The sequence below is a fragment of the Pistacia vera genome, unplaced genomic scaffold, assembly GCF_008641045.1.
Source record: "Pistacia vera cultivar Batoury unplaced genomic scaffold, PisVer_v2 Contig281, whole genome shotgun sequence".
Taxonomy (NCBI): Eukaryota; Viridiplantae; Streptophyta; class Magnoliopsida; order Sapindales; family Anacardiaceae; genus Pistacia; species Pistacia vera.
In genome coordinates, this window is record NW_022196092.1 from 214660 (window position 1) to 286748 (window position 72089).

At 33.1% G+C, this 72089-nt stretch overlaps 6 protein-coding genes and 1 non-coding gene across 10 annotated transcripts; 3 read left to right on the forward strand and 4 right to left on the reverse strand.

Annotated features, from left to right (window-relative positions):
* Nucleotides 1–13266: 13266 nt before the first annotated feature.
* On the forward strand, nt 13267–14355 carry LOC116134037. Its single transcript, XM_031419681.1, has 2 exons — nt 13267–13473; nt 13540–14355. Exons 1-2 carry the CDS (start codon nt 13267–13269, stop codon nt 14353–14355), a joined length of 1023 nt encoding a protein of 340 aa, XP_031275541.1.
* A 6434-nt stretch (nt 14356–20789) lies between these two features.
* On the forward strand, nt 20790–25822 carry LOC116134041 (very-long-chain aldehyde decarbonylase GL1-9-like). 2 transcript variants are annotated; one of them, XM_031419683.1, is made up of 3 exons: nt 20790–20944; nt 21019–21342; nt 24867–25822. In XM_031419683.1, exons 2-3 carry the CDS (start codon nt 21109–21111, stop codon nt 25407–25409), a joined length of 777 nt encoding a protein of 258 aa, XP_031275543.1. In that variant the 5' UTR covers nt 20790–20944; nt 21019–21108; the 3' UTR covers nt 25410–25822. The 2 variants fall into 2 exon arrangements, with proteins under 2 accessions (XP_031275543.1, XP_031275544.1); XM_031419684.1 differs by having other exon boundaries at nt 20836–20944; nt 21029–21342.
* A 111-nt stretch (nt 25823–25933) lies between these two features.
* LOC116134039 (pentatricopeptide repeat-containing protein At1g34160) lies at nt 25934–27869 on the reverse strand. Its single transcript, XM_031419682.1, has one exon. The coding sequence runs from the start codon at nt 27822–27824 to the stop codon at nt 26085–26087; it is 1740 nt and encodes a 579-aa protein (XP_031275542.1). The 5' UTR covers nt 27825–27869; the 3' UTR covers nt 25934–26084.
* Nucleotides 27870–34472: 6603 nt separating this feature from the next.
* LOC116134042 (co-chaperone protein p23-1-like) lies at nt 34473–37721 on the forward strand. Its single transcript, XM_031419685.1, has 6 exons — nt 34473–34582; nt 36571–36757; nt 36846–37011; nt 37096–37133; nt 37226–37280; nt 37379–37721. Exons 1-6 carry the CDS (start codon nt 34578–34580, stop codon nt 37483–37485), a joined length of 558 nt encoding a protein of 185 aa, XP_031275545.1. The 5' UTR covers nt 34473–34577; the 3' UTR covers nt 37486–37721.
* A 738-nt stretch (nt 37722–38459) lies between these two features.
* On the reverse strand, nt 38460–42443 carry LOC116134046 (probable F-actin-capping protein subunit beta). The gene is made up of 8 exons (XM_031419691.1): nt 42183–42443; nt 41736–41806; nt 40655–40768; nt 40352–40434; nt 40194–40267; nt 39949–40068; nt 38944–39039; nt 38460–38817 (listed from the first exon to the last, which is right to left on the reverse strand). Exons 1-8 carry the CDS (start codon nt 42309–42311, stop codon nt 38737–38739), a joined length of 768 nt encoding a protein of 255 aa, XP_031275551.1. The 5' UTR covers nt 42312–42443; the 3' UTR covers nt 38460–38736.
* Nucleotides 42444–45578: 3135 nt separating this feature from the next.
* On the reverse strand, nt 45579–45650 carry TRNAD-GUC. Its single transcript has one exon. It is a non-coding gene; the product is annotated as a tRNA-Asp (tRNA).
* A 464-nt stretch (nt 45651–46114) lies between these two features.
* On the reverse strand, nt 46115–53648 carry LOC116134051 (tRNA pseudouridine(38/39) synthase). Of its 3 annotated transcripts, XM_031419700.1 has the most exons (15): nt 53499–53648; nt 53259–53318; nt 52689–52806; nt 52239–52299; nt 51476–51521; nt 50729–50839; nt 50173–50254; nt 49382–49475; nt 49122–49182; nt 48877–49007; nt 48088–48205; nt 47508–47631; nt 47180–47287; nt 47015–47089; nt 46115–46541 (listed from the first exon to the last, which is right to left on the reverse strand). In XM_031419700.1, exons 1-15 carry the CDS (start codon nt 53568–53570, stop codon nt 46495–46497), a joined length of 1308 nt encoding a protein of 435 aa, XP_031275560.1. In that variant the 5' UTR covers nt 53571–53648; the 3' UTR covers nt 46115–46494. The 3 variants fall into 3 exon arrangements, with proteins under 3 accessions (XP_031275560.1, XP_031275559.1, XP_031275557.1); XM_031419699.1 differs by having other exon boundaries at nt 46115–47089; nt 53505–53648; XM_031419697.1 differs by having other exon boundaries at nt 46115–47089.
* Between the last annotated feature and the right edge of the window lie 18441 nt (nt 53649–72089).

The window sequence follows — 72089 nt, forward strand, 5'->3', positions numbered from 1 at the left end:
GTAGGGAGGGAATTGAAAGAAAATAAACCTTCCCCCCAATTTGACCGTTGCCTCAACGGTTAGTTGACCATTGGCTCAATGGTTAGTTGATTGTTGGCGCTGACTGTTGAGGAACCGGTCCAATTCCTTAATATTTTTTATAATTTTTTTTGTAAAATTATATTTTAACCTCGATATTTATTATCAATTTCATATAAAATAGGGGGGTTATAGATATTTGCCATGGATTTAAATGAAATTAGGGAGGGGGTTTGGGCCTAGGCCTGGGACCGGTCCTAGGCTCAGACCCTGGAGGAGGGACCAGCCCTAGGATTGGTCCTTATTCCTTGGGCCTGGACTGGGTTTTGGCCTGGGCCTTATAAGATTGGTCATTGGGTTTAGTTTTTTGGGCCTAGGCCAAAATTCCGATCTCTAAACTCCCCAAACATTTCAAGTTTGCAAATGAGAAAATGGACAAGAAAATATTTTTGATTTTTCTTTCGGTTGGAATTTCTGATGTGGCATACTTAACATCAACTAAAACAGCAAAAGGGGCTTAAATGTTATAGAAGTAAAAGTTTGGGGTTAAAAAAATAACAAAAATTGGGTTCTAAAAATTGAATTGTTTGGTTTATGAAGACACGAAAACCACGTGACTCCCCACATTTGCTTTCTTCTTCACGCCTGAAACACTACACTGTCTTTCACCGCCGAAATTTCTTCTCTTTTTCTCCGTCCATCATTCCTTTCTCAAGGTTCCCTCTCTCAAGCTTCCCTCGTCCCTTTCCTTATTCGCCAGTTGGTGCAATGTCGAAGATTAACTAAGAAATGCACACAAACCTAGCCATTCTCAAGATAGTAGCAACCAATGTGTCTTCCAAAAATTGAGAAGAAGACGTTGCAATGGAGCAAGTTTCGATGACTGAAAAGAGCAAAGAGAACACCCCGCCGACAGAGGAGGAGACGTAAGCACCCACAAGAAACCAAGCCCGCCAACGAATGTAGCAGAAGTTGATGACATTGATGAAAAGTCCGGCCAGGAGGTGGAAGAAGAGGAAGAACAAGTAAAATGTCAAATGAATGTTTTAAATATTGTATTATATTTATGTTCAACAACTATCTATTCTGTAGTGTTTAAAGAGCATAAATATTAAGGAATATGGCCTTCGGGCTGTTATGGATGTGTATCGTACTTCTCTGGAAGGGTTAAGATAAGGTCTAGTTGGCAAGTCTTTTGGAACATTAAGGAGGTCCTAGGTGACTACAACAAAGGTATGGATCAGTTCAAAAGTAGTTGTTTTGATCATTTTATGGATTTAGGTGAAAATTAGAATAAGGGCTTTTGGGGGCAAGATGCACATTATTTGTTGCTACACTCACTTAGATGCTAAAAGAGAAATGAAATGTGGTTTGTGGTAGACGGAAAGCCACTACGTTTTGGGATGAAGGAATTTTTTTTTTTTTTTTTTTATAGGCCTTAATTTTGGGCCATTTGCAAAACCAGTAATAGAAGAGAGGGCCAAGAAGAACAAGGCAGCAAAAAAATTTCTTAGGAAGGTTCTCTAGGGACAACAGTCTCTTTTGATGCGTGATTTAGAGGAGAGGTTGGATGCAGAAGTCAATAATTATACTTCTCTGGAGAAGTTTAAAATCTATTTGATACGGTTTGTACATTCTATTCTTATGGCTGCTGGCTCAACGAAGACTGTTTACCTTGATTGGGTGCAGTTTGCAAGTAACTTAGAATTCTTTAATTCTTATCTATGGGAAAGGTTATCATTCTAGTTAACAATTGATTCCTTCTGAGAGAAAGATATGGCGATAAAACACCACCCATATGTGGAGAAGGATAAGATGTGCACTTACAATGTGTTCGACTTTCCATGGGAAATGTAGGTAAATATTAACAGGTTTTTTGTCATTTTTTTGTATTATATATGTTCAAATAAGTTTCCAAATGAGAAAATGGACATGAAAATATTTTTGATTTTTCTTTCAGTTAGAGTTTCTAACGTGGCATACTTAACTTCAACTAAAACAACAAAAGGGGCTTAAATGTTATAGAATTAGAAGTTTAGGGTTAAAATAGTAACCAAAATTTGGTTTTTAAAATTTGAATTTTTTGGTTTATGAAGACGCGAAAACCACAGGACTCTCCACTTTTGCTTTCTTCTTCATGCCTGAAACACTACACTCTCTTTCACCACCAAAATTTCTTCTCTTTTTCTCCGTGCATCACTCCCTTTCTCAAGGTTCCCTTTCTCAAGCTTCCCTTGTCCCTTTCCCCATTCCCCCGTTGGTGCAATGTCGGAGGTTAACAAAGAAACCCAAAAAAAACCCAGCCACTCTCGAAATAGTAGTCGGCGGTGGGTCTTCCAGAAACGGAGAAGAAGAGGTTGCGGAGAAGCAAGTTTCGACGACTAAAAAGAGTGGAGAGAACACTCCACCGACAGAGGAAAAGACGCATGGCACCCGCAAGAAACCAAGCTCGCCAGCGAATGTAGCTGAAGTCGATGACACTGACGAAAAGTCCGACCAAGAGGTGGAAGTGTTAGTAACTGACCAGATTCACGCAGCGAAAACACATATTTAAAACAAATCGATAAATTACATGAACCAAGATCTGAGTACAAATCATAACGTTTTCATGCATAAACTGAAACGTAAAATAAAACTATATAAAACAAATCCATACAAGGATTTAGTTCATACCGACGTTTGGAGGCTCCTCCGAATATCTCTGCCTTCAGACGTGAACACTGTTAATCGGTTACTGTTCACCGAAACTGTTCACTAGATACTATTCATCGACACTGTTCACATGATTCTTCGCTAATCGATCCATTGTAGGATCGCACTCATGGAAGTCCACATGAAGATAATCTGCAGAACCTTTGATTATTTTGCTAGAACAATCAAGGGCTTCAAGAATCAAGGAAGAAGAACGAAAAAAATATTTCTTCTTCACTCAAGAGTGTAACGTGAGAGAGAGAGAGATAGGGTGGCTAGGGTTTTTGATTGAATGAATATCTCCCCATGTTTTAATTTTAAGTTGCACTTATATAGTGCAACAATTAAAACCCTATTCCACTTAGGAATAACCATGGGCTTCAACCCTAGTTCACCCTTGCAACCAAACACACCCTTTATGATATTCTAATTAATTAATTATTATTATAATTAAAATCAATTAATATATAATAATATATTAACATTTAATTAATAATAATAATTCATTTAAATATATACATAGATATATTTAAATATAATCTCACTAATTTAATTTTAATATTAAAATTAAATACATGCAACAACCTCATCAAATTTAATTATACTGTGATATTACCAAAATACCCTTTCATCCTGAAAAACGAAAATACCCTTCTCACAAATTGATTCTTAAATTATCTTCTAAGTGTGTGACCCGTAGGCTCCTCATCATATCGGTAGTGTGTAGTAGGGGTGTTCAAAAGAACCGTTCGGAACCGGAACCGGAACCGTAGGGTACCCGGTGTTTGGTTCCGGTTCCTACCCAAAACCGATCGTCAACGGGTAGGTTCTGGTTCCAAAAATCTGGAACCGTACTGTACGGTTCCGGTTTCGGTTCCTAGAATCAGGAACCGAAACCGGAACCGAGAACCGGGACTGAAATAAAATGTTATTAAAGAGTGGGGGGGTTATTGTAATTTACCTACCACATATAAATACTTTAGATTAGGGCAAAAAAAACTCATCTTCTTTCTTCCCTTCTCACGCTCTTCATCTGCTCCTGCCTCCTGCTACTCTCTGTCCATTCACTTCAGATTAAGGTAAAATTTCAGCTTTTTTTTCCTTGCAAAATAGTTCATTTTCTTTCTTCCCTTCTCACAATCTTCGTCTACTCTTGCTCTCTGTCCACTCAGTTCAGATTAAATCAAAAACTTCAGCATTTTTTTCCTTTAATTTGCTTGGCTTTGTGAAATCGTGATCCTTGGAATCTAGAAAAGACACTAAAGCACTCCAATTTCTTAAGGTATTCCATTTCTTTCTTTCTTTTTATTTTATTTTGAATCTTCATTTCTGCTGTAGAGTAACTACAGATCTAGTTAAACTAGCTCCCCAATAAGAACCAAGAGTATATAGAACTCTAGAGATACAATTTTTACCGTATACTATATATCTTGTCTTTTAATCTTCATGACCTTCAACCACAATTGGCAAAAAAATTGATAATCTGATGTCTTTTAATTTTTACCGTATACCATTTCTTGTCATTGTTAGTTATTACTACAATGACAAGACCCAAAAAGAAGAAGATTAAAAGAAATTATTAATCTCACTCGTGTCTTTTCCATGTGTTTTGTGCATTCAATAGAAAGTGTATGCTGAATTTGGGTGAGTTTAGCTATTAATTATAGAATTCATCAATGAATTTACTGTTCTTAAAAAGATGGAGTTGATTCAATGAATTTGATGATGATGAATTGTGTTTGTACTAGAAGCAAAAGTGGTAGGTGTTTATAAAGAAAGAAGGAAAGAGTAGAAAGAGATAGGTGTCTTTCATGCAGAGTTGTGGGATTGGTGGCAGATTTTTGTTAGACACAGTTGAGTTCTGGTGGGTCCATTTTTTATTCCTGTTATTCTTATCTTCTCCATTTCTTTACTGCAAAGTTCATTCTTATTTCCATTTCAAATCTAATATTTCATTCGGTGCTTCTTTGTTAGTATATATGCTCTTTTTATTTTTGGATTCCCCTTTTGAGTTTTGATTGCTTATATTCTATCCCTGTTTGCTTTCTGGATTGTTTTTCTAAGGTGGGTTGTTCAAATTTTAAGGTATTGGTGGGGTGCATTCATGTCTACAATTCTTGAGTTTATAATGATGGTGACTATAGGTTTAAGATTCATGAAGTCGAAGAAAATGAATGCTAAACTAAATCAGATTTTTATTTATTGATGGCATAATATCACATAAACACTATGTTTATTAAACATTATATGTATTTTAAATTCTTTTGAAGTTGAACTTGGCAATTTTTTTGTAGGAACAATGTCAAAATGGAGAGAATATTGACATTAGGAGGATATGCCTAATATTGTTAAAGAGTCTTCTCAATGTGCGTGCTCAACATAAGCAATCTGACATGTGCGAACACTTTGAGAAAATTTTCAATGAGAGAACCGGCATAACAGACGAACGAAGTGTTCATATTGTGGAAAGATATGGTTATATATTCGGTGAATGGAACTTCTTCTATGCGTAAGCATTTATCCAATTGTAAGAAATGTCCAAGCAATGTAGATAGAAGCCAAACACTTTATCTCTTTCAAGACCATAAGCGAAGAAGGAGAGGAGAGTAGTACGATTACACATGGACATTCAATCAAGAGGTGTCAGATAGTTGCTTGTTGAAATGATTATTATTATGGAAACCTTTTCGAATGGTGGACAGCCACCGTTTAGGAGATTTCTAAATTCATTGCACCTTTGTGGTCAAATATTTCTCGCATCACATTGGCTAGGGATGTTGTGAAACGTTTTGATTATGAGAAGGTTTTATTGAAAAGTAGTTGTACTCTCAAAGTCTAGGATTGCTTTGACTACCGATATATGGACTTCGATTCAGAATATTAGCTACTTATGTCTCATTGGTCACTACATTGATAAGATTGGGTTTTACATAAAAGAATTCTCAGTTTTGTGCCTATTAGTAGTCACAAGGAAATGAGATAGGCAAAGTGTTGAGAAGTGCATTTTTGATTGGGGTATTGAAGATAAGTGTCTACTATACCGTGGATAATGCTAGTGCTAATGATGTGGCAATCGCTTACTTAGGGGCAAATTAGCACTACTTCTGGATGGTGAGTTCTTCCATATGAGATGTATACTGCTCATATATGAATTGATCATGAAGGATGGTCTTAGTGAGACAAAGGATTGTATTAGCCGAATTCGTAATTCGGTTAAGTATGTGAGGAGTTCCCCTGCTAGAGCCGAACTTTTCAGAGATGTGTGAAGAAGAAAGGATTGCTTATAAAGTGGTGTGTGTCTTGAGTTTGCTACTAGATGGAATTCCACCTATTTGATGTTAGATGTTGCAGTAAAATTCAAGAAAGCTTTTCAGAGGTTGGAAGATGAGGATCCCAACTACTTGGGGATTTGTCACATGATACACCTTCTAACGAAGATTGGGAAAAGCAAATGATTTGCTAATTCCTCAAAAAAAATTATGAAGCTACAAAAAAATGTCAGGGTCGACTATGTGACTTCTAACACTTACTTTCAAGAGAAAATTGGTATTGTGCTTTGTTTGAATGACTGAGAAAGACACAAATCCAATACTTAACAACATGCAAAGAAAATGAAAGAGAAGTTTGATAAGTATTATGGAAGTGTTGATAGATCGACATGATGGTATTGATTGCAGCGGTTTTGATCCTCGGTTTAATAAAATATGTGGAGTGGGGGTACAAAAAGATTTATGACAATGATTTGCAAAAGGTGGGGTGAGTCTAGAAAGTTGAGAGATTTGTTACAGCGGTTGTATGATTTCTATGTGGGGGTTGTATCAGGTTCCAAGAAAGCCAAACTTCTTGTTCTTCCCAATTACCGGAATTGGCCAGCCTTCAGTTACTGTGTGTGAGTTGTGATGAGATTGCGTACGACCGCTCCTTAGATGATATGAGGAGGAGATGGAGGTAGAGATATGATATGACCAAATCAGAGTTACATTTCCCTCCAGGAGAAATGTCTACCCGTTATTCCATTTGAACATACTAGATTGGTGGAAAGCAAATGCTGCAACGTATGGTTCTCTCGTATATGGCAAGAGATGTGTTCGCTATTCCGGTATCTACAGTTGCTTCTAGTCAGCTTTCAGTACATCGGTCGTGTACTTGATCACTTTCGGAGTTCTTTAAGTACACCCATTGTGGAAGCATTAGTTTGTGCACAAGATTGGTTAAGATATGCATATACCCCAACTACTTTTGAGGATTACTTGATGGATGCAGAAAGTTATAACTCAGGTAACAAAATAATATCAATCTTTTATATTCATATTTAGTTAATTTATTCCCAATTATTTTGTTCAATATTTTGAACTTACTAATGAATTTCTTGTACTTGTTTTGTAGAAATTAATGCACATGAGGCGAGCAATTCAAGCATGGAGCATGGGATATTTTAGTTTTTCATATTTGGATGTTGTTATTGTTATGTTACTAATTTATATTTTATGTAATTTCATCGTTTAGTTGGGAGTTTATAATTTTGAATTTGTGATTTTCAATGGATTATTGTAATATTTTAATTTTGAATTGTGTTTTTCATAGATTATTTTAATTTTGGAGTTTGAAATATGAAGTTTACAATTTTAATTTTGTTATAAGTGCCAAGTGGGGGTATTTGTAAGTTTTAAGAGTTTTTTTGTCATTTAAAAAACTTTGGGGGGGGGGGGATAATTAATTTTACAGGTACCCAGAACCGGAACCGGAACCGTCGGTTCCGGTTTCGGTTCCTTCCAAAAGTGTAGGGTACCCGAACCGAACACCCCTAGTGTGTAGTATCGCGATTAATACTAATTAATCGTCTCACTACATATAGACCAAGATTGGCCCCTAGCAAGGCTCATGGCCACCCGATGGATTCGGATTCAGAACCCGCAACTTGTCAACGGTATGGTTACCGTGCAATCCATCCTTCTCATCTGTTATCTCATCGAGACTGAGGTACATAAATAGTGTCAACCTCAGATATCCTCGACATGTTTGTATTCAGTTAATGGACCAATGAACGGAATAATAAATTGGATTGAGCATCAACTCAATCCCACTGTGGCCACAAATTTAGTGTCATTGCTATTTACTGAATTATCGAGTGAGATAACTTCTCCCATACCTAGGAGTGATGAATTCTTTGTCAATCGACCATAGTCTCAATACACTTCTCAATGTAGCCAATCAGTACCGTATTGATAGCTCTGAATAGAATTGCATTGGGATAGTGTCAAACTACACCAATTAGTGCACAAGGCGATTCGGTGATCTCAAGTCTAAGGATCATATGCACTATCATCCGTTAGAGGATATATTCCATAGACATTGGGGTTACCATCTACATGGAATCCTCTGGTGGGTTTGTCCAGTGAACTTGCCTCTAGCAAGCACCCATGCATTGCACCAGGTTGTCAACAAACAACCTTGACAAATGAGATCAGTCACTACCTTTCGACAGGGTCGTTCAATGCTATGATAGCCTTACCGTATTATCTGTGTCCTTGGTTAGAATAATATTGGGTTATGAACGTTTCTAGAATGGCCACCATATATGATCATAGGGTTCCCACTATCAAGATTTGAAACACTTGATACCCTCGTCACGGTTCTACCATCCTAAGGACATATATCATTACATATAACTATGATTTACACGATATAGAAGAATATGTCTTTTATTGATAAATAAACATTTATTACAGAGTCAATCTTACAATAATTAATTGGCTCTAGGGCACCTACTCTAACAGGAAGAAGAGGAGGAACAGGTAAAATGTTAAATGAATGTTTTAAATAATGTATTATGTTTATATTCAACTTTTATCTATTCCGTAGTGTAAAGAGCATATATATTAAGGAATATGGCCTTCGAGTTGTTATGGATGATGTACCGTACTTCCTTGGAAGGGTTACGATAAGGTCTAGTTGGCAAGTCTTTTGGAAAATTAAGGAGATTTTAGGTGGCTACATCAAAGATATGGACCAGTTCGAAAGTAGTTGTTTAGGTCATTTTATGGATTTAGGTGAAAATTGGAATAAGGGCTTTTAGAGGCAGGCTGCTTGCTACACTCAGTCAGATGCAAAAAGAGAAATGAAATGTGGATGTGGTGGACGGAAAGCCACTGCGTCCTGGGATGAAGGAATTTTGTTTGATGATAGGCCTTAATTGTGGGTCATTTCCAAAACCAGAAATGGAAGAGAGGGTCAAGAAGAGCAAGGCAGCTAAAAATTTTCTTAGAAAGGTTCTCTGGGGACAACAGTCTTTTTTGGCGCGTGATTTAGAGGAGAGGTTAGATGCGAAAGTCAATAATTATACTTCTCTTTTTCTCCGTCCATCATTCCTTTTTTCAATGTTCCCTCTCTCAAGCTTCCCTCGTCCCTTTCTCCATTCCCCCGTTGGTGCAATCTCAGAGATTAACAAAGAAACCCACAAAAACCTAGCCACTCTTGAAATAGTAGCCAGCAGCGGGTCTTCCAGAAATGGAGAAGAAGAGGTTGCGGTAGAGCAAGTTTCGACGACTGAAAAAAGCGTATAGAACACCCCGTTGGTAGAGGAGCAGACGCAGGGCACCCAAAAGATACCAAGCCCACCTGTGAATGTTGCTAAAGTCGATGACATCGACGAAAAGTCCGGCCAGGAGGTGTAAGAAGAAAAGAACAAGTAAAATGTCAAATGAATGTTTTAAATATTGTATTATGTTTATATTCAACATCTATCTGTTCTGCAGTGTTTATAGAGCATAGATATTAAGGAATATGGCCTTTAGGTTGTTATGGGTGATGTACCATACTTCCCTGGAAGGGTTACGATAAGGTTTAGTTGGCAAGTCTTTTGGAAAATTGAGGAGATTCTAGGTGACTACAACAAAGGTATGGATCAGTTCAGAAGTAGTTGTTTCGGTCATTTTATGGATTTAGGTGAAAATTGGAATAAGGGCTTTTGGGGGCGGGCTGCACACTATCTATTGCTACACTCAGTTAGATGCAAAAAGAGAAATGAAATGTGGTTTGTGGTGGACAGAAAGCCACTGCATTTAGGGATGAAAGAATTTTTTTTGAAGACAAACCTTAATTTTGGGCCATTTCCATAACTAGAAATGAAAGAAAGGGTCAAGAAGAGCAAGGCAGCCAAAAAAATTATAAGAAAGGTTCTGGGGGGACATCAGTCTCTTTTGGCGCGTGATTTAGAGGAGATGTTAGATGTGGAAGTCAATAATTATACTTCTCCAGAGAATTAATTTTTTTTTTTTTTTTTTGATATGGTTTGTATATTTTATCCTTATGGCTACTGACTTAACGAAGGTTGTTAACCTTGATTGGGTGCGGTTTGTAAGTAACTTAGAATTCTTTAATTCTTATCCTTGGGGAAGGTTATCATTCGAGTTAACAATTGATTCCCTTCAAGGGAAAGATATGACGATAGAACACCACCACTATGTGGAGAAGGATAAGATATGTGTGATAATAGCTGTCATTATGGTATTTCAAAATACCAAGTGTTAATTGTTTTTTGGACTGTTATGCAATTAAAGCAATAACAGTTTCAATTTTTTTAATTTAAAAAATGACTGTTATGCAATTAACTTAATGACAGTTTTTTGGAGCTTTAAATAGTTGGTGGCTATTTCAATTTTTGATTTAAATAAAATGGCTGTTACATGTGGAAAATTAAGAGGGGAAAACTGGAAATTGTCAAGTATAAAAAGGGGTGTTGGTTCTATTTTCAACACACAATCTTCTCACTTGACAGAATTTGTATGTTGCTCTACATTTTTTCTTCACTCTCTTATTCTTTCTAACTCTCCTTCACCACTACTACTTTGTCTTATATTGTTCTAAACCTCTATCGGAGTGTGCACTCTAAAAGGAGGTTCGTCATTGTATCCTGGAGGTTAGTCCGTTGTTGAGCCTTTTTACACCATGAAGATTCTTCCAGTAAGGGCGAAATTATGATCTTAAGGACAATGCTTTTGCACGCCTTGATGTTGCTATTTCATTGCTGTATCATTATTGTTTCACTGTTGTATGTTGTTTTACTACTGTGTTTGTTGATATTTTCTTGCTATTTTTCTATTGTTCTTCTGTTGTTCTTCCACTATTTTACTGCCAGATTTTCTCTTATTTTGCTGTTAATTTGTAATAAATTTTTAACAATCTTAAGATCAGAAGTTTAAGGGAAATCTGCCGAAATGGATGCTGCAATTCTTACCGCCAAGTCTCTTCCTCCAAAATTCAGCCCTTTGTCGAAGCTCATTCCAAGAGGTGGCAAGAAAAAGTGTTCGACTCCCTAGACGTGCTCGGTTTTGCAGAGTACCTCACATTAGAATAACCAAAACCTAGAGTAGACAATTTTGATAAAAAACTTGACACATGGAAGAAAGGAAATAAGGTATGTCGTCATACTATCCTCAATACATTATCGAATGAGCTTTATGATGTTTATTGCGCTTATAAGACTGCAAATGAGATATGGACAATCCTGAAAAAGAAATATGTTGTTGAGGATGTTGGATCACAAAAATATGCCATAGGAAACTTGCTAGATTTTAAAATGGTAGAAGAAAAAGAGGTATCCATGCAAGTCCATGACTATCATTTATTGATAAATGACTTGAAAAATGAAGAAATAATTCTTCCTAAAACTTTTGTGGCTGGTTGTTTAATTGAGAAACTTCTAGATTCATGGAGAGAATATAAGAATAGTATGAAACATAAACGGAAGCAAATGAGCTTAGAAAATGTGCTGGTACATATTAGGATAGAGATAAAGCCGGTACGCCGTAAGGCCAAGGAATTGACATCTAAGGCTAATGTTGTTGAAAACCAAGTGGTTCCTCCTCAACCTAAGAACAAGAAACCGTAGAGTTTTAAGAACAATAACAAGAAATTGTTTAACAACAAGAACCCCAACACTTTCAAAAAGAAAAGACATTGTTTTGTATGTGGGAAAACCGGACATTTTGCTAGCCAATGTAGATACAGAAAAACTGGAGACAACAGAAATCCTCCTAAAGCCAATCTGGCTAAGGGAGATGATGTTATTGCTGCTGTAGTTGTCTCACAAGTGAACATGATTGCTGAAAAGAAAGAATGAATAATTGATTTTGGGGCCACAAGGCATATCTGTGGAGATAGAAATTGTTTCTATGAATACATACCAATGAGGGATGGAGAAGAATGTGTTTACCTTGGTGATTCCCGCTTTACTCCTGTTTTGGGAAATGGGAAAATTCTTCTCAAACCTACTTCTAGGAAAACCCTCTCACTTAGTAATGTTTTACATGTTCCAAACATTCGATATAATCTTGTATTTGTTTATGTATTAGGAAAGGTTGGAGTGAAAGTCTCATTTGACAGTGACAAAATTGTAATGTCCAAGAATGGGGCTTTTGTTGGGAAGGGATATTGTTCTGGAGAGTTATTTAAATTTAATGTACTTAAAGTTATTATAAATGAAAATGCATCTTCTTTTGCTTATTTTATTGATTCAATAGATTTATGGCATGACATATTAAGTCATGTGAATTATGGTTATCTGAAAAAGATGAAAGAACTTGGTTTATTATTAAATGTCAATATTTCAAATATTGATAAATGTGATGTGTGTGTGAAATCTAAATTTACTAAAAAGACTTGTAAACTAGTTCTAGAACGAGAAATTGAGCTTCTCAGTTTAATTCATAGTGATCTTGGAGATTTGAAACAAACCATGACCAGAGGAGAAAAAAGTTCTATATAAATTTTATTGATGATTACTCTAGATATACTAGAGTATAATTGTTGAGAAGTAAAGATGAAGCAATTAAAATATTCTTAACTTATAAAAATGAAGTTGAAAATCAACTCAATAAGAAAATTAAAAGGTTAAGAACGGATAGAGGAGGTGAATATGAGTCAAATGACTTTGATTCTTTTTGTAGAGATCATGGTCTTNGGGTGTTTTATTCTCCTTTATGCAGAGACAATTTTCCTACTTGAGAGAATTCATTTTGCCTCTACATTTTTATAACCTCCAGCTCTCCTTCACCACTTCTATTTTATCTCATACTGCTCTAAATATCTCTTAGAGAGTGCACTCTAAAAAGAGATTTGTCATTGTATCCTGGAGGTCAGTCCGTTGTTGAGCCTTTTTGCACCACGAAGATTCTTCCAAAAGGGGCGGAATTCTGATCTTAAGGACAGTACTTTTGCATGCCTTGACACTGCTGCATCGTTGTTGTTTTGCTGTTGTTTCGCCGCAGTGTTCGTTGTTGTTTCACTGCTGTATCGTTACTATTTAGCTGTTGGTTTCATGCTATTCTCGTTGTTGTCTTGCTACTGTTTTCTTGCTTGCTATTTTTTCTGCTGTACTCACTGTTGTATTGCTACTGTTTCCTGCTATTCTCATTGCTATTTTTCCTATTATTCTCACTGTTGTATTGCTGTTATTTTACTGCTATTTTATTACTGTTCTTTCACTGTTTTACTGCTGCTATTTTGTTGCTTATTATTATTAAAATTTCAACAATCTTAAGATTAGGAATTTCCGAGATGGACGTTGCAATTCTCACTGCCAAATCACTTCTCGACATCTCCAAAATTGAGCATTATGTTGGAGCTCATTTCAAGAGGTGGCAAGAAAAAGTATTCGACTTCCTGGATGTGCTCGGTTTTGCAAAATATCTCTCAACAGAAGAACCAAAACCTGGAGTGGACAATTTTGACAAAAAACTTGATACATGGAATAAAGGAAATAAGGTATGTCGTCATACTATTCTCAGTACATTATCAAATTAGTTTTATGATGTTTATTGTGCTTATAAGACTGCACATGAGATATGGACAATCCTGAAAAAGAAATATGTTGTTGAGGATGCTGGATCACAAAAATATGTTATAGGAAACTTCCTATATTTTAAAATGGTAGAAGAAAAAGAGGTATCCATGCAAGTTCATGACTATCATTTATTGATAAATGAAGAAATAATTCTTCCTAAAACTTTTGTGGCTGGCTGTTTAATTGAGAAACTTCTGGATTCATGGAGAGATTATAAGAATAGTATGAAACATAAGCGGAAGCAAATGAGCTTGGACGATGTGATAGTACATATTAGGATTGAGGAGACGAATAGACTTAGAGATAAAGCCGATAAGGCTAAGGAATTGACATCAAAGGCTAATTTTATTGAAAACCAAGTGGCTCCTCCTCAACCTAAGAATAAGAAACCACAGAGTTTTAAGAACAATAACAAAAAACTGTTTAACAACAAAAACCCCAACAGTTTCAAAAAGAAAGGACAATGTTTTGTGTGTGGGAAAACTGGACATTTTGCTAGCCAATGCAGATACAGAAAAGCCAATCTGGCTGAGGGAGATGATGTTATTTCTACTGTGGTTGTCTCACAAGTGAACATGATTGCTGAAAAGAAAGAATGCATAATTGATTCTAGGGCCACAAAGCATATTTGTGGAGATAGAAATTCTTTCTATGAATACATACCAGTGAGGGATGGAGAAGAATGTGTTTACCTTGGTGATTCCCGTTCTACTCTTGTTTTGGGAAAGGGGAAAATTCTTCTCAAACTTACTTATGGGAAAACCCTCTCACTGAGTAATGTTTTACATGTACCAAATATTTGATATAATCTTGTATCTGTTTATGTATTGAGAAAGGCTGGAGTAAAAGTCTCCTTTGAGGGTGACAAAACTGTAATGTCCAAGAATGGGGCATTTGTTGGGAAAGGGTATTGTTCTGGAGAGTTATTTAAACTCAATGTACTTAATGTTATTATGAATGAAAATGCATCTTCTTCTACTTATATTATTGATTCAATAGATTTATGGCATGATAGATTAGGTCATGTGAATTATGGTTATTTGAAAAAGATGAAAGAACTTGGTTTATTATCAAATGTCAATATTTCAAATATTGATAAATGTGATGTGTATGTGGAATCTAAATCCACTAAAAAGACTTGTAAACCAGTTCTAGAACGAGAAAATGAGTATCTCGGTTTAATTCACAGTGATCTTAGAGATTTGAAACAAACCATGACCAAAGAAGGAAAAAAGTTTTACATAACTTTTATTGATTATTACTCTAGATATACTAAAGTATACTTATTGAGAAGTAAAGATGAAGCAACTAAAATGTTCTTTAACTTATAAAAATGAAGTTGAAAATCAACTTAATAAGAAAATTAAAAGGTTAAGAACGGATAGAGGAGGTGAATATGAGTCAAATGACTTTGATTCCTTTTGTAGAGATCATGGTATTATACATGAGACTACACCTCCTTATTCTCAATAGTCAAATGGAGTTGCTGAGAGGAAAAACATAACTTTAAAAGAAATGGTGAATGCTATATTGATTACTTCTGGAGCACCTTTTAATTTGTGGGGAGAAGCAATGCTTTTAGCTTGTTACATACAAAACAGAATTCCTTTTAAGAAAACAGGCAAAATACCGTATGAAGTCTGGAAAAATATTTTAAAGTGTGGGGGTGTTTTGCTAAAGTCCTAGTTCCTGAACCTATAAGGAAAAGGTTAGGACCTAGAATTATTGATAGTATGTTTATAGGTTATGCTCAAAATAGTGCTGCTTATAGATTCATGGTAATAAAGTAAGAGGTTGATTTGTATGATGCAAACACAATCATTGAATCTAAAAACGCAAATTTCTTTGAGAATGTTTTTCCTAAGAAAATCAATTGTGAAAAGGTTTTACCTCAAAATGAAACTTTGGAGAGTTCTCCTCAAAATGAAACTCTTCGGAATTCTTCTGAAAGTTCAAAGTTAGAAATAAGGAGAAGTAAGACAATAAGAAAAGCCAAAAGTTTTGGTGCTGATTACTATGTCTTTCTTACAGAGAATGATCCTTAGACTTATGAAGAAGCAATGATTTCTTGTGATGCATCCTTTTGGAAAGAGGCAATAAATAATGAAATTGAGTCCATTATGAGTAATCATACATGGGAAGTAGTTAATTTGCCTCCAGGAACTAAACCAATACAGTGCAAATGGATATTTAAAAAGAAATTAAAGACTGTATGGATCAATTGATAAAAACAAGGCAAGATTGGTTGCCAAAGGTTATGCACAAAAGAAAGATATAAATTATTTTGACATTTATGCTCCTGTAACAAGAATAGCATCAATTAGAGTGTTAATTTCTTTAATTGCAATTTACAAATTACATGTACATCAAATGGATGTAAAGACAACTTTTCTTAATAGAGACCTGGATGAAGAAATTTATATGAAACAACCAGACGGTTGTGTTATCCCAGGTAATGAGTATAAAGTGTGCAAACTAGTGAAGTATCTTTATGGACTTATACAGACACCAAAACAATGGCATGAGAAGTTTGACCAAGTGTTAGTCTCAAATGGTTATACAATTAATGATTCATATAAATGTGTATATTCTAAATAATTTGAAGACAATACTTATGTGATAATATGTCTCTATGTTGATGACATGTTAATATTTAGTGCTAATGTGGATGTGATAATTAAGGCTAAAGAGTTTCTTGCCTCAAATTTTGATATGAAAGATATGGGAGAGGCAAATGTTATTCTTGGGATTAAAATCATTAAGATAAATGATGGTCTTAAGTTATCACGACAACACTATGTTGAAAATTTCTTAAGAAAATTTGGGTATTTAGACAGTAAACCCGTCTCAACTCCTTATGATGGAAATACACAACTTAAGAAAAATACACAACACAGTGTGAGTTAAAATAGATATGCTCAAATCATTGGTAGCCTTATGTACTTAATGAATAGTACGAGGCCTGATATTGCTTATGCTGTCACTAGATAGAGTAGGTATACTCATATTCCTGATAAGAGTCATTGGATAACATTAGATAGAGTTGCTAGATATTTGAAGGGCACCATTGATTATGGGCTAACGTTTGGAAGTACACCACTTGTATTAGAAGGATATTCCGATGCCAATTGGATATAAGATTCAGATGAAATAAAATCCACAAGTGGTTATGTCTTTACACTTGGTGGAAGTGCTATGTCATGGAAGTCTTCCAAACAAACTTGCATAGCTTGGTCTACCATGGAGTCTGAGCTTATCGCCTTAGAAAAGGCATATTTTGAGGCTGAGTGGTTAAGGAATTTCTTAGCAGATCTTCCCATTGAAACTCACCCTCATGTTTTAGTATCAATCCATTGTGATTGTCAGACTGCAATAGCAAGAGCAAAGAGCAACATTTATAATGGGAAAAGCAAACATATCCGAATAAGACATACCATTATAAAGCAGTTGCTAGAATCTAGGGTAGTGAGCCCAGATTTTGTGAAGTCAGAGTTAAATTTGGCCGATCCTCTGACTAAACCACTAAGTAGCAGGTTAGTGGAATACACTTCGAGGGGGATGGGACTTATGCCTAAAGCATAAGGTAAAAGTGATGGTAACCCTACCTATGTGATTGGAGATCCCAGGAAGTAGGTTCATAAGGGTAATAACAAGTCACTTGTTGTCTTGATAAGTATTATCAAATTTTATCTATAGAAAGTCCTCCCTATGGCGAGATAATACTGACTATCGTGAATAAGGTTGAGTAAAATTACTCTTAATGAAATCCATAGCCAACTTAAATAGTGGTGTGAAAAACTGCAATTCACACCTTATGGAGGTTCACTTATGTGAGTGTGGAATTGGGTCGATCCCTATGAGAGCTTAGGCAGGCATCTCTAGAGCACTCATGAAATCCAAGCTAGCACAGGGCCATAAAGTGCTAAATCGCAGAACAGTATACAATGTATAGAATTTAGTGTGAGGAACTAATCCTCTGAATTACATAAAGAAATTTTTTGTTCATAGAAACTTAGTTTCACCAAATTTATGTAACTTACATTTAGTTACTCAATGATTGGTTCATAGTCCGAAAGACACTAACTTATAAACATTAAATTCTATAATCAGTGGTGATTGGTTATTTTAAAATATGTGGGGGATTGTTATTATAGCTGGGTTGTTATGATATTTCAAAATAACAATTTTTTGATTGTAATTAAAATTTTAGACTGTTATGACTTGAATGTAATTGCAATTGCTTCGGTTACTTTACAATTCAAATCATGGTTGGGGCAGTTTCATTTTTTTAATTTAAAATGGCTATTATAAAGGCTGGGCAGTTTCAATCTTAATAATTAAAAAAAAAAAAAATGGTTGTTACATGTAAGAGGCAAGTATAAAAATGGGGTGTTTTATTCTCCTTTATGCAGAGACAATTTTCCTACTCTAGAGAATTCATTTTGCCTCTACATTTTTATAACTTCCAGCTCTCTTTCACCACTTCTATTTTATCTTATACTGTTCTAAATCTCTCTTAGAGAGTGCACTCTAAAAAGAGATTCGTTATTGTATCCTAGAGGTCAGTCCGCTGTTGAGCTTTTTTGCACTACAAAGATTCTTCCAGTAGGGGCGGAATTCTGATCTTAAGGACAGTGCTTTTGCACGCCTTGATGCTGTTGCATCATTGTTGTTTTGCTGTTGTTTAGCTGCAGTGTTCATTGATGTTTCACTGCTATATCATTAGTGTTTTGTTGTTGGTTTCCTACTATTCTTGCTGCTGTTTTCCTGCTATTCTCACTATTGTATTGCTGTTTTTCCCGCTGTTCTCACTATTGTATTGCTGTTGTATTACTGTGTTCTTCTGCTATTTTGTTGTTGTTCTTCCACTGTTTTGCTGCTGCTGTTCTGTTGCTTATTATTATTAAAATTTCAACAAACCTTACTTAAATACTATTGAAATTTTGGTGGAATTTTGGGGTCACCCTAACCCTAAAAGGGTTAAATGAAATAATTCATTTTTTTTTTGTAGAGGTGTTCCAATTCAATGAGGAAATTTTGAAAACCCCAAGGTTTTGATTAAATTTTTCAACTACCATTAGTTTGTAAAATTACTAGCGACCCCCAAGTGTTAAGATTTGAGGAGCTATGTGTGTTCATTTAATCCGTATCAAATGGCAAAATTGTCCCCCAATATTTACTTTAAATTATTTATTTATTATTATTATTATTTTTTTTTTTTTGAGGTTTTTTTAAGCTTTCAAACTAGTGGTGGTTGATTATTATAACCGTAACTTTTAGGGGGATAAAATTGTAAGTTTTCCATATAACAAACCCCGTGATTTTTCAAATGGCCATGTTCGTAATTTCGTTTTAGTCCCCATTTACTTTAATGGCTAGTAAAAGGAAATATCGAATCATGGATTTTAATGATCATAGAACAAGCTTTTTGCTATTTTTATTATTTCTATTTTTGTTATTATACTTGAATTTAATGAAACCCCAATTGAAAGTCAAATAAATAAATACTCCTTTCCCAAAACCTAGGAAAAAAGAGAATCTAAAATATGTAAAATTTGTTTTGAACTTATAAAATTTCAAATTCTGATTAGAGTTCTATAATTATTTTAAAAAAAAACGATGATAATATTTTACCATCAAATAATGATATTGAAAAAGTTTTCGGTGAAGCGAAATTATTTTATTATTATTATTATTTGCGTTTTTCAAATTTCATTTCTAAATTGATGCAAAATACCTTTGCAAATAAAGATTTTTAAGGAGGGTTTGTGTTATGTCTTCTTCGAATAGAATGCTAAACTTAAAATATAATTCAGAAGTATGGATTTTGAAAAAACAAAATATATAAAATATATGTGCCGCTTCAACTAGTGCTAACTGCCTAATTTTTTTTTTATCCATTAAAAAAAACAAAAAAAACACTACTTTGTAATATGACTTCGTATATCCTGAATATATAAAATTAAAATATAATCATTTGTTTTCATTTTATAAATTAAGATCGCAAAAGCAGAACCTTAAAAAATGATTCAAAACTTATCTAACCTTCATGAAATATTTAGAATATTATATAATCGTGACAACATCATTAGTTATATTATATGTCAATATCTTTTTATTGTAAATAATATTTTTTCCTTTATAATTAATTATTAAAGTTAATATTAACATATCATTAGTGTATTTATATTTTCTCTAATTTTGAAACATCTGAATTTTCTCTTATAAATTGTTATGGCTAAAAAACTAAGGCTGATGTAAGTTTACGTCAGCAAACACCAATAAGTAGTTAGGAAGGCTTTGCACCATCCAAAGGTTGCCACATCGCCTCAAGATAGAAAGAATACGGTTGTCATCAACTTGGCAAATTAAAGTTTTATCTATAAGTGACTGAAGACTGCATACTTGTCCTAGCCTTAGATAATTTGAGGATATTTCCTAAGTTATCAGCCAATGGGAAGCAAGGAAGGACTTACATGACACCTATCCACTTACAGATTTGTAATCATTACCTTGAATTCAGCTACTATAAATAGATGACTCTCCCTCTTATTTTGGGGAGAAAAAAAACCCTCATTCTCATTCTGATTCTGATTCTGATTATAATATTTATATTTAAAACAAAGATAACCTACGAGAAAAAAGACTGACTTGATATTCTCTTTAAATACCCAGTTATTGTACCTTTACTCACTGTTCGCTATACGCGATCTCTTGTAAACTCTCATATATAAAAGAAACATTGGATGTAGGAATCGTTTTAAGCATCTGTATCATTTTAAAAATTATTTATTATTTATTATTCAGTCTTTGCATTCAATTATACTTATTAGCTCTCTTATAATCATTCACATGTAATTTCTAAGAACAGTTTAACACTTTGTATGTGGAAATCGTTAGTGTCAAAACTACGCATAAACATAAATATAAACAATATCCTATATTAAATATTTAATTTTATTAGAATAAAAAGAACAAAAATAACAACATAAAACACAAGATTTCCCGACACATTAAATAAAAAACTAATATATATACTCAAATATAATATAATTGGAGTATGGTTGGAGATTCTAAAACATAAATTAAACACTTATTTTCCTTTTCTATTTCACTTTATTCTTTTATTTATTTAAAATAAAAAATGCGTAAAATGAAAAAAACAACATCAATCATTTCATCATTGTCCAATGTCCATCAAACGAACGAAAACGAACAGCACACACACATCACGCCCACTTTAACTTGAACAACAAAAAAAATCTCTCTTTTTTTGAAAAAAAAAAAAAAAATTAAAGTGAAAAAGAATCATAACTGTTGCCAACGTTTAATTTTCCCGATCTGAATGTCACTCACATTCGTCTCCTCTCTTCACCACCATCGCCGATCTCTGTAAGTCAAATCAACGCCGTTACTTTTGAAATTTTTGTTTATTGGATTTTTAATTTTAAATTAAAAAAATTTAGGTTAAAACAGAATGCGCATTGAGTTGTGGATCTGAGTTTCCGAGTTTGCATAGAGGGGTTTACTGGAATTGGATTATTAAAGAAGGAAGGATGGTGTTTTGGGAGGAATATGTGAGTGATGAAGCAATGGGGACGTTTGCTCCGATAGTGGTGTATTGGTTGTACGCCGGGTTTTATCAAATGTTGTTGCCGTCGTTGGATAATTACAGGTTGCATACGAAGCAAGAGGAGGACGAGAAGAACTCTGTTTCTCTCGCTGTTGTGGTCAAGGGCGTTTTGCTTCAACAACTCGTTCAAGCCACAGTTGCTCAGGGCCTCTTCTTGGTTAGTTTTAGTTTTAGTTTTACTATACTACTATTTTTTTTTTTTTTTTTTTTAATTTTAACTTTCAATTAATTAATTATGCATTTTTGTCGTTGCTCACACCTCTGGTGTGAGCAGAATTTGATCCCAATACCAGCTGAACTAGCCAATACTAGAGTTAATTGCTAGTTAAACGAAACATCATTTTAATTTCTGAAAAGACATTTATATGGGTTAGCTATGTGTGAGTGTTTTTGTTTTTTAAATATCATTTTTCAAAGTTATATATCTTGTAAGTTTAATCCCCAGAGATTCGACTGGTTAAACTAGCCAATTGCAATACGCATACGGGTTGGTTGTCGGTTAAACTAGAGAATATTTTCTATTTTGTGTTTTAAATAGTGATTTATTTGTGTTAGCTATGTGTGTTAATTTGTAGGTAGTAGTTAGGTCAGCGGGTTGGATGTCTTTAGGTTGTACAAGGGTGAGTTTGGGGGTTTGGTTTATGTTTGCAAGTTTAGGAAAAGAAAAAGGAAAAAGAAAATGTAAAATGTGTGTGGGCTGTAGAAAGTATTATACAAGGAAGCTGAGACTATTAGACCTGTTATTCTTCTGGTGTTATGATCCATGGTGGAGGATTTGAAAAGAGATTTCCTAATTTATTAAAGCAGAGTTTTGTTCTGAAAAAGGAAGCTACACAAGTAGGAATTGTGTGAAAAACAACAGTGGAAGGTTACTCAAAGCGGAGTTGTAGAGATAGAGACCCATTTGTGATTCTCTTAAGTGATGAACTCTCTTGTAGGGGAGGGTGGTTGGTGATTGAGGGTCTACTCTTCTTCTTGGGGGAAAAATAAGTGGAGTTATAGAGATGGGGATCAGTTTGTGATTCTCTTAAGTGGTGAACTCTCTTGTCGGGAGGGTGGCTGCTGATCGAGGGTTTGCTCTTATTCTTGGGGGAAAAAGAGATATTTCTGAGGTAGCGGAGTATCCTGGGAGTTTTTTTATAGTGGATTGTGGAACAGAAACTATCTCCAAGTTTTTTTTAAGTGAAAATCAAGGTATAAAGTGGGAAATATTGTTTTCATTCCTGCATCTTGAGACTTGGAAGAAAATGTGCTCAAGTTGCGTTGAGGATCATAGTTCTGTCATAGAGTAATGGGTTTCAATTTCACATGAAAGCTACATCCCCAAAATCCAAGGTCGGAGATGATTGAGCATCAGGCTAGTATTAAAGCTTTAATGGACAAAATTATTTGACTCTCCTATTGTTATATATTCTCTAAATATGACTCTTAGTATTCTTAAACTTTAAATCCCTTGGTTAAAAAGACACTTTTCAGACAAAATTATTTGACTTTCCTATTGTTATATATTCTCTACATATGACTCTTAGTATTCTTAAACTTTAAATCCTTTGGTTAAAAAGACACTTTACAGATCTGATACATGTTAGAACCTCTCACATTTTGTGCTAATGTCAACCATCATAGTTTGAACCTACATCATAGTTATTAGTATATAGTGATATGCAGAAGCCTGTTCTATTTGCTTGATGGTTGACCATCATATTGAAATCTATTTAAGGGTTTTTTTCTTTCTTTTAGCTGCAAATAGAGAGATACCGATGTGGTAAGGTTTATTATTGGTTGCTGTAGAAGTCACCTTTGGGTTTCGTCACTATATTTAAATGTTTCATTGGTTTTCTTCTTTTAAATGGTTAAACGGATCAACTCATTTGGAACTGGGATTTCTGCAGTCAAGAGCTATGAGCTATATGATTGGACTTTGGTGAGAGTGGTTTTATGCGCTTGGTTTCTCAACTGCTGCTGTAATGGGGTATTAATGTCAAAAGAGTTTACTTGGAAAAGGTTGTTGGACTAATTGGCCAATTAAGAAAAAAACACTTGGAATCTCGAATCTACAATCATTATTTATATTTATTTGAGTCTGGATTGAAGGTAAACTAATGTTTACATGAGTGAGCAGGAAAGGCTGTTGGATGTTAGAAAACCTAGTTACTGGAACTCTGCTTTCTGCGGTTAAGAGCTTTTAGCAGCATGAGTGAGCATTTGCTGAAACTATGCTTTCTGTGGTCAATAGCTGTTAGCTATATGATTGGATTTTGGTGAGAGTGGTTTTCTGTGCCTGGTTTCTCGATCATTGCCATAACAGGGGTATCAATGTTAAAAGAGTTTACTCAGAAAAGGTTGTTAGACTAATAGGCCAATTAAGAAACAGACACCTGGAATCTTGATATTATAATCATTATTTATATTTATTTGAGCTGGAATGATGTTAGATGTTTGTCAATCTAATTGAATCCCGCTTAATCTTAGATTCTTAAACCTTGTTCTTAACAGTGTCTTTGTACATCTTATGCAACGCTTTTCTTATATTTCTTAACTTTATTTGTGATTTTTTGAATTTGTTCCTTGTGATGGTATTTTAACATAAAGTTTGTTCTCTGTCTTCTTGTCCAACTACTACTCCTAAATACCTAAGCAGAAATGTACATGGGCTTGCTTTTAGATGCAAGTTGCTGAATGTTGTAAATTATATTTTGATTGACAATTTTCTGGCCCATTATGCTCTATGCACCCTTTGCTTAATAATTTGTGTTTAGATTCTGGTCCTTCTTTTACCCTTTAATGGGAATCCTACTGTTAAAAGACTAAGAAGAAGGTTACCTAATGATAGTGTTCTGCAGGATTTCTCATCATTTTGCATCAAAAGATGAAATTTATTCTATTGCAGATGTATCTGAAACCAATTTACTCCCTTGAAAGCATGTTCTATCTTTCAGTTTTTGGGGATTTTAACTTGTAAGGTGTACATATAGGAGTAATTATTCTTCATGAAATTGCTCTAGGTTGAATTGGCTATTCTGCAGATAACTTGGGCAGTTTGATTCAAAAGTGTTTCCAAGTCGGAATAGGTGGTAGTGTAGGAGGATATGGAGGTGGAGGCATTGGTGTTGACTGTGAATTTGGTGGTGAGGGGGGCACAATTCGTGGCTAATAGTAAAACCTGTTGAGTTAGCAGAACCATGAAGTGAAAATGAATTTTACTTGAAATGCTGCAAGGCAATAACATCTATATTATGTCCCTGTATGATGTTTTCTATTGCTCCTGCTTCTTTTTAATTGTTTGCTTAAAATAATCATACTTACATGATCTTTGATAATATTGTCATGCTCAGGTTTTTCATCTTTAAATTCTTTGGCATTTTCTCAACTTTATGGAAATTAGAATGGAGCTAAATAAAGCCTTCATTAATCTAGCTGTTTAAGCTGCATTCCTTGTGCTTGCTGAAAACTTGTGTCATTAAGTTGTGATATTGTCATATTTGTCAAGTAATCTGAAAATTGGTAAGTAATAGATTATAAGGATTATTTTTATGGTGCGATGTGGCTCATAACAGGAATATGAAAGTTGGAAATCCCATACATTGTTTGACAATTTTTAATGACAAATGATCTTTTTTGTGGCTGGCTTGTCCTCTATTTGTACTTTTTTAATGAACTTATCTGGCGGCTTTTCAACAGTTGACCTCGAACGCAGATGCATCTGGGATCACATCTCAGCCATCCATTCCTGTCCAACTTGTGCAGATTGTCATTGCCATGTTCGTCATGGATACATGGCAGTACTTTGTGCACCGGTATATGCATCAGAACAAATATTTGTACCGCCATGTCCACTCACAGCATCATAGGCTGGTAGTCCCTTATGCAATTGGTGCCCTTTACAATCACCCACTTGAGGGTCTCCTGCTTGACACTTTTGGTGGAGCCATCTCTTTCCTTGTCTCAGGAATGACAGCACGCACGGCTGTGATTTTTTTCTGCTTTGCCGTAATCAAAACTGTTGATGATCATTGTGGACTATGGTTGCCTGGCAACATCTTCCATCTATTCTTTCAGAACAACACTGCATATCACGACATCCATCATCAACTCCATGGCACAAAGTACAACTATTCTCAGCCGTTCTTCTCCATGTGGGATAAACTTCTTGGAACTCACATGCCTTACAATCTTATAAAGCGACCTGAAGGTGGTTTTGAGGCGAGGCTAAAGAAAGATTAGCTGCAATGTGACAATTTGACTCTACTATTTCAGGCTCACTTCATACGGGAGTTTTTTATCAGTCGAGGTCGTGCCATTCTTCGGAAGTTGATTTAGAATTGTTTGTTTGAGGCTTCAAAATCTAGCGTCCTAGCAGGAGGGAGGTCATTGATTTATCCAGTTGCTTGACATAGTTCTCCCATCTCCATGCAGTTGTGATAATTTCGCCAACCAACCATATTAACTGTAATTGTGCTGTTTTGGTCTGTTTGCTGTGTAAAATATCTCTTTATGTCATGTAACATTTAGTCTTCAGGTTTGTTGTGATTGATATACTGAGTAACTTAAAGACTTATGTGCTCAGCGGACTGGAAGTTGTTTGCAGAGTCGGAGAGCCGGGATATTTAATTTAATGCTGTTGTGTCCAATACTCACTACTCAGCCATGAATATATTCTTTAACTAATTTCTTCCATCTCAAAGAGAAATTATCTCGCTACGGCTGAGAAAAATTGGTCTTAATAGCCGTAATGATAGATCAAACTTCCCTGAAACTGGCATTTCGAGACATAAGGGTTAGCATGGAGGAAACATGATGGAGTTTTATGATTTTATCTTCTCTCTTGCGAAATGCTTGAATAAATGCCAAAGTTTTGCTTTTATAAGCATCATGTTTATGATATATGCATGAAATAAATCACCAATAATCTTTGCAAGAACAAGAACCTTCTTTAAATTTATGAAACCGAACTCGATCTCTCACGATAATTTCGCAATTATAAATCTTGGAGATGAGCTTTATCACTTCATGACAATCCCCGCAAATCCTAAGGTTCTTAAACACCTGAATTGAAGTGCCTTCACTCGTGCTGATCAAACCAAATGCCACAGCCAACTTCTCACTATGATAACACAATGCATTCTCTTTCTCCTCTTCCCCTAAATCATGCAACACATAACTAGTTCCAGCCACATATCCATACTCTTTAATCTTGAACCTAATCTCATCCAACTTCTTATATATCTCCCTCCAACTTCCGTGGCTCTTATCGCCGGTGAAAAACTTGTTTATCACACCATTCACTTCAATGTAGCTAAATCCAGGCACCTTCTTCACATCCCTAGTCCTCATGGCTCTCCTCACCCTTCCCACATCATCCCATCTCTCATGTGAAGCATAAACGTTAGATAATAACACGAAATCGCCACAATTACTAGACCCCATCTCGGCTAGCTTACTTGATGCTATCTCCGCCATCTTGACATCCCCATATATTTGGCAAGCGCTGAGCAACGTCTGCCAAAGTACCACATCAGCCACCATTGACATAGACTTAACCATATCATAAGCCTCTTGTAATCTCCCTGCTCGACCTAGCAAATCAACCACACTCCCATAATGCTTCATATTAGGGTTTAAACCAGACTCCATCATTGAATTAAACAACCTCACACCATCATCCACCAACCCTGCGTGATTGCACGCGCACAACACACCCAAGTAGGTGACATCATCCGGCTTCACACCAACCGAACCCATTTGCTCAAAAAGCTCAAGGGCTTTGACCCCATCCCCATGATTTGCAAATGCCATTATCATAGTATTCCATGTAACAAGGTTCTTCCTACACTTCACATTTTCAAACACTAAAAACGACTTATCCACGAACCCACATTTTGCATACATATCAATCACAGCATTACAAACTTGCACATTCGTATCAAGCCCCTCATCTCTTATATACTCATATATCTTTTCTCCTTTTCTCAAAGCACCCAATTGCGAACACGCCGCAAGAGCTCCAAGCACCGTAATCTCATTAGGCCTAAGCAAACTCTCCTCCCTCATCCTCCTAAACAACTCTAACGCTTCACTTCCCAAATTCCCTTGCGCCAACCCAGCAATTAACGCGTTCCACGACGCAATATCTCTCACAAGCATTTCATCAAACACCTTCTTAGCACTACAAAGATCGCCAATTTTCGCGTAAACGTCCAACAAAGTAGTACCCAATAACGCATCAGCGAAAAACCCACCACGCAAAACTTGCGAATGCATCTGCATTGTCTCGACACAAGCCAAAACACGCGCGCATGCTTGCAGTGCAAAGGAGCAAGTGAGGGCGTCTATTCTGACAGAATTAATCAACACTGAGCGAAACCAAGAGATGGCCCTGGTGGGTTCGGCACAGCGAGCAAGGCCGCGAAGAATAGCGTTGAAGTCGTTGGTGGAAGGCGTGTTGATTTGGCGAAAGATAGTGTGGGCGTGAGAGAGGTCGTTGAGAGGAGGGAGGGCGTAGAACTCAATGAGCTTGGAGCGTAAAGGGCAGAATTGGAATTGAAAATGAGCTGCGGTTATGAGATGAGCCTGGAGTTGTTTGATGTGATGAGGAGTGGCGCATTTCTGCAGAAGTGTGTTGAGGTTGGCCTTGGCCATTCCATAGTATCAGTGAGCGACCGAGTGCTGTCAATCGATCAACTAATAGCCGTATTTTGTGGTTGTGAACAGACCATAATACCATTTAGTAATTGTTTGGTTGCTAAGAAAGTCTTTAAATTTGGAAATTTGTCAAAATGAAAATATATTTACGAGAGAGAGAAATTTTTTTCTTGGTTTTTACTATTTAAGATATTCGTTGAATTTCTTCATTTTGACGTCTTAAGCAAAAGGCCTTAAGGAGTTGTCTACAACTTATTCAATGGCTAGCTCAAGCAAAAGCAATTCATCAACAATGGATGGTTTGGCTTCAGAGCCAATCTTTTTCTTAAAATTATGAATATTAATATTCATTTCGTAAGAGTATAACTAAGTTTTGAATGTAGCTCATTCATGTTTGGCCCAAATACACATATTTGAGTTGGGCCTAACAATTTAGAGTTCGTTCAATATTGTTTTCATTATCTTGAAACAATAATTCTACGGACACTGTTTAATCTCACTGAATTATTATACCAACTTACGTGGCATCCGAGTCTAACGTAGCTACGTTGGACACTATAACATGTCTTCTGTAAATGATCGATCGTCCAACAATTATGGACGCTAATTCATATTTGATGGACAGTTGCACATTACAAATGGACAGTCGTCCACCAATCTGGACGAAATTTTGAACGAAACTAACAATGGACTCCCGTCCATATTATATGGATGAGAGTCCATTTCCTATGGATAGGCGTCCATCTCGAATGGATGCCTGTACATAATGACTTGCAGTATTTTTAAAATGAGGAGGAATGATTTTTTAAAAGAATAAGAATGGACGTTCGTTCATATTATATGGATGGGCAGCCATTTTCAATGGACGGCCGTTTATATCTGATGAACGACTATCCATTGAACAGTGAGGCAAATATATAGTTATTTTTTTTTAAATTTACAAAAAAAATTCTGTCATGCATATAAAAAAGATATAACTTGTCTAATACGCTTCTGCAAATAAGCGCCAAAATTTTTAGATGAAAAAAAAATAAAAATAAGACTTTATTTGTAGCTTTATTGTAAAGCTAATACATTTCAGCTTCATTGTCTCATCTTTTCTTCTGCATGTTCTTGCCAGAGCTTGTTAGTCTTCCACGCAGTATTGGCGGTTTCTTCCTCAACAACCATAACAACTAGCTATCATGACAAGAAAGTCACTAATATTTTCACAGGAAAGTCACTAATATTTTCACAGGAAAGCCACCAATTTTTTACAGAGAGAATCGTTTAGGGTGGAAAGGGAGATCAAACTTTTTGAGTTTAGAAATATTTTTTGAGGTACTTAAGAATTTTTGACTTAATTTATGCATTTATTTAGTTTCGTATTCTATTTTGGATTGAATATATGTTACAATACAAAATAACTAATAGACAATATTTGTTGGCGACTGTTGTGAACCAGATTCGTAAACACGAAAACTAGTATTGGTTTTGCATGAAATTACGGAATATGGAAGAGTCTAGTTTGCCTCATTTCAATGATGTTAAGGTAATTTGTGTTTGAAACTTTAACTTTTTTGTTAACATGAATTTAAATTTGTTGTACCGTATTGTTTCTTATGATGTGTTATATTAGTACATTCTAATTTTGTCCATTAGAAAACCATTAAATCAGAAAAATGAATGTGATGAATTAGAAGATATGGAATGTGTAGAGGAAGAAGTGGAGCCTCGTATTGGAATGATGTTTGATTCAGTAGATAGTCTAGTGAAGTATTACAAAAGGTATAGTAATAAAATGGGTTTTGAAGCACTGATACGTACGTCAAAGAAAAGAGATGATGGGGGAGATGTGATATGTGGCAGTTGGTGGGTTCTTGTTTTGGGAAGGAGAGATGTAAATTCAAAAATACTTTGAAAAAACAACCTGTGGCTAAAACAGATTGTAAGAGTCGGAGTAGTGTAACTTTGAATGGTGAATGCAGATGAGAAATTAAATCAGTTGTGCTTAAACATAACCATGATCTTACAAGTCCGACAAAAAGAAGATATTTCAAGGTAAACCAAATGATACAACCTTATGTGAAAAGGAGGCTTGAAGTTAATGATCTGGCTGGGATTAGACTGTGTAAAAATTTTCAGTCATGTTATTTGACGTTTCTACAAAAAGATTGTAGGAACTACACGGAAAAAGTTAGAAGGCTATGACTTGGAGTTGGAGATGCTTTGGCAGTACTCGGGTATTTTATGAAAATGCAAAAGGAGAATTCAAATTTCTGGTACATGATTTATGTAGATGAAGAGAGTTGATTATAGAATGTGCTATGGGTTGATGCTAGATGCAGGGCCGCATATAAAGAATTCGGTGATTTTGTGACCTTTGACACAACGTATCTGACGAACAAGTATGATATGCCATTTTCTGCTTTTGTGAGGGTTGATCATCATGGACATTCGACATTGTTAGGTTGTGGGTTAATTTCCCATGAGGACACTAAGACATTTGTATGGAATTTCCCATGAGGACACTAAGACATTTGTATGGCTATTTCGTTCTTGGCTTGAATGCATGGATTTTGCTCTTGATGAAATTATCACTGAGTAAGATAAGGCCATGCAAAATGCAATTGAGATTGTTTTCCTCGGTATAAGACATAGGTGGTGTTTGTGGTATATAATGAAAAAATAGCCTAAAAAGTTAATAGGGTATAAGGAATATGAAACTATAAAGTTTAAGTTACAAAATATTGTGTATGATTTCTTTACACGTGAAGAGTTCGAAGAATGGTGGAACAAATTCATTGATGTTCACAACCTTTACGAGAATGAATGGTTATGTGGATTGTACAAAGAAAGAGTACGTTGGGTGCCTGCATTTGTTAAAGATAATTTCTGGGCAGATGTGTCTACTACCCAACGTAGTGAAAGTATGCATGAATTTTTTGATGGATATGTAAATTCCAAAACAACGTTGAAATAATTTGTGGAACAATATGATAATGCATTGCAAGATAAAGTGGAAAAAGAAAGGGTGGTTGATTGTAGATCTTTCAAATCTTGGATACCATGCATAACTAATTACCCTATTGAGAAATAATTTCAAAATGCATACACAACTGCAAAATTTAAAGAGTTTCAAGAAGAGATTGCAGAGAAGATTTATTGTGAATTATCTTTTTTGAAAAAGTATGATTTGTATGAGGAGTATCAAGTTTTAGAAGATGTTTGGTTTGGAGATAGTAATCGGCGTGTTCCCTTTGTGGTGTACTTTGAAGAAAGTTCATTTGATATTCATTGTAATTGTCATTTGTTTAAGATCAGAGGGATTTTATGCAGACATGTCGTTATTGTGTTGATTCATAAAAAAGTTTCACACGTTCTAGATAAGTACATTTTATAGCGTTGGAGGAAAAATATAAAAAGATATCATACGAAAATTAAGGTAAGTTTTAATAAGTGGAGCACCAACGTTGAAGGACAACGTTTTGATAAGTTGTTTAATATAATGTTGACAATAGCCGATATGACATCAAACTATGAGGAAGACTGTAATATGTTGATGGAATTTATGATTGACATGAGAAAAAAGTTGGAGCAGAAGGAAAGTGAAGGAGGGCTTAGTAGAAAAGTAAACATCTCTTTTACAACTGGTTTGAATAGTAAAGATGGCGACAGTCCTCCTAAAGAGGAGAATAGTCAAATTATTAGTTCACATGCAGTTCGCAGCAAACGTCGTCCTCTATGCAGAAGAAAATAGTCGAAGCTTAAGGAAATTATACGTAAGAATAAAAATAAAAAATTACGAAAACAAAGAATTGGTATGAGTTATACACATATTCTTACATGATATTTGTTTTTAAAACATTATTTACTTATTTGAAGTTTATAATAATATCGATTTGATTATTAATGTGTTATGCTATTTTTTAGGGAAAGAATCATCAGCAGAGCGAGAAAAGGAAAAATTTCTTTTATCTACTTCTGTGGCCGATGCCCTCACATATGATTACGTCAACATTATTGAAAGTATATCGAAAACTCAAGTGTTGTCAAATGATGTTGTTGCTACCCATGTATGTGTTATGTATGTTGTATAATTGATTAATTGTAACTAACTTAAGTTTTCTATAATGTGTGCTAAATTGTGGTTGTTAACGTTGATAGTTGTCTACTAGTCTGGTTCAGAATCTCATAGAAAAAAGTAAATTATATACTAGCTAAGAGTCTGTAAATGATGAACATGTTTCATTGGGAGAGATTTAATGTTGTTGACAGGTTGAAACATATATAATTGTATTGGGTAGAAATTATTCGCGCTTTGGTTAATTTCTGATGAATGCAGTTGAGCTGTATACTGATTTAGTTGTTTTATTTTTATTATTCTGGTCGTTGGTTGGTATGAGTAGGATGTCTGCTATAGGGTTGTGAATTCATAATAATAACGTTAATGTAACTTATTCTGAATGTTTTTAGTATATATTACCGTCACATTGCGGACTGTTTGTTAACTAGTTGTATAACGAATTTTGGATATGCATTTCATTTGAGATTTGAATTTTGATATGTCTTTTGGTATGTCTAGTATCACATATACATATGCATTTAAAAGAGTAATTGAGATATGTATAGAACAATAATTAATGAAGTATCTCCTTCATTATGGAATTGTCGGCAGCCTATGAAAACTTGTCATAATGAAAAAATCAGTTGGAGAAGTTCAGATAATCGAGAACATCTTGTGAAACCAATCTTTATCAATTAACATATTTATAAACAAAAAGCAAATATAATTTTCGTACATAAAGTTTAGTATTGGAACCATACATAATGACAATTAACATTCAAGTTGACTCAAGCTGTATCACATGCTAAACAAATTAACTATACTACTATAATAACAACTAGCTATACATCATAGTGTAGGAGGTGGAGGTTGATTGGAGGAGGAGGAAGAGGCTGTTGATAAGTTTTTTATCATGATGAAAATTTATGTCATGCGTTCCCCGAGGATGTCAATCGTTTCTTCTATTCTTGATGCGAACGAGTTAAAATCACTTTGCAACTGATCCTATTGTTCTTGCATTTTCCTCTCAATATGTGAAAAACTCTCATCTTGAAACCTTTTGATCCGCTCAAATCTGCTTACTATTTTGTCTAAAGTTTCAGGAAATCCCACCTAATCAATTATCAGATCTGCATTCGGATCTTACTCATATTCTAGTGAGAATCCACCAAACAAGTGTTTGAAAGTAACATGCAAATTAACATTTGAAACTGACATGAATTCATTTACCCACCTTACAGCTCAATCATCAATAAAATCACAAAAATTCACATGATGAATAGAAACAAATTAAACACTAACTTACGAGAAGAACGACAGATGGCTTCAATGAAGAAAAAGAACGGCAGATGAGGAACGAAGACGAAGAAGTGAAAACGGCAGATGCATTTATTTTTCAATGAAGAACTTGGAGTTGGATGTAGCTTTTTTCTTTCAATAATCCCAAGAAAATGGACAGCTGTCCATTTATTTATCGCTTATTTTGTTTTTTAAAACTTGTTTGGGATCACAAATTTTTAAACCCTAAGAATTGAAATTTAAAAAAAAAAAAATATTTGCCTCGTTGTTCAATGGACGGTCGTCCATCTAATACGGACGGCTGTCCATTAAAAATAGCGGCCTGTCCATTCTTATTCTTTTAAACAATCATTTCTTATTTTAAAAATACTGCAAGTCATTATGGACCCATCCATAGGAAATGGACTCTCGTCCATATTAAGTCCACTATTATTTTCGTTCAAAATTTCGTTCAGATTGGTGGACAACCGTCCAATTGTAATGCACAGTCGTCTATCAAATATGGACGAGCGTCCATAATTGTTGGACAACCGTTTATTCACAAAAGACGTATTATAGCGTTCAACATACCATGTCTGACTCAGATGTCATGTAAGTCGGTACAATAATTCAATGAGATTAATTGGTATTTGTGGCATTATTGATCTTGAAAATATGTAATAATTATTTATTTATCATTTTCATTTTTCTACTTTTGAATTTTTAGTATAACTAAATAAACTTAAAACCCTATAATAAGAATATAAAATCCATGGTTTTTATTGTTTTCAAAACTTCGTAAACAACATTTTCAATTTCTGAGACCATAAAATTAGACTTTTTATTTTTATTTTCAAATTTATTTTTAACATGATGTAGAAATTACATGAGATAAATCTTCCATATCAAAGTAGTTTGTAAAGTAAATACCGTATATGGTTTCTTCTTTCATTCAACTTTGATAGCTAAATTTCAAAAGTTACAACAGTTTTCGAAAATTATTAAAAGGGTTTTAATATTTATAGAATCATTTATAATATCAATAACAAATTTTGCAGTGTTTTCAACTAGTTTTTAGTAATTTTATGGATGCATTTTATTCGTTTTCAAAATTGGTTAAGATGTTTGAGATTTTTAATAATCTAGAAAATAAAATTAACCCAAATATATACTATTGAATTTAATTTACTTTTGTAAATAAAAATAAAAACGTTTATTTTTCGTAAATAATTTGAGCAAAATATCTTTTAGCTTAGGAGCCTAGAAGAGAAAAGAATCATCTAGACTCAGCACTCGGTAGACTCATTTTTTACCAACCAAGAATCGCCTATAAATATCCCAATACCAACTCGTCAAACCACTTGTGCTTCAATTTCTCTCTCAATTCTCACTTTTCCTCAATTTTTTTTCTTCGTTAATCGTAAACTATGAGGTATTTTCTACTCGCCTTTTAACCTGTACTCTTTCAAATGTCTGTTTGGTTGCTGAGAAACGACGCAATATGTAAAAAGATCATGAAATTTCGATCGTTATAATTTCAAGTTTTTTTTTTTTTTTTTTTTGAAACTGTTGTACTTGTACTGGCCTCAATCTTTGTCGGTGTTCTCTTTTTTGTTATATATATTAATTTTTTCGTTCTTAAAATCTCTCTGTTTCTGGTTGTTTTCGGCAGCAAAACATGAGTGTTAGGGTTTCATGTTTATGAGAATGCTGAAATATTTTTTATTTTTATATTTGGTTTTACTTTATTGCTTTTGTTCTTCTGTTTGGCTTCCGAGATGGTGAGATGACGGAAAAATAATTTTTTTTTCTTACTTTTGTTTTGGTAGAATATTTTTGAAATTAGAGATTATCGTGGCTTGAGTAGTTAGACATGGGGACAGCTCCGTAGTGGTATCTAAAGGTTAACGTTTGCATTTTTAGTTGCTTATGTTTTGTTAAGTTAGCTTTCACAGTTAATGCCTTTATGTACGAGCAAATTAACTTACTGGCTTACTTGATTTAATGGTTTAGTGTTTTGTATTTCTGGTATGTTGGTCCAGAGTGCATTGAGTTAGTGTTCCGTTTACTACTTTTGAAGAGCGTTAGTATATTATCTTTAGGCGGAGTTCATAATGTCATATTGGTAATTTACAATGCTACTGGACAAGTTAAAACGCATTTACTGGGCCAAGACCATAGACGGATTTGGTAACTTGTGTAGGATGAAGTGCTATATTGATTGCCATTATTCTTTTTGGGTAGCGGGAGTGTTTGCTGCCCGTATAATTATTGTACTAGTGACCTTTTTTTCATAATATAATGCCACATTTGAAACATGGATCATGATATATTTAAATGTTTACTACATTTTGTTACAAGTTTAATGTGGCATATTGCAAGATTGGTTGTGCAATTGCTGTAATGGTATACCAATAGCTATTTAGAGGCCCCTTCTATTTGGTAGATGGGTCATGACAAAGTAAACTTCACTATGATGTCTGTGATTTTTGAAGTCTCTGTGAGTGTGACTTCAGGTGGATTTGATCATGTTTACTCCCATGCTATGAGCTAGGGGACTTAGTTGTTTTCTTAATTTCTTGGATTTGAACTTTGCAAGTTTCCGTGGCATTTTATAGGAAATATTGTATGTTGCATTTATGATTGCGTCTTGATTTAGCGTACATAATTGAATAGATGCTTCTTTACCTGTAGATTGTTTCATCATTACTTTATGCCTTGTATGCCTACTACAATAGGGTGTTATTGATTGTCATGCATGTGTCTCATTGACTAGTATACCCAGACTTGGGAATTTCACCAACTTGCTTTACACATGGATTTTCTCCAGGATTGGGTTTGCCATGTTTCATATTTCGTATTCAGGTGGAATGGTGAAGTAAGAGTTAAAAATTTGAAACGTTGGGATTTAACATATTTGTAGAAGTCAATAGAATCAGAAAACCAAATTTTTATGACAAGCATTTATGTTGGTAACCTTTTAAGGAGAATCAAGGTTTGCATTTGCGGTCGTATCAAATCTTACAGTGTATGATTCTTTTTTTGTGATTGTTAGGGTGCTTAAAGATGTGAGGTGGCTTGGATAGCTTCTCGTCAATTTAACTATATGTGATTCAGTGATGTTTATTGCACCACACATACTGTTATTAACTGAACAGAAATACACTCAACATATTTGAGGGGAAAACACTGTCGAACTCTGAAAACTATGTAAATGCTGCTGTCTGCACATCACTGTGCTAGAACTAGCAATTGCAAGAATTCTAACTTAACTGGTGCTATACAACTTTAGGTTGTAGTTGGAAACTTTAAAGTTCTGTTTAAAGAGTGGCATCACAGTGCTAATTTTGGATTATAACTAATAAATTTATTCATTATGTTTTCTATTTTCTGTTCTAACTTCCTTTCTAAAAATTCCAGCCGACACCCTTCAGTTAAATGGGCACAGACGTCTGATAAGGTCTTCATAACCATTGACTTGCCAGACGCTCAGGATGTGAAACTAAAACTGGAGCCTGAAGGGAAATTTTTCTTCTCAGCTACCAGTGGAGCAGATAAGATACCTTATGAAGTTGACTTTGATCTGTTCGACAATGTTGATGTTAATGTAGGTACCTGACAATAATTTTATTATTGTAGCCTGCTTCTTTTATACAATATTTCTCAAATTTAAAGTGTGATTATGGAATTTGCAGGAGAGCAAGGCTAGTGTTGGCTTGAGAAATATCTGTTATCTTGTCAAAAAGGCAGAGAACAAATGGTGGAGCAGATTGGTAAAACAAGGGGGAAAACCTCCTGTGTTTCTGAAAGTTGATTGGGATAAGTGGGTTGATGAGGATGAGGAGACGGATGAAAAAAAACGTGATCCATTTATCCTAGACAATCTTCAAATATAATCAGTAAAGGATTTGTTCTATGGCTAACTTATTTGTTATTCATTTGCAGCTGGAGCTGATATGGACTTCGGTGATTTTGACTTTTCGGTCAGTGGTCATATATTTTAAACATAAATTTTATTACTTTACAAACTGCTAAAACTCATGTATATCCAATTTGCTTGGTTGGCTGGTTTCAGAAAATGAACATGGGTAACATGGGAGGCCCTGATCTTGATGCTGCTGGTGACGATGGTGAGTTTTGTAATCCATGTATTTCAATATCATTTTGAACATTGATATTTTTGGAATTAAGTCAGGCCTAAATTTCTCCTGTGAATGTTGGGATGCAGAAAATGATGATAGTGACACAGAAGATGAGAATGTGGAGGAAGCATTAGCGGCGGAGACCAAGGGAGAATCATCAGCTGCTGTTGAGGCTGATGCCAAAAAAGCTTGAAACTTTAAATCTGGGTGTGTTGTGAAGTTTTAGGCAGCCTTTTTATCTGCAACACATTGTGGAGCAAACATATCTTATAAATTACTACCATGCCTGTCTAATCATTTTTATTTTTTTCGGTTTCACTGAAAATATTTGCTGCTCTGAGAGTTGAATTGGTTTTGGAAAATAGAATATTAACAGTGGTTAGATCAAATATGATCCATTTCTTTATATCTACGCCAGTCTTTTCATAATCAGCAATATTTGAATCATGTTTTGACAGTCTTGAGGTTCGTTGTTGATGATAAATTAACCTTGGAAATTTGTGTTATTTGAAGCTGTTTATGTTAAATGGGTGCGTTTGGTTTATTATTTTGAATAGGATTTTGAGAATAATATTGGGTAGTTGGATAGGGGAGTATTACAAGGTAAAATTTAAAAATTTATGAAAAAGCTTTTAGGTTTGTTAATTTAATTAAATATCTTAATATATAAAATAACAAAAACACCTTTATCATTTGTTGTGTCAGATTTCGGTCACCATTGTTGAAATCTGGTCGAAAAATTGTGTTACAACATAGATTTTTGTAATGCGTTATTTTGGCCATTACGGTTAGAGCAGGTTGTAATTCTGGCCTTGATATGTTACCGTTAAATTGTATGTTCTGATACATTTAATGGTGCTGGGTATATTGATAATCAGAGTACGATGAGGTATTAAATGATATGATACACATTGGCAATGTAAAATTTGGGATTACTTAAAATGAATAGCAGTCTTCTATCCTTAAAAGGAGGGATTGTAACATTTTAGATTCAATGACTGATATGAATTCACTCATCACTAAACTGATGTTTGAACGCAAGAATGAAGATAAGTCGACAAAATCAGCTCTATTTGATTAGATGAGATCTATTATTGGACAAGTGGAATTTATTAATTTAATGCAAGTTGATCAATTATAAGTTAAGACGTTACGTTTGTGAGAAAAAAATTATTGAGAATGATTGGATACAAACATAATATTTAACTTTGGGAAAAAAATGAATTGATACAAGAGAATTGTGTCTTTAACATGTTCTCTACACGACTCTTGTTGATGACAAGACCACCCAAAATGCAAGGTAAACTCAAATGGTAACTGTGCTCTGTCTATAATTAAGAACATAATAACATCACATAGTCTCTGGAAGTAGAAACCACATATTCAAATATGCGAGACAAACAGATCTAAGAAACTTCTTTTTCATCCACCAAATGTAGCTAAATCAACTGTCGGGAAGTCTCATCACCACTTCAGATGGTGGCCGTAAGGTACATACCATCTCTCTCGTCTTCCCAAAATAGACCTGCAATAAGTGTACGACATGATTTATAATGCTGATTGTCATGTAAAATTAAAATGGTTTAACGTTCAGATGTGTAAATGAACAAGTGAGGAGTTAGGAAATTTGAAGCAAAGAAAACTATTTCACCTGATCTAGTGAGTTCCTCAGCTTACCCTCCATTTCTTCTATCATCTTTCCCATATTACAAAGATGACCTTCTGCAACGGGGAGGTTCATATTCATCTATGAACAGAGGAAAGTAAACAAACTTGGTTCAGTCAAAATTCAAAACTATAAAACAGATTACTTGATTTAGACGAAATGAAAATTATAAAACCAAATCTATTTGTAGAATTTTCGGTAGGCTAATCGTTAGTACGTTAAACTGTAGTCCTGTGCTGAACTCCCCACTTGCTTGATCTCAACTATCACAAACCACAACTTAGCATTCAATAATGCTCAGCTCAGTTTGGTTTTTAGAAAGAGAAGGGAAATGTTAAGTATTTTCAAACAATTTTCAGAAAACTAGGACTATGGTTATCGATATTCAGAGCACAATTCAGAATATATAAGCGCTTCTATAAAGCAATTTCTGATTTAGTAACAATCTCATCCAAAGGATCTTCAGCAATTTAAAAGGTCTTACTTAGTTGTATATAAAAACAATAAAACAAGAATTTGCAACAGGAAAGCCAGAGCAACCTTGTCAACCATGATTCTTAACATTAACAAAAATTTCTCAAAACAAAGCAATAGAAACAAGCCTCTCCTGAGAGAGGGCATATAAAAGTATGGGACAAAGAGCAAGAGTTTCCTGACAATCTGTCACTGTCCACGTATATATATATATGAGTCACAAATTACTTGATCTAGGTGCAGCAAACTTCTTTTTGACACACATTTTCTTGCCTATGATAGAACCAGACTGTCTGTTCTATGCTTATCCAAGATGGAATAAGTTCTAATCTCCATCCCAACAATTATGGGAAACTACCAGGAAATAATTCAAGTATTGACACCAGATAACATATATACAGAATTTATTAACTCCATCACCCAGTAGTTTACCAGAAAATTAGTTATATGTGATTTCTTAAAGAAAGGTTTTAATTAGTAAAGATTGCTCAACTCATAACAAATCTAACAATCTACCTGTCGTCTAATTGATCCAGATAAACTGAATGTGCCTGATGACTCGTCATCCGTAGTTAAAGACAGCATGATGGTACTGGTTAAACAATAATGGGCTGTTCCTTCTTCCTCTGGCCCCACCTACACAGGAAATAAATGTTCATTCTCAGAGTCTACATGACAAGCATACTTGAATATTAGAAGGTGAGGGCAGAACAAGGCAATATCCCTATATATCTACATCCTGTCGTGGCTCCTGTAGTCACCTCTATAACATGTATAGCATCCCATGCTCCCTCCTCCAAATAACCCCTTCGGCCGTGTCCTGTCTTTGAACCATCTTCATTCAATACAAAAATGTATTGGTTAGAGAAACAAAACTGTGCAGCTGGCATCTGTGTAGGTGAAAAACAAAAAGCCTTACCTTTTTTTATCAAGAAGCAGGCAACAAAACCTTCATTATCATCTTCCCACATGTAAACTGATGAAATACCACCTTCATAGTACCTATCAATTTATTGGTTAATCAAGCAACTACAACTAAAAGATAACATATATAATGAATAAGTTACGAGAGGAAAATATTGTAAGGGAAACTTTAAACTAATTTTGATTTTAAACAAATGACAATCAAAACCAAAAAGGTTTAGCACGCTTAAATTCTTTCTTACATACAAATTGTGAGAAATTGAGAAAACTAAAGGACGAGGTAAGTAAAGAACCTCACTGGTCACGATAAATTGCAAAGATATCATTTGCTTCAATTTCAAGGTTCCTCAACTCTGAAGTTTGGTATGGCGCATCTTCCAATGGTGGATGGTACTTATTCGACCAAGGTGATCTACAAATATATAGTTCCATAGAAGAAAATAAGCCATAAGTTACCGCTGATTTTCAATAAAAAAATAAATGATTAGAAAATCAAGAGTCAATTATGTAACTAAACTCTGAAAATATGTTGTAGGATGAGTAAGAGAAATGTTAAAAACACTCTCTTCTTCAGTCTCTTTCTCACTCATTCTATTCTTAACATGTACACAAGGAACAATGAAAAAGATATTATCAACTTGTCACTTACTTTGTTTCTTGTATACATGTCAAGATAGGAGTGAGAAAGAGAGTGAAAAAAACAGTGCCGGTAGCATTCCTTGAATTTGGTAAACTATAGGTCATGCATCTACATTCAAATATATGGAGTAACATTATGCTGAGTAGTTGACATGCTCATTCATCACAGCCAAGAAACAAATTTTCTTTCAAATACCTTAGTGTGCCCATCAGACCACCATTTGTACTTAGTGAAATACGTCAAAGGCAAAGTATGGCAAAGTAGGGTTACATAAATATATGTTTGTATATAATAACGCTACACATTTCAAGGTGATATATCATCTTATGTAACAATAACAAGTAAATCATGAATTGATGTAACATGACAATACCGTATAAAATGACACATCACTTGGAACAAAAAAAGTTAAGATTCTAATGAGGATGTGTAACATTATTCATTTGTATATATGAATATATATTATCGCAGTATTTGAATGGAGCCGATCAGCAAATTTAAGTGCTTGGGATTGCCTCATTTATACAAGCCAAAGATGTATTCTCACAGTCATAACCAGTGAACCCACTATCCAGATTCAAGAATCCACTCATAAATTCCCAACAGATCATGAACACAGACATCACTACTTAAATCCATTATCCAATTCAAACTTAGTGGATTACAACTCCAGTTACTCCACAGTATAAAAGGCTTTACCCGCAACAAGTCAAAAACATAAAATGAAAGAAAATTGTACCTATAAGAATCAGCGTCTCTGTTGTATTCACACAAAATAAACTCTTTCCCAGAATCCACATCGTGTAAAATCTGTTGTTAGCATAACAAAAAAAGAAAAAAAAAAAGAAAAAAAGAAAACCCACCAGTTATTAGCTGCTACAAAATGGTTTATGGCAAGTTAACAATACAAATCAATAATAAATAAAAAAAAAGGTTTCGTATAGGATTCTAATGTCAAATTTTCAGCACCTTCACTTTTAATCATCCCTAATCACCTAATGAAACCGGTATCGGTAACAGTACTGGTACCGGACCAGAATTAGCAACGTGATATTATTGAGAATTACTATTAAGAAATGGGTATATAGTAATGTGGCAAAAAATGCAAAAGCCGAAGCAAAAGAAGGTTAAAAAAGAAAAAACAAGGTGAAAATGAAAGAAACCCAGATAAGAAAAGAGGAGAAACCTGAAGAGGCTGATCAACTTGAGAGAGGAGATCGGAGGAATGGTGAGGTAAGAGGCTGAGAAGAGCAGAGAGAGCGGTTTCCGTGTGCTTTGGAGGCATTCTTCTCATTAAACCCAATGCGCCCTCCATTTCTTTCTCTTGCAAAAAAGAAATTGAGAAGAAGACGAAGAAGAAGAGTGATAGATAGTCGTGATGATAGAAGACAAGAGTCGCCCTGTGTGCCTATGGCCTCTTTGATCCGATTTTTCCTCGCGGGAACCACCTCCACATTCCTTTCTTTATAAAGCTCGCCCTGCCTGGCCCCCCTCCCTACATTTTCGCAATTTTTTTTTTTTTTTAATCTAATTTTTTCTATATTATGTAAAAGTGCCGTTACCGTTACATTACACCGATAAATATTGGGTTAATCACATCAAAACCCCCAGAGGTTTCAAAGTTTCACAGCGGACAGAAAAGAATAAAGTTAGGGCATAAGTAAGAGTGTATTTTATTGTGTAAAGTCTACTTTGTTCTTGTTATTCTATTTAGTTCACAATCTTACTTCTTGACTTAAATACTTATGAAAAAAAGATTAAATTATTATCTCCTTATTAATTTAATTATTTTCTAACATACATTATTAATCTATTCAAAAGTAATTTAAAAAAAAAAAATAAAAAAAATAATGATAATTTGATTAACCTCCCCCACAGTATCAATACTCTAAAAACTTGGTTTTAAAACCAGTTACTATATATCTTTCCCCAAATCATCACCACCGCCCGCCAAAGCTTTTACCCTTCTTCTATTTTTTAATTTTTTTGGGACAAATTTCTAGTCTCTTTTGTAAGTTAGAAAAGCCAGATACGTCAAACAAAATTCGGTACTAAATCAACAAAATTAGACCTGTCAAAATTAAGTGGAAACCAAAACACATAACAAAAAATAACGGGTTTAAAAAAAAAAAAAAATTTAGAAGAAACGGCGACAAAGACTTTCGCACACGCCACCGTCTGAGCAAGCCATCACCGCCACCGCATGCAATTTATTTTCTTTTCCCTATCTATCACTTGTTGCTATCTCCATTATTCAACTATCATCAACTACAACGCCCTCATTCTCCCTTTTTTTCTTCTAATATTAGTCTTTGAGGTTTAATCCATAGTTGCTGGCTTCTGTGGTTTGGCTTAGATTATGTGGATTTGTTTGTTAGCGAAAGATAATATATAGTGAAGATATATGTTTTTTTGCCTTAATGTCACTCACAATTTGGGATGTAAGTGTTAATCTAATGCTCTTGTTTATACGTCTGTAAAGCATTAAAATGTTGGGGGGGAGGGGGGTGGTCAATGTTTTTAACCCACAAATCTATTGCTATTATAAGCTTATCATCCCTTGTAACAATGTTATAGTTACAAGTTTATAAATAATTTTAACATCATTAAGAGTACCTTTTTAAAGAGAGTAGAAATGACACCTATGAATGGTTATATTTGTTTAAATGATCTGACATTCGATAATATTTATTAAGTACAAAATTTTACTTAATCAAGTTGGTACAATTATGACGATTTCACTTAATGGTTTGAAAATTAGAATTATTTACTTACTTAGTTGGTACAATTATGATGATATCACTTAATAGTTTGAAAATTAAAATTAGATGATAATTATCGACATTAGTAACTAAACAATTTTTAGCACCCTTATATGCATTTAATTTTTTTTTTTTAATTTATTTTCAATCTTAATCGGTAACGTTACTGGCTCGAGTATCAAATGATAACCGTTAGATTGAGTGCAATGTGGGTAAGGTTACACCTAGACCTAGTAAGCTATCAATCCCCTTGGAAAGAGCCTATTTATGAGGCCATGAGCATCTACTAGTTAATAAATTCCAAATTACTCAGCTACAAAAGCCCTAACAGAGAGCATCTTTATAGATGGTGGGTCATCTTGCAAAAATTTGAAAGAAATTTATTAAGTAAAGAAATTTCAAATGGGTTATTGAGTTGATAATTTTGTAGTGCATGTTATGTCTCGTAGAAAAGTAAGAAAATGAGTTGTTTTTGTTCAACTTTTTCCCCATAGCTATGATGGGCAATGAGGAGTTGATTTTAAGGCACTTCATTGTGCCAAGAGTTTGGAAATTAGTTTTTGTTTTTGTCAACAACTCATGGGCCCATAACAAACACCAAGTTGATTAAATGATTTGAATCTTATTACTAAATTAGGTATGTTTTCTATTAAACGTTATCCACCTGAGTCGATATTAATTCAATAAACATGGTTATTCCCTTTTTGATAAAGCAAACGTCCGACGATTAACTATATTCTTTTACTTAATTATGATTAAATTAGGTGGTATTTGGTAATCATACTCGATTACAGTGGGGCTTTACTCTTATTAAATTACCTTGTTTATCCCTAAGTAAAAGTTGCATCAAAACCTTATAGCTAGAGGGAGAGCATTATCACTGTGTTGTATGGATAAATTTCAGCTTATTTGAGAATTTGATGTTTAATCAAGAGATCAAGGCTTGTGATTTGCTATAAATTAAAGCCTTCTAAGAGCATATTCAATAATGCTATTTATTTTAATGAGTATATTTCATATAAATAAAGAGTATCTTTAATCATTTATAAATATAAAAAACAAAATTTTATTCAAATCCAATGGACCTTTTAAATTATGATATTTCATATAAATAATGTTCTTTATTTTTAAGAAAAAGATTTAATAAGAGAGAAAATTTATAAAAAAATACATAAAAACTTGTAATTTATTAATTAAAATTAAGATAGAGAGTAAAATTTGACTCTCTAAATATGGAGAACCAAATTCACTCTTTAATTTATACTTAAAAGATAAAGAGTTTGTTAGACTCTTATTTTTATCGGTAAACTCTTTATAATAAAGAGTTTGAGTACATCTCCAAATGACTCTTTATATAACTCAAACTTTTTATTATAAAGAGTTTATTCATAAAAACAAGAGTCCAATAGATTCTTTATTCTTTAAATATAAATTAAATAGTGAGTTTGACTCTCCACATTTAGAGAGTCAAATTTCACTTTCTATCCTAATTTTAAATAATAAATCACAAGTTTCTATGTACTTTATTTATGATTTATCTCTCCTATTAAATTTCTTTCTTGAAAAAATATATTCTTTTTTCTAAAATTTAAAGAGTCTATTGGACTTATATAAAAATTTTGTTCTTTATATTTAAAAATCAATAAAAATATTCTTTATTTATGTAAAAGATACTCTTCAAAATAAAGATGCTCTAAGCTCCAAAAATAGCCCAACCCGTAGGTTCTAAATTGAGAAATGGAAAAGACCACCACCGTTACTCGCTTAGTTATATAATTCCAATTTCCAAGCCATAATTCCTTAAAAACATGCAAAAGATTCGCCGTTGCCGGGGATCGAACCCGGGTCACCCGCGTGACAGGCGGGAATACTTACCACTATACTACAACGACCTTTTGATGAAGGGATAATTTTAAACTAAAACAATTTATTCTGCTAGCCTGAATGTTGTTATTACCCGCTCCTCAAGGGATGGCAAATCTGAAACACGCCCACAATTTAAAGTATTGTATATCCCTTTGATTATCGTTTGTACCCTTAAAATTCTCATTTACCCCCTAGAACGAGTATAAGAAAGCATCTTGAAAGAAAGGTATATAATACTTTTCAAATTCTGTGGTGCCTTTCATATTTTACTGTCTTTCAAGGGGATTAATTTAATAACCCTCAAGATAAAAACCAAGTTTGTAGTTTGTATATGTTTAATTCTCGCATCCATGTAAGAAATAAATAAATCATAGAGTTAACTTAAGTACAACACCATCTCATTAGGTATAGAATTTATTTGTAAATGAGAACATCTTTATTGGGGAGCACTTAATTTCAATAATGGAAAAATGGAAGCTATTGAAACACTTTCATTTATATATTTAAAATGAGACCATTCCTGTCAAATAAATTGGTAAAGAGAAGCTAAACAAGACATTTGAACAATAAGCTATCTAATGGATTCTACAGTCCAGAAAACAAGACCATTTTTCTTAACACCTAAATATCGACCGACCTTACTTGCAATTTCAACAAGTTACAAACTTACATCTTTGATAGACAAGAAACTTCTAAAATGATAAAATATTAGAAATAAATGACCTATCGAGAGTTGAACCCTAAAACTCTCGATTTAAACGAAATACCTTAACCACTCGATGATTAGGGTTCGGAAAACAGGATGTTTTTGGTACACCAAAACTAGTATACTTCAACAGCTCAACTCAAAGTGTTCACTAAGTAAGCTCTTCAACTTTTTCTCAAGCCAAATTTGGCACGTCGCTCTTCATATGATGCTGGGATCATTTCAAGCAAATAAGAAGTTAGGTAAAAACCTTGCAAAATGGCAAAGTTAAAACTAGTGATGGCGAAAGTTGGAGAAATAAGAAAAAAATTATTATAATTTCTGATTTTTATGATATGGACATGGACAATCAAGGTACATTTAAACTACTTGTACCTGGTTGATTGCAGAACAATTTGTTGGTCAATGCGCTTGTTCATGACCAGACAATGCAAAAAATTTAATGAAAATCACACAGAAAGATAATTTGTTTGTTTCTAGTTCAACTCCACAAAAAAGGGGAGCCATAAACCATCTCATTATCATGCAGGTCAAAGAGCACTTAATAACATTTCTTTGGTCAATTAAGAGGAATTTGACACTGATTTTCTTATAGACCATGCACATGTGCAATTCGAATTTATAGCATTACATACATTATAAAAAGTAGGGTCTCATTGATGATTAAGGTGTGGCAGTACTTACGCTCAGTTGGCCGAGAAAAAACGGGGATATGGGAAGCCTTCTTCTTGACTGTTCTGTTTTCCAATAAGCTCTGATCTGCAAATTTAAAGCTGGTCTCAGCATACAAAAGAGAAGAATGCTACAGAAATAAATTAAACGAGATAAGAGAAAAATCAATTTCTGCACCGTTTTCTAGAGGCAAACAACTCAAAACAGCCTCATGATAGATTGCAGCTTGGAGTTGATACATTTGACATTCATTCTGCAAATGCATATGTAGAACTTGTGCGGCATCTATTCATAAAACAAGAAAGACAGACATGAAAGATTGCAAGTGAAAATGAATGCCAACACAACATGTCAGCAGATAAACAGGGTGTTAACACTGAAGTGCGATTCATATATCCTCTAATGGTATATAATTCAAACCAAAAACCCAATTCACTGAAATCAGTAAACATTTGATGTCCAAGAAAATAATCTATATTTATGTTATATTTGGCATCTAAAATACCTAATGAACAAGTAAACTTGAGACTTTCAAATTCACAGGATCGAAGAACCAATGGAATCTCTGGAGCCATGATATACTGAGGTTTCCTTGGAGTCCTCTCAATGTCCAGTAATGCATCTATCACCTACACGTTTGAGCACTTAAGGTTAGTTCTTTTATATTGTACTCTTTCTAAGAGGTAAAACATTGTCACTCAATTCAAGAGCCACTGATAAAGATTACTTTGCTGATGCATCCAGCAGCTCATAAGCCCATCCAGCGAGAATTAAATTGAAAAATCAGAACAAAAGGAAAGAAGTTGAAAACTAAGATCTGGATTTATCAGTAGGTCAAAATTATAGCTAAATTACCAGTAGACTTTTCTTTCCCAGCCGGTATGTTCAACCACATCTAAGATTATGAGACATGAATGTGCCAGCCATGATCATAGATATACAAGTTAAATAAAAAGAAAAAAAGAAGAACAACGTTAAGATTCAGGCAGCAGACTATTTTTACTCTATTGAATTCCTTTTATAGCTTAAAAAGTTGAAAGAACAAGATTTGAAGGTTAATAATAACAAGGACATATGCTATGCACCTCATCGGATTCAAGACCTTGGCCAATCATTAACAGGACGGCAACCATGCACCTGACCTGGTGCCATAGAAAAGCAGTACCCCGAATTTTAATAGCACAAAGTTGATTGTCTCCATACCTGCAAGCAAAATTAAAAATTTGAGAACTTTTGCAGACACTCTAACCAAGCAAATCTCAGAAGAAATATTTTTCCTCAATTCATGTTAACAGATAATACATTTAATTATAATTTACAAATGGCTGGTCAACACAAGAGGCAGTTCCAGTGAAATTTAAGTCAAAGCCATATCAAAACGCCTGAACAAATGTAGGTACTGGAGTCTAGAGTTCAAACAACATCATGTTTCAGCATAGGTAAAAAATGCTACTGTAGCCAGGCCTGCCTCTCGATTTCAAAAAATAAAAATACATAAAAGAGAAATGAAAAGTGATATTCTTTCACGTATGTAAGCACTCTAGATGTAGACAAAAAATGCTAAACATAGACCTTATAAACTTGAGCAGCATTATGACATTTTATACCAATGAAACATGAAGAAAGTACACTGTCATATATCACGAAAGATATGAAGAAGATTAGCTTTCTTTTCTCTTAATTATTATGCAACAGTGTTACCGCCTCCCTTCCCCTCTTTTTTTTTTTTTTTTCTCTATCTCTGATTTACTTTCCCTGGCAGCCAACACTTGGTACATCATACAACACACAAAGAAGTATGACATGAAAACTCACTTTCATAGAATAAAAGCAAGAAAGAGAATAGGGTCAGAGATATTTTTACCAATGCCAACCTCATATCACAAGGAGAAACTTCAAATGAGGTGACATGCCGCCTATAGTTGTGTACATTTAGTGCATCCATCTTACAGAAGTTTCTGAAGTCATGTTCCCCTACAAATTTCTTTCCTGCACTCTCCATTGCCTGGTGAAACATGAAATTATAAATGAAAGTGTTATAAAACTATTATTTCCCAAAAGCATCACTGAAGTCAGTTCACAAAAGGCCAAAACTCATGTGGAAAAAAGAGATACATACCAAGAGATTTAGATTTTCACTCCAAAAAAAGTATTTATATTCTCTACTTAAACAGCTAAACCTGCACTAACAGGAAAAAAATTTATCTAAAACATAAGAAGACAATATAATGACCAGGAAAGGAAAATTCTTATGAAACCAACAATTCAACCCTGCTAATACGTTAATTGTAATGGAACAAGTTACTCCTAAGAGATCCTTTCAAAACCATGAACTTATCATTCAATCATCATTAAGAATTTTGGAATGTGTAAACAAACCTTGCACTGAAATCAACTGGAACTGGACACCAGCCAATAATTCGAATATCTTTTGGAAGGGCTCGATTCAGCACTCTCACGTAATCAATCTCCCCTTTTGAGAAGAATAAACATGGTGTAATTTAATATGGGAGTTTTACATTAAAAAAATATTTTAAATTTGAAAGATGAATATAATTTTACAAAGAATCCTGTAAACAACTGGTACAGCATGAACTAAATCAAAAAAGTCAACCATGCTTTTCTATCTAAACTAGTGGGCTTCTTTCCAGTTATTGCAATTCTCTTCGACAGATATTCTTTTTGAATTTCCAATTCGCATTTCTTGAGAAAATCAAGCCCAAACATCAACATTTTTGTCACAGCCTGGTCTAAACTTGTGAAAATAGTATATAATCATTCCTGGGCTATAATAGCAAAATAAGATTGATATACTCTGGCAAAGAATAGGTCCTGCAGTTAACCCTTTAACAACTGATAATCACGATCAGAAAATCTATGAATTTATTGAATAACTAAATGCCAAATCCTTAGTTTGACAGTTCACGAACAACATGGAGATCTAATGCTTCTTCATGCCCTAGTTTGCCTAGAACTGTCAACAATGAGCACAAAGTTGTAATGAATGTGAGGAGAAGTCAGGAAGACTTGCCCTATAAATTATTAGTCATAACAAGGATAAATTTAACATGACTGAAGAACTTATGACACAGAATAAACATATTATAGTTTCACCCAATAGGATAGATCATATGAATATACAAAATTTATAAATAGATTACATAACTAACCAGTTTGTTGAACAGTTTCTCCAGAAGTTTTGCAGTCTGTACTATTTTCCTTGAGCTTTGATCGTAAATATAGAGCAATCACCTGTATAAAAGATTTTCCATGTTCTTAGAAATTCAAGTAACAACAGGAGATAGCCTCTCCGGACCTCAATGAAGGCCAGGTTGAATTTAAGGTCTCACATAGACTTTGATATAATATCATGGGACCTCACTACGTAAATGATATAAAATGTCCAGAAGTAGTTAAGAATCATTCAAATATAATGGTTCCTTTATTTTCAGAAAGAAATGCATGCAGGTATGTTTAAATTCTATGTAGAAGTTCTAATCCTTAAGAAAAAATGGTTTCATTTACACAAGGAGTCCATTAAAATCCATAGTCTTTTGCAGATAAATGGGATCTACTTACATGATAGAACTTGCACAAGTTTACATTAAGAAAGTAGCTCAGAGGGCATTCATAACTCATTGAGTGGCATAAATGGTCATCAATAAAACCCTCAATACTCAGTTCAGGACATGCTTTTGCTAATTACTATACAAATCCTTAACTTACTTGCCCAACAGAGGAAACCCCCTTATCTGTTCTGCCACATCTTGAGTACTGTGATTCCTTCTTGTCAGCAACTAAAAGCCTGGTCTTCTCAAGAGCATTAAAAATTTCAGACTGCAGGAAAACTGGTATAATAAGCATTTAAGCAGATATTTAAGCCTTGTACAAGAAAATTTATTCAATGAAACGAGTTCTATAAACACATAAATAACACTGAATTGAAAAAATTTGGTAGTTTCCTGCTTTCCTAAACAAAACTTGTTTAAAAGATTTGAATGAGGATTATATTTTTCTCAACTATAGGTTAAAAATATGAAAAACCAATAAAAAGAATTCTTTAAGAAGACATAATAACATGTCTTTCCAATATAAGAATGATTACTGCAGCTCAAAGATTTCTCAGCCAGGACATGAGTGCCAAGTTAAAACAACCAAACATGACAAAAATATGTTCTCCAAATCTAAGTATGGAAGCACTATTGAGCATGTCCTGAGGGTATATAAAACTATCTTAAATCAAATGTGAAACAGCGTATATTCAAGATATGGGTGCATGCAGGACTTTGGAGAATCAATCAATGAAGGAAATAATTATATCTATACTTTATAGGTAAAGGAACTATAACTTATGTAGTTGCTTTGAGCATAGATAACAAATTTGGTGCATTTAATTAAAACATTTGTGAACTATTATGTCTCATTATTATTTAGTAAAACAATTTCAAAGAAGAAAATAAATGAATACCACACCTCAACAGTTGGTTCCATTTGTGCTTCTGAAGCAAAACCATAAAACCTGTGATGTAACGCACATTTCATAAGATTTCTTTATTGAAGTTATAGGTTTATCTATCAAAAGATAGAAATAATAGAACATAAAACAACAGTCAAGAAGCCAGACTTTTACGGCATAAAAGGAAAATGTTACTCAAGAAAAGCCAAAATCTTCCCAGCCAGCAAGGTTAAGACATTAGATGATTCTAAGTAGATGGGATGTTGTTCAAGTAGTAAATCTCACAAAATTATCAGTTTGTAACTGTTGCAAGTGTAGGTATGACATAACAATATCTAAATCTTGTGAAAAAGAAGATCTCAGCCCAACATTAGCGATCTAATACTTTCTATAAGTTTGCAGACGACAAAGCATCCTGAAGGGCATGAATATACTAATTTGATCCGTGAATCCAGCCCAGTCTATGCTAGTGTTTTCACTTGCAGTTAACATATTTCTATCAGTCTGTCACCATCAAGATTTAACAAAGTACAATGCTCTAGCTGGAGAGTAATGGCCAAAACAGTCTGAGGTTGATCCATTCCACCCAAGAGATCAAGGCTAGTTGAGTAGCATAGATAAAGTTGTTTTCAGTCAATCTTGTCCTTCCACTACGGAATCTCGGCAGCTATTTTCTATTTCACTTTCCTTTCAAAATGAAAGGGAAGATTTCTGTTGGAAGAAATGAAGGAAAAGATATCATAAAGGTATTGAGCTAAAAAATTATGGCAAACTATATACCTCTGACCAAAATACATGACTTTCAGTGCAACATATCTCTTGGAATGACGATTTCCAATCCCTGTAAGAACAGAAATACTAGTTATATTCAGTAAATTCATACGTTCAAAAGGAGAATAGAAGAAAGTAAACAAATAAACATAATTACCCAATAAATAAATAAAAAAACCAGACTTTTCTGATTGACTACACTATTTGGATCTTCATTAACTGAGAAAAGCAATATGATTGACAAGAAGGTTATATCAGCCTATAACAAGTCAACTATGCAATATGGGCACATATTGTGGATGGCAACAAATATTCAAATATTCGCTGCAACATTATAAATAGCACATGCTCCTCAATTTTCTTTTCCTTTTATATACATTTGTTGATTTATTTTCTTTTACAAGGTTTGAATTAAACCTCACCCCAACTTATAGATATAGATAAAGACTAGAAAAACACCTGGCATTTTCTCAGTTACTTTCTTTTTCCTGGTCTTGAAACCTCCAGTGTCTATTTTCCCCTTTTTCTCAACCGAACTTGCAGTATCTAGAACAGAACCGTCAAGCTTCTCTTCTATCTGCATCATGATCATGATTATATATTGAGCTCCATTAAATCATGTTGGTCTAATACATACTCAAACATAGATATTACGCTAAAATATAAATATATATTGTGAAGGTGTTAATTATCTCTCATAAGTGCATTCTAATGCAGACGTGATCGAGTTTCAGACACCATACTAGTGACATCACCGCACAATGTGACAAGAGAATGACTGAATGACTATATATATGCAAAAAATAACTCAAGCAAATACACACAACCCGGCGCAGCCAAATCTCACCGTTATGAATGGATTACAACCACCACATTCAGACTACAGTGTTACTTGACATGTCCCTCACCTCACCCACCACAGCATGACCATATTTTTCATTTCCTTGGTAAAGCTAAAGTCTTTTTCTTGAACATGAACTCAACATTAGCAGAAAACTAAAAGGGTAAAAATCTAAAACTATAACAAACCTTTTCACAGACACAATTAGAGAGTCGAGATTGTAGCATTTCGTTATCAACTTCTAATTCCTGAAATAACGTTTTGCATATCGGTGAACAAGCCCATATAAAGTTCAAATTTTCAGATAAGCTTTTGCTTCTAGAAGCAAGAAAAAGTACTTCCAGAATAAGTTTGAACTAAATTTGGCATAACCAAACGTGCCGTTTGTGAAGTGATAATTAAGAAAAAATGGAATGAAAAGCGCAGACCTTAACTCTGGTTTGGAGATGGCGTACTTGCGACTGTAAACTGGAGATGAGTTCTTGATTGTCCTCGGACATGGTCGATTGCTTTGCGTAACTGTACCTGCTCTGCGTTGAATGTTTGAAGAAGAGTCTGAGAGTTGGGCGAAGGGCTAAAGAGCTTGTCTAAATTGATTTTTTAAAAAAAGTTGTGGGAGTATTTAGAATATAATTACTTTTAGGGTTTTTTTTTTTTTTTTAAAATAACCAATTATTAACTTTTTTGCGGCATTTAATTGCATTTTATCCCAAATTATCATTTTCCTTTTTAACATCTCCGTCATTCATTGTACCTAAGTATCAAATTACATGAGAGGATATTATCAAGTTTATTGAATATGTACCCACTATTTTTTTTTTTTTTTTAACTAACGTGCATCTTAATTAATCTTCATAAGAAATTATCCCACAATAATCCCTTGTCACAGCCCCCCAAGTAAATTATGGACAAAAATATTACATTTGTGCCTAATAGAGAATTGAATCTAGAATTGTGAGTAATACTTACTATTTAGCATTATCTAATTATGTTTTATGTTGAAATACCATTTTTCAATATTCAAACAATAACATTAAATGAGGATATTCATTTGATATATTCTATCATATGATTGTCGAATGTATTGAGTATTATTAAACATATATAACATTTTTACTTTCTTTAAATCTTATAATAAACTAGACATGAGATTTGAGCGTTGTGCTAGTATGTTTATTTAATATTTTTAAAATAGATTGTAAACAAATTTATTCTAACAGAATAAAATAATTAGATTAAGAGATAATAATTGTTAAATTATACAAGTTTTAGAGTAAATATAACTTCTATATATGTAAAAAGTTGTGTTAAGATAAAATTAATAATTGACCTTTATAATTATTAATATCAATTAATATTATGAAGATCAATTATTTAAACTTAAAATTTATATTGAGTTCATTTTCAGGTTTGACATTGACTGGTAAATTTTTTTCTCACAGCATAGGATTCTCTCCAGCCAAGGTTTGAAAACAGACTAACTTTTATCTTTATATGTTTTTTCTTTAAATGGTTAGATTTTTGGAATGCCTATATAATGTACTTATATAATTATTATTAATATTCATCCAATGTGTGAAGATTGAAGAATTAAATCAAAACTAATGTGTTATGATGGAGAACAATTTTCAATCAATTAATGAGTAACACCAAAATCAAGATAAAATTGAATATAGAGAATAATATTTTTATTATAAAAGAAATAAGTACATCGTTTTTTCATACTATAAAGTGGATTTGGACGATGTAGACTTTATTTTCTATTTTTCTTATAGTTGTTCAGTTCCTCTAGTGCATATGCATACTCTCTTTTGTTTATATTATAAATAATAGCCACGGTAGAGTCCATAATTTGTAACATTTAGTCAATGACTTCTCTGAATTTGTCTCTTGCAGTATGTAGATAATCCAGATTGGTTTCAACTTTTTTAAAAATATCCCTCAATTTTGGCATTCCCTGAAAAATGTCTAAACTAATTGCAGAAACAATATACAATCAAATTGTATAAATATATGGAAACGGTAACATGAATGTGTAAATATAATTATGAGATGAACTCTTGACATATCAAATTTTTTTTTTTTTAATGGTTTTTATATTCCCGCAAATATGTATCATTGTTTTGTTTGACATTTTGTAGTTTAAGATACAAAAGATGTGAAACATTCATACCTTATGGTTGCCTTAGTGGAGAATTATTGTTGTTGAGGTCATTACTAGTATTTGTTGCAGATTCTTTTGGTTGTGATGTTTTGTTAGCCGTTTTTGAATTAAGTTGTGGAGAAGAAATGAACAATTAAAGTGTATAGTATCTGAAGAAAGTTAAATGAGTGACTGATGTTAGAGCAATATTTATAGGAGAATAGGATACGAAAAGGTGGAATATGAACAAACAACTGGTAATAAATAAACGTGTCGATCGAAAAAGTGTTAATAATTATTTGGATAAGGTAATACGAAACGATAGTAGACTATCTGTACAATATTGAAGAAAACCGTAATAAATATTTTGTTAAGTGTGCAACATATTAGTTAGGTAGTTAATGATGGTTCGGCAAGATGTTGAGTTATTATGATAAATAAACACTGTGATTTACTAATAATAAAATCTTATGGATACATTTTTAAATGATGGACAACAAATATTTTGTCAAGTATCAAAGTCAGAGATGATATGATGATGTCATAATATATTTATTAATTTTTTAATTGTGGTTCGGCAATATGGTTATGAAACATGCATATAGTTCAACTTCGATCTTATTTGATGAATAATGCTACAAAAGTTTTTTTAAATCTGTAATAGAAATGGTTATTTCTAATTTTTTTTTAAATTAAGATTATAATATATTTAGATTGATGTTTGTTGAATATGTTCAAATTTTTTAACATTTTTATAAACAGTTTTGTCTAATATTGTTATTAAATATCTATTAAAATATTAAATATTGTTTATGTTTTATCTAGTATTTTAGTCCTATAATTAAAATTTTGTTACTCACATTAGAATATATCTTGACTTGTTTTATGTAAATAGAATTAGGAAACAAACAGAGGGAATAAATTTGAACTCATCTTTTATGCGAGAATGTTTGAACAATTTCTGGGGTATTGTATCACACAATAAAAAAGTTGCTCTAGGAAAATTAACAGGCATTTAGTAATAGATAGACACGTCGATTAAAAAAGTGTTGACAACTTATTGCGCGATGAGATACGAAACGGTAGCAAAACTGTTTGTGGCGCATTAAAGGAAAGCGTAATAAATAGTTAAAATGGTTCGGCAGGTGGGTTTCCAAAATATGTCGTGGTTCAGCATAGAATTTAATCTAATGAATAATGGACTGGAAATTTATTTTTATATGTTATAGGAACAATATTTAGATTGCTGTTTGTTGAAACGTTTTGCTGATCATTGTAATTTTGTGATAAGTTTTTCTTTATAAGTTATTAAATATTTGGATCAATTGTAGATAATTGAGTGAGTTTTAACTTCTATTTTCATATTAAACTAAAAAGCATTTAAATTTGTACATGTGCATGAAATTACATAAGAAACTTACTAAAAATTAATTTTCATACAGACTATTTGGTAATCCACATTACATCTATGACATGTGATATTTTCTGGTGACATTGAACTGTCCCAGTTTATATGATTTTGATTCTCTTTGTTGCAAGTCCCTAATATTCATCTTTTAATGAGAATTGTTGTAGTTGGAGTCAGAGACTTGAATTCTTCCCTGCAATATTTCAGTTTGTAGAAATGATTAGGTAGTTTTACTAATTTCATTAGAATTTGTATACCTCTGTTGTCATGTACAATAAGTAGAGCAACGGTAGTGTGATATATTGCTTGCATGTTATATTTTTGGCAAACTGCAATCAGTAGTTTTAATCCCATATATGTATCATGTTTGATGAAGAACAAATGTGTTCCCAGCAGTAGCAAAGCTTGTTTATTTTTTGCTTCTGCAAGTGTCTTCAGAATTGAAAGTCTCATTGTTGTTATTGTTGGCAGTTTGTGTCGTTGTTTCGAAATGTCCATTCTTTGTAATATTTGTTTTATGTTTGCTTGCTTGTTCAGAGATTTGCACCTGTAAATTGTATGGTAAGTAATGGTTTCGAAGCACAAGATTCGTAAGAGTTAAAAAAAAAATAAAAAATCCATAGTTAGGAATCACAATACCATTACCTTATGATTAAGCAATTAAGAATAAATAAGTACGTCAAATATGACTCAGTTAAATATGGATCCTAAAATGCATTTTGTTTTTTGTGCATTAGAAAACTATTAACAACTAAAGATGCACATGGTTCGGTAGAGTCATTTGTATGGTTAACCATTATTGTTATAAGACTGCTGCGGAATAAACCACTATCTTATTGTTATTAGTTGTATGTTTAGCCATTTTGTACAATATCATTTTTTGTATGACTAAGAAAATAATGAAATCAATAGATTAATGAAATACAATGGTTTTAGTAAAACTTATGTTAATCGTATTGCTTGTAAAGTGGTGTGATCTTTGTTGGTTGCTTTTACAATGATTCGTTGTAGAATTTATGATGGTAATTGTAACAGACTTGTGGCTTGTTTTTTTGTTATTTTGAAAGGAAGTATGATTTCTTGGTGCTGTTTTTTGGGTGCAAGTATATGGAAATTATGTTGTCGATATGGTATCTATGGATTATATAGTTCGCGTGTGGGTAGCAAACAAATTTTTTTTTTTTTTTTTTTTTTTGGTATTTCAACTGCTTAGATAATGTTCTGTTAATTATTAATAGGAGTCAGTGTTGTTATATGAATCTGGTTTTTAATAGTTTTGTAAATTAATGATGGTTGTATTAATCATTTAATGTTAAGTATTACTTATATATAAATGTAAACGGTCTGCATTCATGTTAATTTCTATATAGGCATATTAAGCATTTGAGACATTTGATTAGTACGATTTTTTTTTTAAACCAGTGGGAAACAGATAGTGTTTCATCAAAATAAATGTCTTCTTTTATGAATTCCATTAATATCGTATAAATATCTACATGAACAATGTCATTTATTTGATCAACATTGCTGTACATTAAGAATGACATTAAATATCACAATATGAGATATCATCAAAATATCAATCACATCAATAAAAAAGTAAGTACATTAACCCATAATTAAAACTAAACTCTAATATCCTGATTTTTAATAGTAATGTCAAATAAAAAATATGATATAATAGTACAGTGCATTAATCAACATTTAATAAACATGGTGATCTAATAATAATGATATCTTATTGGCATAGTTTTAAAGGAAACGGTAATAAATATTTTGTTAAATATTCAAGTCAGATGTTGGATGAATTGTGATAATATATCAATTAATATAAAACATTTATACGGTTCGACATTGGTCTTGTTTAATTGTTTATGTTTTATTGAGTATGTTAGTTCGTTAATTAAAATTTTGTTGATTCACATTAGAATATATTTTGATGTGTTTTGTTTAATTAGGAATACAAAAGAAACAGATGAAATATGAATAAAAATGTTATAATAAATAAACATGGTTGTTTAAGAAGAATAAGATCTAACTGGCATGAGTTTAATAGAAAGGATAAGAAGAATGAATTGGAAAAATAATATTGATTGTACGATTAGACCATATAATATTCAGGTAGTCTTCTCAACTTGCATGAGTGATTTAATAACATCTGTGTACAATTGATATTAATAATTGTAGAGGTATAATTATTAATATTATCTTAACATCTGGTCAATGACTTCTTTGAATTTGTGTTCGTATCACTTTAATATTATGTAAATTATTTATTTAAAATTTAAAAGTATTTATTTGTTTTTTGAGAATACAAAAGGTGCTTTAGGAAAACGAATAAATGTCTAGTAATAAGTAAACATATTGATTGAAAAAGTGTTAATAACTTTTTGGATAAGAGGATACGAAACGGTAGCAAACGTAATAAATATTTTGTTAAGTATTCAAGTTAGAAACGTAATGATGATATTATAATATAATGGTTCGACAACCGTGCTCCAAATGGATGTTATCGTTCAGCGTGGAATTTAATTTGGTTAATAAAAAAATGATTTATCTTAACATCTGGTAATGACTTTTCTGAATTTGTGTTGGTATCACTTTAATATTATGTAAATTATTTATTTAAAATTAATTTTTTTTTTTGAGAATACAAAAGGTTATTTGGGAAAATGAATAAATGTCTAGGAATAAGTAAACACATCAATAAAAAAAACGTTAATAAGTTTTTGAATAAGGGATACTCGTAATAATTATTTTGTTAAGTATTCAAGTGAGAAACGTCATGATGATATTATAATATATTGGTTGGATAGTGAATAATGGTTCGACAACCGTGCTCAAAATGATGTTATCGTTCGGCGTGGGATTTAATTTGGTTGGTAATAGAATGGAAGTATTTTTCGATGTGCGATAGGAATGTTTATTTATAGATTTTGTTAATTTACATTATAATATATTTAGATTGATGTTTGTCAAACATGTGTAGACAATCCAATGAGTTTTAATTTCTATTTTCAGAATAAATTAAAAAGCATTTAAATTTTTACATGTGTAATAAATCATATAAAGAACTCACTAAAAATTATATTTCACACATACTATTCGGTAATCTATGTTACATCTTGGACATGTGATACTTTTTGGCGACGTTGATATGTCCTAACGTATACAATTTTGATTCTCTTTGTCGCAAATCCAAAATATTCTCCTTTTAATGAGAATTGTCGCAGTTGGAGTCATGGACTTGAACACTTCCTTGCAATTTTTTAGTTTGTGGAATTGATTGGTTAGTTTCACTAATTTCATTAGAATTTTTACACCTTTACTNATGTGTTATAAGTAGAATTGTTGATGGATTTGGTGTTGAATGATGATTAGAACCTATCCATGAGAGTTTGTGTTGGTGTAGTTGATGCTTGATGCATGTTTGGATGAAATTTGGAAGAACTGAAGTGGACATTTTGGAGTGTGCATTTTGGGCAGATTTGGTGTTAAATATGGAGGGATTTATTCCCAAATTTTGGTGGCTTAGAGAAGAGATAGAAGTGTAGCCAAATTAGAGTTTGAGTATGCATGCAATTTGTTTGATGAAAATCCTAACAGAAAACATATAACCATGGCTGCCCTGTCACGTTTGTGACCTTCTGAGTGATTTTTGGGTATCTTATAGATTGAACTGGGTTAAGACTTCAACATAAACGTTGTAGCCCTGTCTCTAAGCTTTAAAACGAGACCAAGACCATATCAATCAAATATGTATAACTCAAGTTATTCCTTCTTGAATATGACATGTGCAGAATGACTACCTCAANATTAAGGGGGTTAAATATGACATTTTGCATTCCCATCACTTTATCATGTGAATATATACTATATTTGGCACAACGATGTTAACGTGGTTTCATTGTTCTTGAAATAGGCTTATGGAGGTTTCTTAGAAATTAGAGAACGTTGGCTTGTTTCAGAAGATTTGATATCAGATTTGAAAAAAGAAAATGAAGATGTGATTTCCGAGGTTCGCAAATTGGAAGAACAGTTGAAAATATCAAATAAGGAGTTTGAAACGGTCAAAACCAAATTGAAACACTGTCAAGAATCGTTTAGAAATGTTGAACAGTCTTTTGCAAATGAGCGGCAACAAAAGGAAGTCTTTAAAAAGAAAAGTAATGAATTGTCCGAAGAAAATGATAACATCAAATCTTTAATTGCACAAGCTGAGAAAGATAAAGAAGAGGCTTATGATTCGGTGTCAGAAATGTTTTTGGCCACCAGAAAAGCTTGTGTCAAAGATTTTAAGCACAGATTCCCATATGAAGTTTCTAGTTTTGTAGAGAAATTGTGTTGAAAAATGAGAAGATGCTACCTAATAGAGATTATATTGACTGCAATATTGTTGTAACTTTCTCTGGTCCACTTAATGCTGTTTTTGTAAATTTTTAAACCGTTTGTTAAATATTTTGATAGTATTTGCCATGCAAGTGTTTATAGTTGTGTTATTATTACAGACGTGGATGTATTCAATTGATGCTAATTTTTGTGTATATGAAAAAAAGTCTCTAGCCCATGTAATGTTACTTTTTGTAACGCCCACATTGAGGTACGTAACTTAACTTATGCCTTTATGCCCTTAGTTGAATTTTGTTAAAGTTATTTTGAGAAAAATGTGAAGAAAATCCCTTAAACTTTCATTAGGGGTAAAATGGTCTTTTCACTCAAAATTAGTTGAAAAATTGGGGAGTGAAAAGAGATAAAATTTCATGGAGAATGCAATAAAAATGAGAGCATTATTGTAATTGACTAAGGGACATAGATGGAATTTCATAGAAAGTGCAAGGGCAAAATGGGAAACTATATATATATTATTATGTAATAAGAGTTCAAGAGGAGAAACCCCAGCCACTCTATCCCTCCATTCATGTCATTCTCTACTCAAATTCTCTCAAATTTCTTCACTAGATTTCCAAGGAAATTCATAGATTTTGGGTATTTTTGAGTGGATTTTCAATCCTAAGCATCCAAAGGTAAGATTCTTGCATCAAGATGTGAGATTAAATTTTAAAGTTTTGAATTCTTATGGTTTTATATGCTTAGGGTTTAAGAGGAAAGGGAATTCTATCAAAGAGAGATTATAGTGTTGGAGTTGCTCAAATTCAAGGTAAGTAAATCCAACCCAGTTAAGATTTAAGAAAATCAAGTGAGTAGAGATTTCTTTTAATTATGTATGTGTTATGATTATTGAGAAATTGAGATGAGATTGATGATGAATTATGCTTGTTCTTGGATATATTTGACTTATGAGAAGTGCTTTTGATTGTATGATGATGGGTTGAAGTTTGATTGAAGTTGAAAGAAGTTTGAGTAAACTTTTGGGAGTGTTTTTCCTTGACAGGTTTTGTGATGATACAAGGGAGCTTTACTCCCATTTTGGATGGTTAAAGAAAGAAGAAGAGTTATAGCTAAAGTAGAATTTATGTTTGCACATTTATTATTTGACGAAATGCCCAAGAGAAGCATGAGTATGAGTAGATAACCTTAATTTCATGCAACATTGCATATTTGCATTTCATGAGTGCATCTAAGACATAATTATAAGCATGAGCCATCCACATACATTTATTTGCATGTGTGCAATAACTTAAGATAGAATAAAGAATTTTAAAGAATAAAACACTCTAAGAGTAAAGAGAAAGAAAGAAAAAGTACTAGAGAATAAAGGAAAGAAAAGTGTTAAAGAAGAGAAAAGAATAGGTTGTTGCGATGGGGAACCCGTGAGTGACAGAGAAGAATAGTCCCACATACATGCCGCCTTCAGTGAGCAGCCTCAGAATCAGAAAGAACTAGGTGTACAGTTCGTTAGAAGTGTATGTGGATGAGAACTGTACCAACAAAATTTACCTACATGCACGCCGCCTTTAGTGAGCGGCCTTAGAATCAGAAAGAATAGTTATACAGTCCGATAGAAGTGCATGTAGATGAGGACTGTACTCACTCACATGGCCAGGGTTCCGAATCCATGCCTCAACCGAGTCCGATCGACATAGAAAGAAAGAAAGAATAGAACACAGAAAGAAAGAACAGAATAGAAAGAAAGAAAGAAAAAATAGAACACAAAAAGAAAAAACAGAACAGAAAGAAAGAAAGAATAGAACACAGAAAGAAAGAATAGAACAGAAAGAAAGAAAGAATAGAACACAGAAAGAAAGAACGGAACAGAAAAAAAAGAAAGAATAGAACACAGAAAGAAAGAAAGAAGAGAAACAGAAAACAGAAAAGAAATTGCATTCTTTATGCATTTATGCACATGCATCATGGCATTCATATTATTCAGAATTAGTTTCTCCAATTGTGCTTACATGTTAGTAAGTGAGAAAAAGAATAGAGAAAGAATAGAGAAAGAATAGAGAGATAGAACAAAAAAAGAATAGAGAAAGAACATAAAAAGAATAGAGAAAGAACAGAGAGAAATAATAGAAAAGAATAGAGAAGAAGAGAGAAGTGTGATGTAAGGAAATAATTCAGAATATGAGCAATGGAGATAGAAGGGTAGCATAGCGGGTTTACTTACTGAGCAATTAGTGCTCACGCCATTGTTTTCAATGTTTTTTGCAGGTAGTAGATGAGACGCGGTTGCTTGGAATGTCAAGATGCGGAAGGGTCGGGCAACACTGTTGAGCTTCTTGAGAAATTTATTTACACTATGTATAGTTTTGTATATATAAAGAAAATTTGGGTCCATTATTTTATGCTCATCTACATGTATGTTTTCGTAATATATATATTTAGTTAATTTTACTGTTTATTTTATGAGTATACTAGCTAGAGAGGGAGTCATTACACTTTTGTAAATATTTAAAGTGTTTAATTGTACTATTGATGTTAAATATCTTGACGATGTCTGTCGTGCAAGAGTTTGTGGTTGAGTTGCGTATGTAAAAAATATGCATTTATAACATGTAATACATATAATGTAGCATTCATTGTATCTGACAATAATAATATAAAACGTGTAAATATCTTTTTTATCAAGGAATTTATGTTTCTGTATATATTTGAACATTTAATGTTACCTTTTCATATTCATATAAATATCTTTAATTGTTCACATTAATCTCTCATAAACAATGTCTTATATTATATACAATGTATCAATCATTTCTGTTATAAGCAATTCTTTTTATTATATATAACATATCAATCCTTTCTGTTAAACACTTCTTTGAAAACAATATTTGTCAATGTTTCTTCTACTTGTTCATCTTCTTGTAGGGGTAGCAGAATCTTGATACCTTGTCTTGAGGTCACTCTTGATAGTGTGACGTATAATTGACCATGTGTAAAGACCTGATGTTTCATGTATAATCATACTGTTTTGAGTGATTGATCATGGCTTTTGTTTATTATCATACAGAAGCTAACTGTCACAGATAACTGTATTCTCTTCAACCTAAAAGGCCACTTCATATTTGCATTCGACGTTATTATTCTGGGAATTATAACAATATCCCCAATATTTGACCTGGTAATAATCACCGCTTGTATGGACCACTTTCTTAAATGGGTTATAATCAGTCTGGTTCCATTGCAAAGGCCATCAGATTGATTCAAATTACACAACAACATAATTGCAATGCCAATCTTCAGATGCAATTCATGTTTGGGCATGTCGGAGCACATTAGAGAATTAAGAAATTTGGTCGGATAGAGAATGTCATCATCGTTTGAGATACCTGCTGCTTTGCAAGTGCTGTCTGAGCTAAAATACGTCTTTCCATCTGTTGGCATACTCTAGGTGCTATAGTCGTTCAATCTATGTACTGTCTCATTTTTGGGTGTCAATATTGCTCTCTCTTTCTCTCTCATATAGTCAATATTATTTATTTGAGCAGATAAATCTGGAAAAACAACATTCATAATTGTTTCTTTATGACTGGTATGTTGATTGATTTTCAAGTCTTCAGGTATTTGGATGTAACTTTCATCTTCTGCAACATCCCTTTCTTCTCCAATATCAAGTAACCATATGTCAAAAGTCTTCAAGTTATCCAATTCTATTGGGTTTACCAAGTTTGTCTTCAATCTCTTGTTCTCTGTAAGTCTCAACACTGTTACATGTTTCCAAAAGGTAGATGATGATAATCAGGCTTGGATTATATCATGTTTTTTCCCTTTTGGTATAATTGGTAGAATCTATCAGAAATCACCACCCAGGGCAACAGTGAGGCCTCCAAATATTCTATCTGCATTTGATTGATCTTTTTCAGACAAAATATCTTTCAGAGTTCTATCAAGAGCTTCAAAGCAATACCTATTTGCCATGGGTGCTTTATCCCAAATGATCAAAGTTGTTTGCCATGATTGTTGACCATAAGAAGGTTTTGCCTGTTCCATCATGTCCGTAAACAAAAAATGGTGTTCCACTTTGATTATTGACAGAATCAAGGATTGAATCATATATGTGTCTTTGGTCGTTGTTGAGACCCTTGTATAAATCACCATGCAATGTTTTCATGTTGTCGATATCATAATCTAATTCCTCGGCAATTAATCTATTCTGTGAATTCTAAAAAATGGAACAGTTTGGAGTTGGCATTCCAGGGAAATTAGCCAAGAATTTTCCTACCTTTTTCATCAGCTCTTCAATCTCAAACAATGCATGATTCTGAATCTGTTCCTTAGTGCATCTCAATTCTATCATCTGCATTTTCTGTTTAAGAATGCAAGGAATGTCTTTAGATAGGTGTTCTACATTTGCTCTCCATAAGTCTCTTGGACTCACCACTTCATTATATACAAGAATAGTTACAAAGAGTTGTCTTAACTGTCTTCCAGTAGCCCATGTTGATGCTTCATCCAAGCAATCATTCTACTCTTTATCATCATCTAGCAATCCTAATGCATAACATGCATCTTTGAATGTACTGAATATTTCTCCGTTGACAGTTCGAATATCTTCAAATGAAGTTGCTTCTCTTACTAAGTTCAGAAGCATTCACAAATAATATTTCTCACCACTACCTGGAAATGCAAAATGCAAAATACAATCTACCAATACACCTTGATTTTTGTCATGGGGACCATTTTCTTTCTCTGTATCCTTCCAAACCCATTTGCTTGGAAAATCAGGATAAGTCAATGATCTTGCAGATTGGCATCGTTGATTACACTTCACCCATTCAATTAATTTTGATTGCGTAACAACCTTGCTTTCCAAAAGTTTAACCAAACACTTATTTGGATAAAAAATAACTGTTTGTTCGTTCTCTAAGTGGAATGGCAATCTTTCGACGGCTGGTTCTCTGTAATACATGTCAAACTGAAATATCCTCCAGCAAGCTTCCATAGAAGAGATATATCTATAATGTTTTCGATTGAATCAATTAATATTATATTTGTAACAAACATCAACAAACAATATAAAAACATTATATTTGATGTATTTTGTACATACTTGCAGTCCAGATATGCCTTTATTTCATCTTTGTTCTGTAAAATCTCGCATTGATTGTTTTGCTGACCATTGTTTTCAATTTCCATAGAAACTCTTGTTTTTTTCGACCCTTGGTTGACATACTTGAATAGATACTTGATTGATCTATGTTGATTACATATTTCAATATTTATGTGAGCATCAAACTTAACCAAAAGATTCCTATTATAAGAAACAACAAAACGGTTATCTAGTTTGATTCCCATTTTCTCAACAAATGCTCCATTATTCCGTCTTCTGTACATTGCGTATCCATTGCATCCACATATGTTTGATCGACAAGTTTCTTTGAAAAATGTTGTTTCATTTTCCTCTCTCCATACATGGTGAATTCTTGTTAACATCACTGCATGGACCGTGAATCATGTGATTCTCAATAGCTGCAAAGGTAACAGGATCAGTTTCCTTATTTGGTATTTTAGCATAAACTATTTCATCTATTTTGGATGCCGAAGGATTCTTATATTCGAAATGTAGAAAAACTAACATATGAGAATGTGGGCGGCCTCTCTTTTGGAACTCGATAGTGTAGATAACTGACAAAAACAATTATAACGTGTTCAACAATACAGTAAAACCTCTCTATAGTGATACTCTCTATAAGAATAAACTCTACATAGTCATAAAAAATTCTATTCCCAACTTGGGATAGTTATAAATAAGAATAAACTCCACATTGTAATAAGTTATAATTTTTCTAATTCTTGTCTTAGGGAAAGTTGCCTCCACATAGTAATAATTATGTGTATATTGCAAAAATATATATTATTTGTTACATTAAAGGTTTAAGATGAAATAAAATATTTATTTAAAATTGTTTGGGAGAATGATTTATGCTTTAGAGTTGTTACCACATCGTTTAACTTGAGTACATTACTCACTAGCATGGACATGTTCTTGTTGAAGCCAAAATATTTATAGCTTCTCAAGCGTGTTTGGAGCTTCTTGGTATGAAACTTTTTATATTTCCATACTATCATCCTCATAATTATTTCTTTTCTTTTCTTGTGTATTGTAGCAATGATTTCTTCTTCAGTTAAAATATACACGACTTGTTGCTCATTTGAATGATTGAGGAAGACATTAATATCCATTCGACTAGTGTAGTGAAGTTGTCAAATCTGATCACTCAATTCTACAATGACTCTTTGATTCTTCTCATCCACTTTATTTATAACTTGCAATTCATCGACATCAAGGATCATAATTTTGTAATGCTTAAAACAATTAGCAATTGTCTGTGGCTTCACATCAGTTTAAACATATAGCAATTGTATTTACAATTCCATCAAGGACACTTATCTTTGCTGGTTCTAAGATACGATCTTCTATTTGTTTAAAAAGTAGACAATTGAAGCGCTGAATTGAAATCATAATACTATTAAAACATGAATTTAAATCCTAATACTGTACTACTAAAACATGAATTATAAAATAAGAAATTCTTGTAACTACACCTCTATTAAATTATAACCTCCTCATAGTAATAAAATTAATTAGTCTCACCATTATGACTATTGAGAGGTTTTACTGTAGTTGGTATAATATAATTTCATATCATAAATGATCAATGAACCATATTTTTTAAAGAAGGTAGAAATATTATTCATTGGATTACTTACTTGCCACTGTTTCACCAAAATATTTATCTTTTTTTATCTCTCGCATTAGTTCAAGCAATTTGATCTCAAAAACTCTGCAAACTGTAGTTACTCTACTTTCTTGATCACATTCTCCAGATATTGTATCTCTGGCCACTTGGAATTACAGGTGAACGTTAGAAAAATATATGGATATCCGAAACATCTGTAAATCGCCATTGCATCTTGATAATTTTGAACACTATATCAGAGACTACTAGTGTGAGACGAAGGGATCAACGTAGATTTCCCTAGATGTTGTGCATTAACATCATCTTTTGAAATGGCATCCATCAACCTGCTGTACAAATCACTTAATTTTTTTTTTTTTGATTGTTTCTAATCCAATGAAATCTTTCCTCTTCAACAGCCATATATGCATCCACAATATATTGCTGCAATAATCTACCTGATCTCATCAGAGTATGCCTTTCATGTAATCTATACTGCAACTGAAATGCATAATATTCTCTCATGCTTAGCCTATTTCTCTTTGAAGACTTTTTGTCAGGAGACTCTTTATGGTTAATGTCAATTCTGTATCCATCTTCTCCATATGGGAATAATATTGGATAACTTATTGCCATGAAGCTTGGATGCAAGTCCTTTTTTTAATGATGAACAATGATATCTTTTCCGGTTTCTAAAATTCCAATATCACCAACAATTAAACCCGCATTTCAGATGCAGTTGGCAAATTGTATTGTCTTCCATCTTTTTCCCTTTTCATTTTCAACCGTAAATGCATATTTCTAATATCATTCCAATGCATATGGTCCTTGACAAAACAAAAACCTTTAACCAATTCATTACCTGTCAACAACACCATCGGCTGTATTATCTCATACATAATTTAATCTATGACTAGTTTCATACTCTGTGTCATAAATATAAAGCTGCGCAAACTGAGGTTTCCTTCCTTTAGGTGGAAGTAATGATCTTATTCGGTGGTAATTCTATCTGCAAAGTTTGAAAACATATGGACCACCCCCTTGGTTAATCTCAAGGTTAACATTCCCTCCGATCGATGTAAATGAGAACAATGAATTGTATATCCTTATTTTGCTTCTAAAACTAATCCCCTTGTTACCACTGCCCACATCTAATAAACCTTTTAATGGTTCTGGTGATTCTTTCAATAATAGTAACTGAACTTTTCCATCCGTACAACATAATGAAAACAAAGGGATGGCTCACTCTTGGTTCTTAACAGTTCGCTCTTCGTACCACATGACTGATCCACAATGAATGCACTTGTAGGATGGTTCACCAAAGTTCTAGGACTCTTTTTCCACTGTGCAAAGAAATAACGTGATATTTTTAGAAAGTAATAAAGTTAATACTTAGATGTGTTCTGTTAATTTGGGAACTCACAATGACATTTTTTTTTCCAAGTAACTTTAATATTTGAGTCAACATTTAAATATATCTAACTAATAATATGACATTTGTTACCTCTTTCCATTGAGCGAGATTTTGAACTTCTTTTTGTCTCTGATAAAAATTTCTTTTGTTTTTTCAATGTTTGACCTGGAAATGAAAATAATAAAAAAAGATCATCACAATACTCAACAACACTTGCAATGTTATAAATGGTTCGGCAAAGTTCCACACCTTTGTTTTTACAATGTAATGAAATAATATTATGTTTTTAAAATATAACAAACTGAATGTTTAAATGTCTGTTGTCAGATTCAAAACTCACGATTGTGTTGTTCTACATTAGTAATTGGAATATTAGAATCGGGATTTGCACATGGAGAAGCACCTGAAAAACATAGATTTAGTTAGCCAATGTAACTTATCATAATGTAAAAAACATAGGTAACCACTAATATGATATTTTTTACCTCTCTTCCTTTTTAATTTAGACATCCTCTCCATTCTATTTTCTTCGCGTATCTCATTTACATTTACAAAAGCATTTGAAGAACTTGTTGAACCCTTCTCTACGTTTGATACACATTATTTTTGTTTTTTAGATCTCTCATTTGGATTTCAAAATAATAATATTAGAATTAATACTATACCATGCAACAAATTATATAATAGAAAAGCTTAACCAAAAGGCAAAAACAGTAATTAAATATCTCATTTATATTTATATAAGTATTTAAAGAAATTATTATGACATTTGTCACCTCTTTCTGTTAAGTGAGATTTTGAACCTCTATTTGTATCTGATAAAGATTTCTTTTGTTTTTTCAATGTCTGACCTGGGAATGAAAATAATAAAAAAAAGTTCATCACAATATTCAACAACACTTGCAATGTTAAAAATGGTTCAACAAAGTTCCACACCTTTATTTTTACAATGCAATGAAATAACATTATGTTTTTAAAATATAACAAACTGAATGTTTGAATGTATGTTGTCAGATTCAAAACTCACGATTGTGTTGTTCTGCATTAGTAATTGGAATATTAGAATCGAGATTTGCACATGGAGAAGCACCTGAAAAACATAGATTTAGTCAGCCAATGTAACTTATCATAATGTCAAAAACATAGGTAACCACTAATATGATTTTTTTTACCTCTCTTCCTTTTTAATTTAGACATCCTCTCCGTTTTATTTTCCTCGCGTATCTCATTTACATTTACATAAGCATTTGAAGAACTTGTTGAACCCTTCTCTCTGTTTGATAAACATTGTTTCTATTTTTTAGATCTCTCATATGGATTTCAAAATAATAATAATAGAATTAACACTATACCATGCAACAAATTATATAATAGAAAAGCTTACCCAGAAGGCAAAGGAAACGGTGTAGGTTTAGGTTCTGTAGTCATCTAATCAAAACATTCCAATTTGAGATCGATCAAATACTCCCGTGTCTTAACATCAACAACAATAAGTTTAACATCATCCATGATTTCAAATAAAGCATCAATCATATTGTTGCATTTTTCTCTTGCACCATATAGATTTTCTATGTTGCTGCGAACATTAGGTAGTATCTGTTTGAACTCCTTTTGTCTGACACCCATTGCCGCACCAACAGGTTTAAAAAAAGAATGCATTTAAATAAATATTTAAACATGCTAGAAATACAAATTGCATTATAACTGTATATATATATATAAATAATAGGATAATATAAAGTTGAATTCCAAATAAATAAGTCAACAAATAACTGAGAATTTATAATATTTTTTGTTTAGTTTTATATCACACAAAATTTGTATTACCTTCTCCCTTGACGCCTTCCCATTCCAAGTCGCTCCTCATGTGTAGAAAGCAAAGTATCCTTTTCTTTCAAATCCAAAACAACAGCGACTATAGAATTCATGACCTCAACCAACAAATGCATGCCTTCTTTGATTTTTGTTTTCGCAGTATTTATATCTGTAACATTGTGGTTGATGTCGCTCAAAATTAGTTTCAGGTCTCCTCTTTCTCCAGCCATTATCAAAACAAGTAAAGGTAAAAGAGAGTCTATAAACGTATGAAAGTTATATGAAAAAAAGTTGAGATTGATAGTTATATATACATACAGTTTTGAGAAGAGCTTAAATAAGAAGAGAAAATGAACATATGGAAAACGAATAGACATGTTCTATTAAATGAATGCAATGATTGAAGAATCCAAAAATATCAAAAACCCAACCAAGGTGATATGCACTGACTTGAAATGTTTCATTGATTTAATAAATAATTACATCTGGAAAACCAAAAAAGAAATAGTAATAAATAAGTATAATGATAAAAAAACAAAAAATATTCGGATAGTTTCAAAAGAAACAATAATATATATTTAGTTAAAGTCCATTATTTCGTACAACAGTTACAACTTACAATTTGTTTAGTAGACCAATGGTAAGAATGTTATAGTTCAATGAATGATATAATGTTTATAAACATTTGTAAACTTAATTAATATGAAATCGTATATTAAAGTAATTTGTTATTTTAATCTGGTTGATGGTTTTATATTAATTAGGTAAATAGTTTGTTAAATTACTAATGACATTTTAGTTTTTCATTCCATTTATGTTTCACCGGTTGGCTTATTTGAATTAAATATATTTCACCTAATTTTTGTAATACTTAACAATAATTTTGTTCTAGTTATTCCTAAAAAATTAAATATTATTTTATTAAAAAGTACACTTGCTATTTCAAAAACATCAGTCCAATCGGTTTACTAAAGTCAGCGGATTAACATTCATTTATGTTTCATTAATATATTCATTTATCTGGTGTTTCTTTAATGCATTTTCTATTTCTTTAACCTGTGTTCACGCCCATTGTCTATCCAACATGCTCTTAGTGTAATCGTTTTGGCTTTCTCTCATGTCGGTGTCGATTTTCTTCCGAAGGGTTTAAAGCGTTTG

What these genes read in the sequence shown, in the direction of transcription:
- LOC116134037 (XM_031419681.1), top strand. Translation starts at nt 13,267, where the DNA reads ATGGACGTTGCAATTCTCACTGCCAAATCACTTCTCGACATCTCCAAA. An exon ending in CATGGAATAAAGGAAATAAG is followed by an intron (nt 13,474 to 13,539) that starts GTATGTCGTCAT and finishes TGTGCTTATAAG; the next exon opens with ACTGCACATGAGATATGGAC.
- LOC116134041 (XM_031419683.1), top strand. Translation starts at nt 21,109, where the DNA reads ATGGTGTTTTGGGAGGAATATGTGAGTGATGAAGCAATGGGGACGTTT. An exon ending in TTGCTCAGGGCCTCTTCTTG is followed by an intron (nt 21,343 to 24,866) that starts GTTAGTTTTAGT and finishes GCTTTTCAACAG; the next exon opens with TTGACCTCGAACGCAGATGC.
- LOC116134039 (XM_031419682.1), bottom strand. Translation starts at nt 27,824, where the DNA reads ATGGCCAAGGCCAACCTCAACACACTTCTGCAGAAATGCGCCACTCCT.
- LOC116134042 (XM_031419685.1), top strand. An exon ending in GGAGACGGATGAAAAAAAAC is followed by an intron (nt 37,012 to 37,095) that starts GTGATCCATTTA and finishes ATTCATTTGCAG; the next exon opens with CTGGAGCTGATATGGACTTC. An exon ending in TCGGTGATTTTGACTTTTCG is followed by an intron (nt 37,134 to 37,225) that starts GTCAGTGGTCAT and finishes GGCTGGTTTCAG; the next exon opens with AAAATGAACATGGGTAACAT.
- LOC116134046 (XM_031419691.1), bottom strand. Translation starts at nt 42,311, where the DNA reads ATGGAGGGCGCATTGGGTTTAATGAGAAGAATGCCTCCAAAGCACACG. An exon ending in AAGTTGATCAGCCTCTTCAG is followed by an intron (nt 41,807 to 42,182) that starts GTTTCTCCTCTT and finishes TGCTAACAACAG; the next exon opens with ATTTTACACGATGTGGATTC. An exon ending in TGAGGAACTCACTAGATCAG is followed by an intron (nt 38,818 to 38,943) that starts GTGAAATAGTTT and finishes CACTTATTGCAG; the next exon opens with GTCTATTTTGGGAAGACGAG.
- LOC116134051 (XM_031419697.1), bottom strand. Translation starts at nt 53,570, where the DNA reads ATGTCCGAGGACAATCAAGAACTCATCTCCAGTTTACAGTCGCAAGTA. An exon ending in AGAAACTGTTCAACAAACTG is followed by an intron (nt 49,476 to 50,172) that starts GTTAGTTATGTA and finishes TCTTCTCAAAAG; the next exon opens with GGGAGATTGATTACGTGAGA. An exon ending in GTGAAAATCTAAATCTCTTG is followed by an intron (nt 49,008 to 49,121) that starts GTATGTATCTCT and finishes ATGTTTCACCAG; the next exon opens with GCAATGGAGAGTGCAGGAAA.